Source organism: Salvelinus namaycush, chromosome 8 (genome assembly GCF_016432855.1).
Source record: "Salvelinus namaycush isolate Seneca chromosome 8, SaNama_1.0, whole genome shotgun sequence".
Classification (NCBI taxonomy): domain Eukaryota; kingdom Metazoa; phylum Chordata; class Actinopteri; order Salmoniformes; family Salmonidae; genus Salvelinus; species Salvelinus namaycush.
This window is the reverse complement of record NC_052314.1, coordinates 3,059,257-3,131,345: the sequence shown is the minus strand read 5'-3', so window position 1 is coordinate 3,131,345 and position 72,089 is coordinate 3,059,257. Positions and strand designations below refer to the sequence as shown.

Here is a 72,089-nt window from a genome sequence, read left to right as displayed (position 1 = left end):
GGATTTAGACGGGACAGTTACCATGTACTGTATATTGTTTTTTTGTGGTGTGGTTTTCATGTAAGCCCTTGGGCTTCCAACCTGCACACTGTTTTTATTTATTTGTATTGTTGTTTATCTTTGGTGAAAATAAGTTAAACAAAACTAAACTACCAAAGCGGTTACACAAGAAGATCTATACCCCAGTCTAAATATTTAGTGGACGTTTCAAACAGATAGTGAATTAATTAGACGCTGGGTGGGTTACTATGAAAAGCAACTTGATTCAGTGGGAGCCAGGTGAGTTATGGCAGACTAACTACTGCAATCCACATTGTCCTTTTCTGAATTCTCGGAGCGGGATGGGACTCCTGTCAGATTTTGGCATAAAACGCAGCCGACCTTTTGTCTCAGTATGTTTCTCTCTCTTTCTGTCTCTTTAAATTAAGGATTGGGCCTTTATACTGGTGCTTCTTTACGATCCAGTGTCGAGGCCAGGAAACCACGGCAACTGACTGTGGAGCAGAAGAGATAACACAGGGAGGAGGAGAGCGAACACTGGGTGGAGGAGGAGAGAGAGAGAGAGAGAACTCTGGGTGGAGCAGGAGAGAGAGAGAGAGAGAGAACACCAGGAGGAGAGAGAGAGAGAACACACCGGGTGGAGGAGAGAGAGAGAGAGAGAACACCGGGTGGAGGAGAGAAAGAGAGAGCGAGAACACCGGGTGGAAGAGAGAGAGAGAACACACCAGGTGGAGGAGAGAGAGAGAGAACACCGGGTGGAGGAGAGAAAGAGAGAACACTGGTTTTAGGAGAGAGAGAGAGAACACCGGGTGGAGGACAGAGAGAGAGAGCGAGAACACCAGGTGGAGGAGGGGATAGAGAGAGAACACCAGGTGGAGGAGGGGATAGAGAGAGAGAACACCGGGTGGAGCAGGGGAGAGAGAGAGAGAACACCGGGCGGAGGAGGGGATAGAGAGAGAACACCAGGTGGAGGAGTGGATAGAGAGAGAGAACACCGGGTGGAGGAGGGGATAGAGAGAGAACACTGGGTGGAGGAGGGGATAGAGAGAACACTGGGTGGAGGAGAGCGAGAGAGAGAGAGAACACTGGGTGGAGGAGTGGATAGAGAGAACACTGGGTGGAGGAGTGGATAGAGAGAACACTGGGTGGAGGAGTGGATAGAGAGAACACTGGGTGGAGGAGAGAGAGAGAGAACACCAGATGGAGGAGGGGATAGAGAGAGAACACTGGGTGGAGGAGGGGATAGAGAGAGAGAACACCAGGTGGAGGAGTGGATAGAGAGAACACTGGGTGGAGGAGAGAGAGAGAGAACACTGGGTGGAGGAGTGGATAGAGAGAACACTGGGTGGAGGAGAGAGAGAGAACACCAGGTGGAGGAGGGGATAGAGAGAGAACACTGGGTGGAGGAGGGGATAGAGAGAGAGAACACCAGGTGGAGGAGTGGATAGAGAGAACACTGGGTGGAGGAGAGAGAGAGAGAACACCGGGTGGAGGAGTGGATAGAGAGAACACTGGGTGGAGGAGTGGATAGAGAGAACACCGGGTGGAGGAGTGGATAGAGAGAACACCGGGTGGAGGAGTGGATAGAGAGAACACCGGGTGGAGGAGTGGATAGAGAGAACACCGGGTGGAGGAGTGGATAGAGAGAACACCAGGTGGAGGAGGGGATAGAGAGAGAACACTGGGTGGAGGAGAGAGAGAGAGAACACCGGGTGGAGGAGTGGATAGAGAGAACACTGGGTGGAGGAGAGAGAGAGAGAACACCAGGTGGAGGAGGGGATAGAGAGAGAACACTGGGTGGAGGAGGGGATAGAGAGAGAGAGAACACCAGGTGGAGGAGTGGATAGAGAGAACACTGGGTGGAGGAGAGAGAGAGAGAACACTGGGTGGAGGAGTGGATAGAGAGAACACCGGGTGGAGGAGTGGATAGAGAGAACACCGGGTGGAGGAGTGGATAGAGAGAACACCGGGTGGAGGAGTGGATAGAGAGAACACCGGGTGGAGGAGGGGATAGAGAGAGAACACTGGGTGGAGGAGAGAGAGAGAGAACACCGGGTGGAGGAGTGGATAGAGAGAACACCAGGTGGAGGAGAGAGAGAGAACACCAGGTGGAGGAGGGGATAGAGAGAGAACACTGGGTGGAGGAGGGGATAGAGAGAGAGAACACCAGGTGGAGGAGAGAGAGAGAACACCAGGTGGAGGAGGGGATAGAGAGAGAACACTGGGTGGAGGAGGGGATAGAGAGAGAGAACACCAGGTGGAGGAGTGGATAGAGAGAACACTGGGTGGAGGAGAGCGAGAGAGAGAGAGAACACTGGGTGGAGGAGGAAAGAGAGAACACCGGGGGGAGGCAGGTGTTGCCTGGCAGGAAAATGTCTTCTAACAGTCCTCGTGACGGAGACAGACAGTCCGGTGGTGTGATCCGACGTGGACACACATCTCTGAGAGCAAATAAATTGCTATCATTACATCGCTGGCCTGGTTTTTCCTTCCCCCGGCTCACTATCAACCCCTCCATCTGTCTGTCTGTCTGGGAACCCTCCACCACTATCCACCCCTCCACCACTATCGATCCCTCCACTACTATCAACCCCTCCACCACTTTCCACGTCTATCGACCCCTCCACCACTATCCACGTCTATCGACGCCTCCACCACTATTAACCCCTCCACACCTTCGACCCCTCCACCACTATCCACCCCCTCCACCACTATCCACCCCTCCACCACTCTCCAACCCTCCACCACTATTGACCCCTCCACCACTATCCTCCACTATCCACCACCATTAACCCCTCCACCACTATCCACCCCTCCACCACTATCCACCACTCCACCACAATCGACCCCTCCACCACTATCCACCACCATCAACCCCTTCACCACTATCGACCCCTCCACCACTATCGACCCCTCCACCACTATCAACCACTCCACCACTATCGACACCTCCACCACTATCGACACCTCCACCACTATCGACCCCTCCATCACTATCAACCACTATCAACCCCTCCACCACCATTGACCCCTCCACCACTATCGACCCCTCCACCACTATCGACCCCTCTACCACTATCCACCACTATCGACCCCTCCACCACTATCGACCCCTCCACCACTCTCCACCTCTCCACCACTATCCACCAATATAGACCCCTCCACCACTATCAACCCCTCCACCACTATCCACCACATTCGACCCCTCCCCCACTTTCGACCGCTCCACCACTATCGACCGCTCCACCACTATCGACCGCTCCACCACTATCAACCCCTCCACCACTATCAACCCCTCCACCACTATCAACCCCTCCACCACTATCAACCCCTCCACCACTATCGACCCTTCCACCACTATCGACCCTTCCACCACTATCGACCCCTCCACCACTATCGACCCCTCCACCACTATCGACCCCTCCACCACTATCGACCCCTCCACCAATATCGACCCCTCCACCACTATCGACCCCTCCACCACTATCAACCACTCTCGACACCTCCACCACTATCGACCCCTCCATCACTATCAACCACTATCGACCCCTCCACCACTATCGACCCCTCCACCACTATCGACCCCTCCACCACTATCAACCCCTCCACCACTATCAACCCCTCCACCACTATCGACCCCTCCATCACTATCAACCACTATCAACCCCTCCACCACTTTCGACCCCTCCACCACTATCAACCCCTCCACCACTATCAACCCCTCCACCACTATCGACCCCTCCATCACTATCAACCACTATCAACCCCTCCACCACTTTCGACCCCTCCACCACTATCAACCCCTCCACCACTATCAACCCCTCCACCACTATCAACCCCTCCACCACTATCGACCCCTCCACCACTATCGACCCCTCCATCACTATCAACCACTATCAACCCCTCCACCACTATCAACCCCTCCACCACTTTCGAGCCCTCCACCACTATCAACCCCTCTACCACTATCCACCACTATCGACCCCTCCCCCACTTTCAACCCCTCCACCACTATCGACCCCTCCACCAATATCGACCCATCCACGACTATCAACCACTATCGACCGCTCCACCACTATCAACCCCTCCACCACTATCAACCCCTCCACCACTATCAACCCCTCCACCACTATCAACCCTTCCACCACTATCAACCCCTCCACCACTATCGACCCCTCCACCAATATCGACCCATCCACGACTATCAACCACTATCGACCGCTCCACCACTATCAACCCCTCCACCACTATCGACCCCTCCACCACTATCGACCCCTCCGCCACTATCGACCCCTCCGCCACTATCGACCACTCCACCACTATCGACCACTCCGCCACTATTGACCCCTCCATCACTATTGACCCCTCCACCACTATCGACCCCTCCACCACTATCTACCCCTCCACCACTATCGACCCCTCCACCACTATCGACCCCTCCACCACTATCACTCCTCCACCACTATCAACCCCTCCACCACTATCCACCCCTCCACCACTATCAACTACTATCAACCCCTCCACCACTATCGACCCCTCCACCACCATCAACCACTATCAACCCCTCCACCACACTACACCCCTCCACCACTATCCACCACTATCAACCCCTCCACCACTATCAACCCCTCCACCACTATTGACCCCTCCACCACCATCAACCACTATCAACCCCTCCACCACTATTGACCCCTCCACCACCATCAACCACTATCAACCCCTCCACCACTATCAACCTCTTCACCACTATTGACCCCTCCACCACTATCGACCTTTCCACCACTATCCACCATTATCGTCCCCTCCACCACTATCAACCCCTCCACCACTATCCACCCCTCCACCACTATCCACCCCTTCACCACTATCAACCCCTCCAACACTATCAACCACTATCAACCCCTCCACCACTATCGACCCTCCACCACTATCGACCCCTCCACCACTATCAACCACTATCGACCGCTCCACCACTATCGACCTCTCCACCATTTGACCCCTCCACCACTATCAACCACTATCAACCCCTCCACCACGATCGACCCCTCCACCACTATCCACCACGATAGACCCCTCCACCACTATCAACCCCTCCACTACTCTCCACCCCTCCACCACTATCGACCCCTCCACCAGTCTGTCTGGGAACTCTCTTTTTATTCCATCACACAGCATTCTTACTGTATAAGAAAGAATCACCATAACAGTGACTCATAAATATGTGCATTATGGTATGGGGTGGTATAGTGCCTTCAGAAAGTATTCATACCCCTGGACCTATTCCCCTTTTTATTGTGTTTCAACATGAATTCAAACGGATTCAATATTTATTTTCTCACCCATCTACACACAATAGCCCATAATGACAAAGTCATAACGTGTTTTTAGACATCTTTGCACATTTATTGAAAATTAAATACAGAACTCTCTCATTCACATAAGTATCACACTTCTGAGTCAATACTTTGTAGAAGCAACTTTGGAAGCGATTGCAGCTGTGAGTCTTACTGGGTAAGCCTCTAAGAGTTTTCCCACAGCTGGATTGTGCAACATTTGCCCATTATTCTTATCAAAATTCTTCCAAACTCTGTCCAATTGGTTGTTGATCATTGCTAGAAAACTATTTTCAAGTCTTGCAATAGATTTTCAAGTAGATTTATGTCAAAACTGTAACTCAGCCACTCAGGATAATTCACTGTCTTCTTGGTAAGCAACTCCAGTGTAGATTTGTCCTTGTGTTTTAGGTTATTGTTAATTCATCTCCCAGTGTCTGGTGAAAAGCAGACTGAACCAGGTCTTGCTCTAGATTTTTGCCTGTGCTTCCATTTTTTTTATCCTAAAAAACTCCCAGTCATTAACGATTACAAGCATACCCATAACATGATGAAGCCACCACTATGCTTGAAAATATGAAGAGTAGTACTCAGTAATGTGTTGCGTTGGATTTGCCCCAAACATAACATTTTGTATTCAGGACAAAAAGTTAATTGCTTTGCCACATTTTTTGCAGTATTACTTTAGTTGCTTATGGCAAACAAGATGTATGTTTTGGAATATTTTCATTCTGTACAGGCTTCCTTCTTTTCACTCTTTCATTTATGTTAGTATTGTGGAGTAACTACAATGTTGTTGATCCGTCCTCAGTTCTCCTATCACAGCCATTAAACTAGCTGTTTTAAAGTCACCATTGGCTTCATGGTGAAATCCCTGAGCGGTTTCCTTCCTCTCCGGCAACTGAGTTTGGAAGGGTGCCTGTATCTTTGTAGTGACTGGGTGTATTGATACACCATCAAAGTGTTATTAATAACTTCACCATGCTCAAAGGGATATTCAATGTCTGCTTTTTTTTATTTTCACCCCTCTTCCAATAAGTGCCCTTCTTTGCGAGGCATTGGAAAACCTCCCTGGTCTTTGTGGTTGAATCTGTGCTTGAAATTAATTTTTCGACTGAGGGACCTTACAGATAATTGTATGTGTGGAGTACAGAGATAAGGTAGTCATTCAAAAATCACGTTAAACACTATTATTGCACACAAAGTTAGTCTATGCAACTTGTTATGTGACTTGTACATTTTCGATCCTGTACGTATTTAGGCTTGACATTACAAAGGGGTTGAATACCTTTTGACAAAAAAAAATTCAGCTTTTCATTTTTTATTAATTTGTAAAACATTCTTACAACAAAATTCCACTTTGACATTATGGGGTATTGTGTGTGACACAACATCTCAATTGAATCAATTTTAGATTCAGGCTGTAACAACAGAATGTGTAAAAAGTCAAGGAGTGTGAATACTTTCTGAAGGCACTATACTAGCTTACTGACACGCACGCACGCACGCACGCACACACGCACGCACGCACGCGCAGACACACGCACGCACGCACACACGCACGCACGCACGCGCAGACACACCATAAGTACACACACGCACAGCGTGACAGTTGTAAAATCATACTGCAATTCTCCACTCATAAGTCTCTCGCACAGATTTATTCCTTTAGTCTCAGAATGTTCTGTCTTTCCCCAAGGAACGCAATCTCCTGTTCTCTCTCTCTCTCTCTCTGTGTGTGTGTGTGTGTGTGTGTGTGTGTGTGACTCTAATCACTACACCATCTCCTCCTCCATGAACATCCACTCCCTCTCACTCTCCTAATAAATCCTTATCTGATAGAAATGTCCAGAACCACAGAGACAGACATTACATTCTTAGTCCAGAACCACAGAGACAGACATTACGTTCTTGTTCCAGAACCACAGAGACAGACATTATGTTCTTGTTCCAGAACCACAGAGACAGACATACATTTTTTAGTCCAGAACCACAGAGACAGACATTACATTCTTGTTCCAGAACCACAGAGACAGACATAACGTTCTTGTTCCAGAACCACAGAGACAGACATAACGTTCTTGTTCCAGAACCACAGAGACAGACATTACGTTCTTGTTCCAGAACCACAGAGACAGACATTACGTTCTTGTTCCAGAACCACAGAGACAGACATTATGTTCTTAGTCCCGAACCACAGAGACAGACATTATGTTCTTGTTCCAGAACCACAGAGACAGACATTACGTTCTTGTTCCAGAACCACAGAGACAGACATTATGTTCTTGTTCCAGAACCACAGAGACAGACATTATGTTCTTAGTCCCGAACCACAGAGACAGACATTATGTTCTTGTTCCAGAACCACAGAGACAGACATTACGTTCTTGTTCCAGAACCACAGAGACAGACATTATGTACTTGTTCCAGAACCACAGAGACAGACATAATGTTCTTTGTTGTCTGATAAGTCAACGTCTCCCACGAGGACGAAGCCTGTGATCACACACCATATAATGAGAGAGCAGCACACACACACACAAGGTTAGCACTAGCAGTCTGCTAACTGGGTTTTGTTTGTCCTGGCAAGGTTGATATTAGCGTAGGATTTTGAATACCGAAACATTTTCCATTGGCTTAGATCAGTGTTTCTCAACCTTAAAATGAACTCGGACACTTTTACATCGATGGGAAAGTTTGAAATGCTGAATAATGTCAGTCACCCTTGTTGGCTTATTGAGATATGTTGAATAATATCAGTCACCCTTGTCGGTTTAATGACATGATGAATAATGTCAGTCACCCTTGTCGGTTTAATGAGATATGTTGAATAATGTCAGTCACCCTTGTCGGTTAATGAGATATGTTGAATAATGTCAGTCACCCATGTCGGTTTAATGAGATATGTTGAATAATGTTAGCCACCCTTGTCGGTTTAATGAGATATGTTGAATAATGTCAGTCACCCTTGTCAGTTAATGAGATATGTTGAATAATGTCAGTCACCCTTGTCGGTTTAATGACATGATGAATAATGTCAGTCACCCTTGTCGGTTTAATGAGATATGTTGAATAATGTCAGTCACCCTTGTCGGTTAATGAGATATGTTGAATAATGTCAGTCACCCATGTCGGTTTAATGAGATATGTTGAATAATGTCAGTCACCCATGTCGGTTTAATGAGATATGTTGAATAATGTCAGTCACCCTTGTCGGTTTAATGAGATATGTTGAATAATGTCAGTCACCCGTGTCAGTTTAATGAGATATGTTGAATAATGTCAGTCACCCTTGTCGGTTTATTTAGATATGTTGAATAATGTCAGTCACCCTTGTCGGTTTAATGAGATATGTTGAATAATGTCAGTCACCCTTGACAGCTTAATGAGATATGTTGAATAATGTCAGTCACCCTTGTCGTTTTAATGACATGATGAATAATGTCAGTCACCCTTGTCGGTTTAATGACATGATGAATAATGTCAGTCACCCTTGTCGGTTTAATGAGATATGTTGAATAATGTCAGTCACCCTTGTCGGTTTAATGACATGATGAATAATGTCAGTCACCCTTGTCGGTTTAATGAGATATGTTGAATAATGTCAGTCACCCTTGTCGGTTAATGAGATATGTTGAATAATGTCAGTCACCCATGTCGGTTTAATGAGATATGTTGAATAATGTTAGCCACCCTTGTCGGTTTAATGAGATATGTTGAATAATGTCAGTCACCCTTGTCGGTTTAATGAGATATGTTGAATAATGTCAGTCACCCGTGTCAGTTTAATGAGATATGTTGAATAATGTCAGTCACCCTTGTCGGTTTATTTAGATATGTTGAATAATGTCAGTCACCCTTGTCGGTTAATGAGATATGTTGAATAATGTCAGTCACCCTTGTCAGTTAATGAGATATGTTGAATAATGTCAGTCACCCTTGTCGGTTAATGAGATATGTTGAATAATGTCAGTCACCCATGTCGGTTTAATGAGATATGTTGAATAATGTCAGTCACCCTTGTCGGTTTAATGAGATATGTTGAATAATGTCAGTCACCCGTGTCAGTTTAATGAGATATGTTGAATAATGTCAGTCACCCTTGTCGGTTTATTTAGATATGTTGAATAATGTCAGTCACCCTTGTCGGTTTAATGAGATGTTGAATAATGTCAGTCACCCTTGACAGCTTAATGAGATGTTGAATAATGTCAGTCACCCTTGTCGTTTTAATGACATGATGAATAATGTCAGTCACCCTTGTCGGTTTAATGACATGATGAATAATGTCAGTCACCCTTGTCGGTTTAATGACATGATGAATTATGTCAGTCACCCTTGTCGGTTTAATGAGATATGTTGAATAATGTCAGTCACCCTTGTCGGTTAATGAGATATGTTGAATAATGTCAGTCACCCATGTCGGTTTAATGAGATATGTTGAATAATGTTAGCCACCCATGACGGCTTAATGAGATATGTTGAATAATGTCAGTCACCCTTGTCAGTTGATGAGATATGTTGAATAATGTCAGTCACCCTTGTCGGTTTAATGACATGATGAATAATGTCAGTCACCCTTGTCGGTTTAATGAGATATGTTGAATAATGTCAGTCACCCTTGTCGGTTAATGAGATATGTTGAATAATGTCAGTCACCCATGTCGGTTTAATGAGATATGTTGAATAATGTTAGCCACCCGTGTCGGTTTAATGAGATATGTTGAATAATGTCAGTCACCCTTGTCGGTTTAATGACATGATGAATAATGTCAGTCACCCTTGTCGGTTTAATGAGATATGTTGAATAATGTCAGTCACCCTTGTCGGTTAATGAGATATGTTGAATAATGTCAGTCACCCATGTCGGTTTAATGAGATATGTTGAATAATGTCAGCCACCCTTGTCGGTTTAATGAGATATGTTGAATAATGTCAGTCACCCTTGTCGGTTTAATGAGATATGTTGAATAATGTTAGCCACCCGTGTCGGTTTAATGAGATATGTTGAATAATGTCAGTCACCCTTGTCAGTTAATGAGATATGTTGAATAATGTCAGTCACCCTTGTCGGTTTAATGACATGATGAATAATGTCAGTCACCCTTGTCGGTTTAATGAGATATGTTGAATAATGTCAGTCACCCTTGTCGGTTAATGAGATATGTTGAATAATGTCAGTCACCCATGTCGGTTTAATGAGATATGTTGAATAATGTTAGCCACCCTTGTCGGTTTATTTAGATATGTTGAATAATGTCAGTCACCCGTGTCGGTTTATTTAGATATGTTGAATAATGTCAGTCACCCGTGTCAGTTTAATTAGAAAATAAACAGAAAGACTGGCTTATCTTCATAAATGAGAACAAGGTTAACATCGCTTTATGTTCAATGACTTATCATGGCAGTGTGAGGCCACGACAACAGAAATGATGGGCCTACCTGCCTGTCATCCTGTGTGGCTCCTTCCATCATCAGCAAAGTGCCATGAGTCAGAGGGATCACAGTCTCTCCACGTATGTGTAGTCTCCCTCCTCCACAGAGAGAGAGAGAGAGAGAAAGAGAGAGAGAGAGAGAAAGAGAGAGACAGAGAGTGAGAAAGAGACAAAGAGAGAAACACACAGAGAAATAAATAGGGGGTACTTAGCCTTTCCATATGGGGTACTTAGTCTTTCCATAGGGGGTACTCAGCCTTTCCAATGGAAGAACTTTGCCTTTCCATAGGGGGTACTTAGCCTTTCCAATGGGGGTACTTAGCCTTTCCATAGGGGGTACTTAGCCTTTCCATAGGGGGTACTTAGCCTTTCCATAGGGGGTACTTGGCCTTTCCAAAGGGGGTACTTGGCCTTTCCAATGGAAGAACTTTGCCTTTCCATAGGGGGTACTTGGCCTTTCCAAAGGGGGTACTTGGCCTTTCCAATGGAAGAACTTTGCCTTTCCATAGGGGGTACTTAGCCTTTCCAATGGGGGTACTTAGCCTTTCCATAGGGGGTACTTAGCCTTTCCATAGGGGGTACTCCGCCTTTCCATAGGGGGTACTCAGCCTTTCCATAGGGGGTACTCAGCCTTTCCATAGGGGGTACTCAGCCTTTCCATAGGGGGTACTCAGCCTTTCCATAGGGGGTACTCAGCCTTTCCATAGGGGGTACTCAGCCTTTCCATAGGGGGTACTCAGCCTTTCCATAGGGGGTACTCAGCCTTTCCATAGGGGGTACTCAGCCTTTCCATAGGGGGTACTCCGCCTTTCCATAGGGGGTACTCGGCCTTTCCATAGGGGGTACTCGGCCTTTCCATAGGGGGTACTCGGCCTTTCCATAGGGGGTACTCGGCCTTTCCATAGGGGGTACTCGGCCTTTCCATAGGGGGTACTCGGCCTTTCCATAGGGGGTACTCGGCCTTTCCATAGGGGGTACTCGGCCTTTCCATAGGGGGTACTCGGCCTTTCCATAGGGGGTACTCGGCCTTTCCATCGGGGGGTACTCGGCCTTTCCATCGGGGGGTACTCGGCCTTTCCATCGGGGGGTACTCGGCCTTTCCATCGGGGGGTACTCGGCCTTTCCATCGGGGGGTACTCGGCCTTTCCATCGGGGGGTACTCGGCCTTTCCATCGGGGGGGTACTCGGCCTTTCCATAGGGGGTACTCGGCCTTTCCATAGGGGGTACTCGGCCTTTCCATAGGGGGTACTCGGCCTTTCCATAGGGGGTACTCGGCCTTTCCATAGGGGGTACTCGGCCTTTCCATAGGGGGTACTCGGCCTTTCCATAGGGGGTACTCGGCCTTTCCATAGGGGGTACTCGGCCTTTCCATAGGGGGTACTCGGCCTTTCCATAGGGGGTACTTGGCCTTTCCATCGGGGGTACTTGGCCTTTCCATAGGAGGTGCTTAGCTTTTCCATAGGGGGTACTTGGCCTTTCCATTTAGGGGTACTTGGCAAAACCCATTAGAACACAAGCCTACAGAGGGGGTATTTCTGGGGTACTCCGAACAGAGCAAAATGGGATTGGGGTACAGTTGAGAATCACTGTTTCAAACTTATCCTTACACTATTGCAACCAATGTCTCCTCCAGTGTTACAGGTGCTGCGTGTGGAGACTGAACACCCTCATATCTCCCAGTCGCTCCCATCCCTCTTCCTCCCCTCCCACCCCCTGGTTCCAGTCATACAGGTGGAGGCTGAACACCCTCATATCTCCCAGTCGCTCCCATCCCTCTTCCTCCCCTCCCACCTCCCTCCCCCTGGTTCCAGTCATACAGGTGGGGGCTGCTTGCGGATGCTGAACTCCCTCTTATCTCCCAGGCTGAAGGAGGCGATTGTGGGCTGGGTGACCAACGTGGCCTCGTCGTCACTGTGCCAGAATATATTGTCCTTGCAGTTCCTGTACAGGTTACCAGTGGTGCAAAAGTACTCAATTGTCCTACTTGAGCAAAAGTAAAGATACCTTAATAGAAAATGACTCAAGTAAAAGTGAAAGTCACCCAGTAAAATACTACTTGAGTAAAAGTCTAAAAGTACTTGGTTTTAAATATACTTAAGTATCAAAAGTAAAAGTATAAATTATTTGAAATTTCTTATATTAAGCAAACCAGACAGCACAAAATGTTTTTATTGACGGATAGCAGGGGCACACTCCAACACTCGGACATAATTTATAAACAAAGCATTTGTGTTTAGTGAGTTCACCAGATCAGAGGCAGTAGGGATGACCAGGGATGTTCTCTTGATAAGTGTTTGAATTGGACCATTTTCCTGTCACAATGTAACGAGTACTTTTGGGTGTCAGGGGAAATGTATGGAGTAAAAAGCATATTCTTTTCTTTAGGAATGTAAGTGAAGTAAAAGAAAGGCAAAAATATAAATAGTAAAGTACAGATACCCCCCCAAAAACGACTTAAGTAAAAATACTTTAAAGTACTTTACACCACTGCAGGTTACACAGCAGAGAATTGAAGCAGTGGTCGCTCGCCTTCTCTACGGCGGAATGCAGGGTGACCAGCAACAGGTGCCACTGATGGAGGGAAGGATGGAGGTAGAGACAGAAGAAGACAGGTGAGTAGAGGGAGGTTATGTACTGTGGTAGATGGTTCTGAACTCACGTTAGATGTTTATAGTACTTTTACCCCCCACTATGTTTACAGTATTATTGATAACTTAGCATTTGTCAGGGAGGTCGTAGGGTCAGGTTCAGTCTGTAGATCAGCTGTTGTGTTAGCAGTACTGGTGTACACATTGGCAGAGAAAGGGAGGGAAATGGGGGAACAAGAAATGGGTAGAATGAGGGAGAGCGAAAGAGAGTGGGAGAAGGGTGAGAGACAGATAAAGTGCTTTGTGGTTGAGACGCAATGCTCATTCAGTTCAATTCAATTCAACTATCCCCTCATGAATCAGAGGTTCGTATATCAGACCTGTGTGTTGGTGTCCATAGTAGAGCAGGCGTACGTGTAAGGCACTTCTCCATTCCAGCAGGTTAACCCCCTGTAACACTTCTCCATTCCAGCAGGTTAACCACCTGTAACACTTCTCCATTCCAGCAGGTTAACCACCTGTAACACTTCTCCATTCCAGCAGGTTAACCACCTGTAACACTTCTCCATACCAGCAGGTTAACCACCTGTAACACTTCTCCATACCAGCAGGTTAACCTGGGCTCCTCATAAGTCTCACCTGTAACACTTCTCTATACCAGCAGGTTAACCACCTGTAACACTTCTCCATACCAGCAGGTTAACCACCTGATACAGTTCTCCATACCAGCAGGTTAACCACCTGTAACACTTCTCCATACCAGCAGGTTAACCACCTGTAACACTTCTCCATACCAGCAGGTTAACCTGGGCTAATCATAAGTCTCACCTGTAACATTTCTCCATTCCAGCAGGTTAACCACCTGTAACACTTCTCCATACCAGCAGGTTAACCACCTGTAACACTTCTCCATTCCAGCAGGTTAACCACCTTTGACACTTCTCCATACCAGCAGGTTAACCACCTGTAACACTTCTCCATACCAGCAGGTTAACCACCTGTAACACTTCTCTATACCAGCAGGTTAACCACCTGTAACACTTCTCCATACCAGCAGGTTAACCACCTGTAACACTTCTCTATACCAGCAGGTTAACCACCTGTAACACTTCTCCATACCAGCAGGTTAACCTGGGCTCCTCATAAGCCTTACCTGTAACACTTCTCCATACCAGCAGGTTAACCAACTGTAACACTTCTCCATACCAGCAGGTTAACCTGGGCTCCTCATAAGCCTTACCTGTAACACTTCTCCATACCAGCAGGTTAACCACCTGTAACACTTCTCCATACCAGCAGGTTAACCAACTGTAACACTTCCCCATACCAGCAGGTTAACCACCTGTAACACTTCTCCATACCAGCAGGTTAACCACCTGTAACACTTCTCCATACCAGCAGGTTAACCAACTGTAACACTTCCCCATACCAGCAGGTTAACCAACTGTAACACTTCTCCATACCAGCAGGTTAACCACCTGTAACACTTCTCCATACCAGCAGGTTAACCAACTGTAACACTTCCCCATACCAGCAGGTTAACCTGGGCTCCTCATAAGCCTTACCTGTAACACTTCTCCATACCAGCAGGTTAACCACCTGTAACACTTCTCCATACCAGCAGGTTAACCAACTGTAACACTTCCCCATACCAGCAGGTTAACCTGGGCTCCTCATAAGCCTTACCTGTAACACTTCTCCATACCAGCAGGTTAACCACCTGTAACACTTCTCCATACCAGCAGGTTAACCAACTGTAACACTTCTCCATACCAGCAGGTTAACCTGGGCTCCTCATAAGCCTCACCTGTAACACAGAAACAGTGCAGTCCCACTACAATAACCTGTCCTTGGATAGCCTAGTGATATAAGCACATCTTGGGTAGATACACAGTCACACACACACACACACACACACACACACACACACACACACACACACACATTGCACACGCACAGACACTCCACACACACACACAGCTGCTTCAATAGAGCTAGGCAGCCAGGGTCAAGTAAACAGTATCTATATTGCTACTGTATTGTATTTGGGTCAGGGGTATTTGACAAAGACGAGAGATTACGACTAGTTGGAGCTCTGGCAAGAATCTGAATAATATAGTCTAGTTATATATAACGACCAAATGGTTTATTTTCAGGTCCCGATGACTTAACTGTTATGGTGATGTGTACTTGTAATATATTTAGTATTTAAAGATATATTTTCTAATGCTTTTACTGTTGAAAAGCGATATCCCAAGTATAAATACAGTAAAATACACACACTAACATGAAAAAATAAAATAAATTGGGAGCAAAATATATATATATTGATTTTTTTACACAACTGCAAACTTCAAGGAGTTGGTCTGACGGGAATCCGTGATGTCATCGTGCCCCCCCCCCCCCCACACTTGAGGACCAATAGAGAACAAAAAGAGGATAGGCCCCTCCCACTTGTGCCATGTCATGACTTACCTGGACCACCTGTTGAGATGTTCCTTTTGTTAAGTGGACCAGATGTTACATAAGAAGAAAAGGAGCCTGGAGTGGAATTACTAAAAAAAAATCATTATTGTCATCATCGTTATCGTCATTAGCATCCATATTTGGCAGTGTGTGGGCTGAGTAATGTGGTCAGTATGTGTGTGGGCTGAGTAATGTGGTCAGTATGTGTGTGGGCTGAGTAATGTGGTCAGTATGTGTGTGGGCTGAGTAATGTGGTCAGTATGTGTGTGGGCTGAGTAATGTGGTCAGTATGTGTGTGGGCTGAGTAATGTGGCCAGTATGTGTGTGGGCTGAGTAATGTGGCCAGTATGTGTGTGGGCTGAGTAATGTGGCCAGTATGTGTGTGGGCTGAGTAATGTGGTCAGTATGTGTGTGGGCTGAGTAATGTGGTCAGTATGTGTGTGGGCTGAGTAATGTGGTCAGTATGTGTGTGGGCTGAGTAATGTGGTCAGTATGTGTGTGGGCTGAGTAATGTGGTCAGTATGTGTGTGGGCTGAGTAATGTGGTCAGTATGTGTGTGGGCTGAGTAATGTGGTCAGTATGTGTGTGGGCTGAGTAATGTGGTCAGTATGTGTGTGGGCTGAGTAATGTGGTCAGTATGTGTGTGGGCTGAGTAATGTGGTCAGTATGTGTGTGGGCTGAGTAATGTGGTCAGTATGTGTGTGGGCTGAGTAATGTGGTCAGTATGTGTGTGGGCTGAGTAATGTGGTCAGTATGTGTGTGGGCTGAGTAATGTGGTCAGTATGTGTGTGGGCTTTGTTCCACTCCAAGGGCGACATTTTCCCGGTGCCCAAAAAATTGAACTGTTTTGTACCATCAAAATGTTTCACCAAACGTGGGAAACCTGCAGCTCCAAGGTAATCTTTATAAAAATCCTGCTTCATTTCTCTTCATTTAGTGCCCTGCTTCATTCCTCCTTTCTATGGAAGCAGGGCACTAATTACATTTCTCAAAGAGCTCCATTTGGGCATTTTATTAAAGAAAACAATCCCTGAAGCCAAAACGTCATTCCACTGACCCCTGAGTTTAGACTTCACAGAACACACATCAGACCCAAAGCAAATATTTACACACCATTTCATTTATTACAGCTCAAAACAAAACCTTCGACTGTACCCATAAAAAGATGATATCGGGACAAAGTGTCAACAAAACTCTACTTAGTCATAGGCTCTTATGGCATCCTATTCCCTTTACAGTGAGCGCACTACTTTGGACCAGGACCAAGGAGCTCTGGTCAAAAGTAGTGTACTTAATAGGGTGCTATTTGGAACGCTATTTATAGTCTCGCTTGAGTAGGAAAAATTGAGTCAACACACAGCAAGGCTATAAAGGTGTGTGTGTGTGTGTGTGTGTGCACATAGTGTGTGTGTGTGAGCACATAGTGTGTGTGTGTGTGTGTGTGTGTGTGTGTGTGAGCACATAGTGTGTGAGTGTGTTTGCGCTTGGATTGCGTCCTACCTGACAGGTCGCTCCTACCAGGTGGCGTGGCGAGAATCTGTCTCCGCACCACGTGCTCTCACCACTGGTGTCCCCCAGGGCTCTGTTCTAGGCCCTCTCCTATTCTCGCTATACACCAAGTCACTTGGCTCTGTCATATCCTCACATGGTCTCTCCTATCATTGCTATGCAGACGACACACAATTAATCTTCTCCTTTCCCCCCTCTGATAACCAGGTGGCGAATCGCATCTCTGCATGTCTGGCAGACATATCAGTGTGGATGACGGATCACCACCTCAAGCTGAACCTCGGCAAGACGGAGCTGCTCTTCCTCCCGGGGAAGGACTGCCCGTTCCATGATCTCGCCATCACGGTTGACAACTCCATTGTGTCCTCCTCCCAGAGTGCTAAGAACCTTGGCGTGATCCTGGACAACACCCTGTCGTTCTCAACCAACATCAAGGCGGTGACCCGTTCCTGTAGGTTCATGCTCTACAACATTCGCAGAGTACGACCCTGCCTCACACAGGAAGCGGCGCAGGTCCTAATCCAGGCACTTGTCATCTCCCGTCTGGATTACTGCAACTCGCTGTTGGCTGGGCTCCCTGCCTGTGCCATTAAACCCCTACAACTCATCCAGAACGCCGCAGCCCGTCTGGTGTTCAACCTTCCCAAGTTCTCTCACGTCACCCCGCTCCTCCGCTCTCTCCACTGGCTTCCAGTTGAAGCTCGCATCCGCTACAAGACCATGGTGCTTGCCTACGGAGCTGTGAGGGGAACGGCACCTCCGTACCTTCAGGCTCTGATCAGGCCCTACACCCAAACAAGGGCACTGCGTTCATCCACCTCTGGCCTGCTCGCCTCCCTACCTCTGAGGAAGTACAGTTCCCGCTCAGCCCAGTCAAAACTGTTCGCTGCTCTGGCACCCCAATGGTGGAACAAACTCCCTCACGACGCCAGGTCAGCGGAGTCAATCACCACCTTCCGGAGACACCTGAAACCCCACCTCTTCAAGGAATACCTAGGATAGGATAAAGTAATCCTTCTAACCCCCCCCCCCCCCCCTTAAAGAGTTAGATGCACTATTGTAAAGTGGTTGTTCCACTGGATATCATAAGGTGAATGCACCAATTTGTAAGTCGCTCTGGATAAGAGCGTCTGCTAAATGACTTAAATGTAAATGTAAATGTGTGTGAGTGCACATAATGTGTGTGTGTGTGTGTGTGTAGCAGTTGTGCCCCTTCACCCATTGCCTCAAGATGTCTCATTTGACTCCCGTGTTGACACCATATGAGGGGATGTGGCCCGGTGGCCATGTTTTTCCTACAGATGTTTGTTTGGCCTTAATGCTTTTTAGTCATGAGCTCCTTCCTGTTGTTGTCCATGCCCTCCTTTCGGCAAATCTGACCACAACCCCATTTTGTTGCCCTCAGCCTATAGACAGAAACTAAAACAGGAAACGCCCGTTCTCAGGTCTGTTCAATGCTGGTCCGACCAATCTGATTCCACGCTTCAAGATTGCTTCGATCACATGGACTGGGATATGTTCCGGATAGCCTCAGACAACAACATTGATATATACACTGATTCGATGAGCGAGTTTATTAGCAAGTGCATCGGTGATGTTGTACCCACGGTGACTATTAAAACCTTCCCCAACCAGAAACCATAGATTGATGGCAGCATTCGCACAAAACTGAAAGCGCGAACCACTGCTTTTATCATGGCAAGGCGACCGGAAACATGACCGAATACAAACAGCGTAGCTATTCCCTCCGCAAGGCAGTCAAACAAGCTAAGCGTCAGTATAGAGACAAAGTAGAGTCGCAATTCAACAGCTCAGACACGAGACGTATGTGGCAGGGTCTACAGTCAATCACGGATTACAAAAAGAAAACCAGCTCCATCGCGAACACCGACGTCTTGCTCCCAGACAAACTAAACACCTTCTTTGCTCGCTTTGAGGACAATACAGTGCCACTGACATGGCCCGCTACCAAAACCTGCGGGCTCTCCTTCACCGCAGCCAACGTAAGTAAAACATTTAAATGTGTTAACCCTCGCAAGGCTGCCGGCCCAGACGGCATCCCTAGCTGCATCCTCAGAGCATGCGCAGACCAGCTGACTGGTGTGTTTACAGACATATTCAATAAATCCCTATCCCAGTCTGCTGTTCCCACATGTTTCAACAGGGCCACCATTGTTCCTGTTCCCAAGAAAGCTAAGGTAACTGAGCTAAACGACTATCGCCCCGTAGCACTCACTTCCGTCATCATGAAGTGCTTTGAGAGACTAGTCAAGGATCATATCACCTCCACCCTACCTGACACTCTAGACCCACTCCAATTTGCTTACCACCCCAATAGGTCCACAGACGACGCAATCGCAATCACACTGCACACTGCCCTAACCCATCTGGACAAGAGGAATACCTATGTAAGAATGCTGTTCATCGATTACAGCTCAGCATTTAACACCATAGTACCCTCCAAACTCGTCATCAAGCTCGAGACCCTGGGTCTCGACCCCGCCCTGTGCAACTGGGTCCTGGACTTTCTGACGGGCCGCCCCCAGGTGGTGAGGGTAGCAAACAACATCTCCACCCCGCTGATCCACAACACTGGGCCCCTACAAGGGTGCGTTCTCGGCCCTCTCCTGTACTCCCTGTTCACCCATGACTGCGTGGCCATGCACGCCTCCAACTCAATCATCAAGTTTGCAGATGACACGACAGTGGTAGGCTTGATTATCAACAACGACGAGACGGCCTACAGGGAGGAGGAGTGTGGTGTCAGGAAAATAACCTCACACTCAATGTCAACAAAACAAAGGAGATGATTGTGGACTTCAGGAAACAGCAGAGGGAGCACCCCCCTATCCACATCGACGGGACAGCAGTGGAGAAGGTGGAAAGTTTTAAGTTCCTCGGCGTACACATCACGGACAAACTGAAATGGTCCACCCACACAGACAACAACCTCAGGAGGCTGAAGAAATGTGGCTTGTCACCGAAAACACTCACAAACTTTTACAGATGCACAATCGAGAGCATCCTGTCGGGCTGTATCACCGCCTGGTACGGCAACTGCTCTGCCCACAACCGTAAGGCTCTCCAGAGGGTAGTGAGGTTTGCACAACGCATCACTGGGGGCAAACTACCTGCCCTCCAGGACACCTACACCACCCGATGTCACAGGAAGACCAAAAAGATCATCAAGGACAATAACCACCCGAGCCACTGCCTGTTCACCCCGCTATCATCCAGAAGGTGAGGTCAGTACAGGTGCATCAAAGCTGGGACCGAGAGACTGAAAAACAGCTTCTATCTCAAGGCCATCAGACTGTTAAACAAACATCACTAACATTGAGTGGCTGCTGCCAACATACTGACTCAAATCTCTGGCCACTTTAATAATAAAAAATTGGATGTAATAAATGTATCACTAGTCACTTTAAACAATGCCACTTTATATAATGTTTACATGCCCTACATTACTCATCTCATATGTATATACTGTACTCTATACCGTCTACTGTATCATGTCTATGCCACACAGCCATCGCTCATCCATATATTTATATGTACATATTCTTATTCATTCCTTTCCTTGTATCTCCCGGGTGGCGCAGTGGTCTAGGGCACTGCATCGCAGTGCTAGCTGCGCCACCAGAGTCTCTGGGTTCACGCCCAGGCTCTGTCGCAGCCGGCCGCAACCGGGAGGTCTGTGGGGCGACGCACAATTGGCATAGCGTCGTCCGGGTTAGGGAGGGTTTGGCCGGTAGGGATATCCTTGTCTCAGTATGTAAATGTAATAAAATGTATGCACTCTACTGTAAGTCGCTCTGGATAAGAGCGTCTGCTAAATGACTAAAATGTAAAATGTAAAATGTTTACACTTGTGTGTATTAGGTAGTTGTTGTGAAATTGTTAGATTACTTGTTAGATATTACTGCACGGTCGGAACTAGAAGCACAAGCATTTCGCTACAATCGCATTGACCTCTGCTAACCATGTTTATGTGACCAATAACATTTGATTTGATACTGTGTACTTCTGAATGATGAAACGTGGATGGATCCAGATCCACTGAGAGAGACAGATGGGGAAATCTGATGCAACGTCATTTATGGCTGGGTTCCAACTAGACTTAAATGGTCTTTCCTTGTCTCTTTTCCTTCCGTGACCACTCGTTTGAGAACACTTGTCCAGATCCATAAAGGCTATCTATCTAGGTACAATGGCGGAAGTGGAAACCTATCCAGTCCTACCGTCTTGTGCTCACAAAGGGAAGGAAACAAAGAAAGGTGGCTAGCTTCGGGAATAAGAAGGGTTGTTCGAGATCGAATCCTGGGTCAGCCGTACAGGTATGGTCTCCATGACAATAACATTCCAATGCCAACATGGCACCCATTCCATAAACAGTTTGCTCACCTCTGTAGGCTATATGAATGGCTGCATGTTGTAACACTTAGAGACATGACTATCATGACTGTTGATCTACCCTGTCTGTAAGTTGGTCTTCTGAGACCAGGGCAGCTCTGCTAGCAGTTTACTGAAGGTCCAGTCAGCCTCCTCTGGTGGTAGCAACCCAGGGATCAGCCTCCTCTGGTGGTAGCAACCCAGGGATCAGCCTCCTCTGGTGGTAGCAACCCAGGGATCAGCCTCCTCTGGTGGTAGCAACCCAGGGATCAGCCTCAGTCTGGGGGGAGTAGAGGATTGCAGTTTAAACGGGTAGAAGGCAGATCGTTGAAGGGGGAAGCCGTTTAAACGGGTAGAAGGCAGATCGTTGAAGGGGGAAGCCGTTTAAATGGGTAGAAGGCAGATCGTTGAAGGGGGAAGCCGTTTAAACGGGTAGAAGGCAGATCGTTGAAGGGGGAAGCCGTTTAAACGGGTAGAAGGCAGATCGTTGAAGGGGGAAGCCGTTTAAACGGGTAGAAGGCAGATCGTTGAAGGGGGAAGCCGTTTAAACGGGTAGAAGGCAGATCGTTGAAGGGGGAAGCCGTTTAAACGGGTAGAAGGCAGATCGTTGAAGGGGGAAGCCGTTTAAACGGGTAGAAGGCAGATCGTTGAAGGGGGAAGCCGTTTAAACGGGTAGAAGGCAGATCGTTTGAAGGGGGAAGCCGTTTAAACGGGTAGAAGGCAGATCGTTGAAGGGGGAAGCCGTTTAAACGGGTAGAAGGCAGATCGTTGAAGGGGGAAGCCGTTTAAACGGGTAGAAGGCAGATTTGGATGTCATTTCTATTGGACCTCCTTATGCATTAGATTCGATTTTTCTTTTCAATTCCATTTAACAGATGCTTATCTCCAAAGCAAGGGCACACATTTTAGTATTGTGATCAGAGTTGGGCTCAATTTGGAATTTCTGAATCTAATTCAATTCAAACAATTAATTTGAATTAGCCACACCTCACAGGAAGTAGAATTTAATTTGAAGCAATTCAACTGAGTGGTGAAAAATGAAAGCCTCATTCATTTGACAAATCTTTTGATATAATGATATGCTACTTATTCATGCAAAGAATACACATACCATTTCAAATATTAATTTGATAATACCTCAAAAGACGTCACACAGTATTTTTCTTTGTCAAGAGATGGGCCAACAAACTGTTAAATAGCCATTACTAGCCGGCTACCACCCGGTTACTCAATCCTGCACCTTAGAGGCTGCTGCCCTATATACATAGAGATGGAATCACTGGTCACTTTAATAATGTTACACTAGTCACTTTAATAATGTTACACTAGTCACTTTAATAATGTTACACTAGTCACTTTAATAATGTTACACTAGTCACTTTAATAATGTTTACATACTGCTTTACTCATTTCATATGTACATATGAAGTCGGAATTTCACATACACTTAGGTTGGAGTCATTAAAATTCGTTTTTCAACAACTCCACAAATTTCCTGTTAACAAACTATAGTTTTGGCAAGTCGGTTAGGACATCTACTTTGTGCATGACACAAGTAATTTTTCCAACAATTGTTTACAGACAGATTATTTCACATATAATTCACTGTATCACAATTCCAGTGGGTCAGAAGTTTACATACACTAAGTTGACTGTGCCTTTAAACAGCTTGGAAAATTGCAGAAAATTATGTCATGGCTTTAGAAGCTTCTGATAGGCTGAATGACATCATTTGGAGTCAATTGGAGGTGTACCTGTGGATGTATTTCAAGGCCTACCTTCAAACTCTGTGACTCTTTGCTTGACATCATGGGAAAATCAAAAGAAATCAGCCAAGACCTCAGAAAAAAAATTGTAGACCTCCACAAGTCTGGGTCATCCTTGGGAGCAATTTCCAAATGCCTGAAAGTACCACGTTAATCTGTACAAACAATAGTACGCAAGTATAAACACCATGGGACCATGCAGCCGTCATACTGCTATGGAAGGAGACGCGTTCTGTCTCCTAGAGATGAACGTACTTTGGTGCAAAAAGTGCAAATCAATCCCAGAAAATGAAAGGACCTTGTGAAGATGCTGGAGGAAACCGGTACAAAAGGATCAATATTCACAGTAAAACGAGTACTATAGCGACATAACTGAAAGGCCGCTCAGCAAGAAAGAAGCCACTGCTCCATAAAAAAAGCCAAACTATGTTTTGCAACTGCACATGGAGACAAAGATTGTACTTTTTTGAGAAATGTCCTCTGGTCTGATAAAACAAAAATAGAACTGTTTGGCCATAATGACCATCGTTATGTTTGGAGAAAAAAGGGGGAGGCTTGCAAGCCGAAGAACACCATCCCAACCGTGAAGCACGGCGGTGGCAGCATCATGTTGTGGGGACGCTTTTCTGCAGGAGGGACTGGTGCACTTCACAAAATAGATGGCATTATGAGGCAGGAAAATTATGTGGATGTATTGAAGCAACATCTCAAGACATCAGTTAGGAAGTTAAAGCATGGTCGCAAATGGGTCTTCCAAATGGACGATGACCCCAAACATACTTCCAAAGTTGTAGCAAAATGGCTTAAGGACAACAAAGTCAAGGTATTGGAGTGGCCATCACACAGCCCTGACCTCAATCCTATAGAACATTTGTTGGCAGAAATGAAAAAGCGTGTGCGAGCAAGGAGGCCTACAAACCTGACTCAGTTACACCAGCTCTGTCAGGAGGAATGGGCCAAAATTCACCCAACTCATTGTGGAAAGCTTGTGGAAGGCTACCCAAAACGTTTGACCCAAGTCAAACAATTTAAAGGCAATGCTACCAAATACAAATTGAGTGTATGTAAACTTCTGACCCACTGGGAATGTGACGAAATAAATAAAAGCTGAAATAAATCATTCTCTCTACTATTATTCTGACATTTCACATTCTTAAAATGAAGTGGTGATCCTAACTGACCTAAGACAGGGAATTGTTACTAGGATTAAATATCAGGAATTGTGAAATACTGAGTTAAATGTATTTGGCTAAGGTGTATGTAAACTTCCGACTTCAACTGTATTCTATACTATCTATATTTTAGTCAATGCCACTCCGACGTTGCTCATCCTAATATTTATATATTTTGAAATTCCATTATTTTACTTTTAGATTAGTGTGTATTGTTGTGAATTGTTAGATATTACTGCACTGTTGGAGCTAGGAACACAAGCATTTCGCTACACCCGCAATAACATCTGCTAAATATGTGTAAGTGACCAATACAATTTGATTTGTATGTTAGATTCCCTTCCATACTGCAGTGTTTGATCTAATGCATTCTGGGAAATGTATTTTTCTGATATTTAAAAACATTAAGAGAATTATGAATTATTACAGACAACCCACAACATGATCTTAGAGTATTTCCAGACCACTATAATTATTTCAAATTTAGTTTTTTAAATTTTAGTTGTACACATAAAAATGTTTCAACCTTATGCTACATATTATTGGTAACCATACATGATGTCAAAATAAACATTACTATGGGGATGTGTAGAATAAATAATCCATTATAATTGTATTGAATTTAATTTAATTAAAATTCCTTTATTTAAAATGAAATTCAAATTCTGCTTCCACCCGGGTGAGGCCAATTGAAACACGAACCCTGATTGTGACCCTTGTAGGAATTAAACCCAGGGCCCATTTCCACAAAGCATCTCTGAGTAGGAGTGCTGATCTAGCATCTGTCCATATAATCTTATTCGTTATGATTTAAAAAGATAAACTGATTCTAGATCAGCACTCATCTGAGATGCTTTGTGGATATGGGCTCTGGACCCTACTCATACCAACTAAGCAACCCAAGACCACTCAGTTTAGAACTCACCTGGACACTCCTGATGGGCCATGGCTGATCTTCCTGTGTAAAGAGTAGTTTTTTAAAATTCCATTTGACATAGTAGTCAAAACGATCAGTGAGTGATTTTTCATTTGGATTGTTTTAATGATATGGGTGAGAAGAGAGAGTTGTTCGATCCAAGTAACTCACTCTATCCCCTTCTCTGTAGGGATATCTCTAAATGGCTGAGCAGCGGTGAAGGAAAGAGAAGATCGGAGAGGAGAGAGAGAACGACACCTTATACTCAAGAACTTCCTTCTTTTGGAAAACATCTATTACTCATCGGATTCAGTCAAATACTTATTCATTTTACCTTAGAAGGCTGTTGATTTTTATTTAATTTAATTTCACCTTTATTTAACCAGGTAGGCCAGTTGAGAACAAGTTCTCATTTACAACTGCGACCTGGCCAAAATAAAGCAAAGCAGTGCGACAAAAACAACAACACAGAGTTACACATGGGATAAACAAACGTACAGTCAATAACACAATAGAAAAAAATCTGTATACAGTGTGTGCAAATGAAGTAAGGAGGTAAGGAAATAAATACTGGCCAAGTAATTACAATTTAGCAATTTACACTGGAGTGATATATGTGCAGACGAGGATGTGCAAGTAGAAATACTGGTGTGCAAAAGAACAGAAAAACAAAAACGGGGATGAGGTAGGTAGTTGGTTGGATGGGCTATTTACAGATGGGCTGTGTACAGCAGCAGCGATCGGTAAGCTGCTCTGACAGCTGGTGCTTAAAGTTAGTGAGGGAAATATAAGTCTCCAGCTTCAGTGATTTTTGTAATTCGTTCAAGTCATTGGCAGCAGAGAACTGGAAGGAAAGGCGGTGTTGGCTTTGGGGATGACCAGTGAAATATACCTGCTGGAGCGCGTGCTACGGGTGGGTGTTGCTATGGTGACCAGTGAGCTGAGATAAGGCGGAGCTATACCTAGCAAAGACTTATAGATGACCTGGAGCCAGCGGGTTTGGCAACGAATATGTAGCGAGGACCAGCCAACGAGAGCATACAGGTCGCAGTGGTGGGTGGTATATGGGGCTTTGGTGACAAAACGGATGGCACTGTGATAGACAGCATCCAATTTGTTGAGTAGAGTGTTGGAGGCTATTTTGTAAATGACATCGCCGAAGTCAAGGATCAGTAGGATAGTCAGTTTTACGAGGGTATGTTTGGCAGCATGAGTGAAGGAGTCTTTGTTGCGAAATAGGAAGCCGATTCTAGATTTAACTTTGGATTGGAGATGCTTAATGTGAGACTGGAAGGAGAGTTTACAGTCTAGCCAGACACCTAGGTATTTATAGTTGTCCACATATTCTTAGTCAGAACCGTCAGAGTAGTGATGCTACTCAGGCGGGTGCAGGCAGCGATCGGTTGAAGAGCATGCATTTAGTTTTACTAGCATTTAAGAGCAGTTGGAGGCCACGGAAGGAGTGTTGTATGGCGTTGAAGCTCGTTTGGAGGTTTGTTAACACAGTGTCCAAAGAAGGGCCAGATGTATACAGAATGGTGTTGTCTGCGTAGAGGTGGATCAAAGAATCACCCGCAGCAAGAGTGACATCGTTGATATATACAGAGAAAAGAGTCTGCCCGAGAATTGAACCTTGTGGCACCCCCATAGAGACTGCCAGAGGTCCAGACAACAGTCCCTCCGATTTGACACACTGAACTCTATCTGAGAAGTCGTTACTGAACCAGGTGAGGCAGTCATTTGAGAAACCAAGGCTGTTCAGTCTGCCGATAAGAATGAGGTGATTGACAGAGTCGAAAGCCTTGGCCAGTTTGATGAAGACAGCTGCACAGTACTGTCTTTTATCGATGGCGGTTATGATATCGTTTTGGACCTTGAGCGTGGCTGAGGTGCCCCCGTGACCAGCTCGGAAACCAGATTGCATAGCGGAGAAGGTACGGTGGGATTCGAAATGGTCGGTGATCTGTTTGTTTACTTGGCTTTCGAAGACTTTAGAAAGGCAGGGCAGGATGGATATAGGTCTTTAATTAACAGTTTGGGTCTAGAGTGTCTCCCCCTTTGAAGAGGGGGATGACCACGGCCGCTTTCCAATCTTTAGGAATCTCAGACGATACGAAAGAGAGGTTGAACAGACTAGTAATAGGGGTTGCAACAATGACGGCGGATAATTTTAGGAAGAGAGGGTCCAGATTGTCTAGCCCAGCTGATTTGTAGGGATCCAGATTTTGCAGCTCTTTCAGAACATCAGCTGTCTGGATTTGGGTGAAGGAGAAGAGGGGGGGGGGGGCTTGGGCCAGTTGCTGCGGGGGGTGCAGAGCTGTTGGCCGGGGTTGGGGTAGCCAGGTGGAAAGCATGGCCAGCCGTAGAGAAATGCTTATTGAAATTCTCGATTATCGTGGATTTATCAGTGGTGACAGTGTTTCCTATCCTCAGTGCAGTGGGCAGCTGGGAGGAGGTACTCTTATTCTCCATGAACTTTACAGTGTCCCAGAACCTTTTGGGACATTAGTGCTACAGGATGCAAATTTCTGTTTGAAAAAGCTAGCCTTTGCTTTCCTAACTGACTGTGTATATTGGTTCCTGACTTCCCTGAAAAGTTGCATATCGCGGGGACCATTCGATGCTAGTGCAGTAGACCACAGGATGTTTTTGTGCTGGTCAAGGGCAGTCAAGTCCAGAGTGAACCAAGAGCTGTATCTGTTCTTAGTTCTACATTTTTTGAAAGGGGCATGCTTATTTAAGTTGGTGAGGAAAGCACTTTTAAAAAACAACCAGGCATCCTCTACTGACGGGATGAGGTCAATATCCTTCCAGGATACCCGGGCCAGGTTGAGTAGAAAGGCCTGCTCGCATAAGTGTTTTAGGGAGCGTTTGACAGTGATGAGGGGTGGTTGTTTGACCACGGACCTATAACGGACGCAGGCAATGAGGCAGTGATCGCTGAGATCCTGTTTGAAAACAGCAGAGGTGTATTTAGAGGGCAAATTGGTCAGGATGATATCTATGAGGGTGCCCATGTTTACGGATTTGGGGTTGTACCTGGTAGGTTCCTTGATAATTTGTGTGAGATTGTGGGCATATAGCTTAGATTGTAGGATGGCCGGGGTGTTAAGCATATCCCATTTTAGGTCACCTAGCAGTACGAACTCTGACGATAGATGGGGGGCAATCAATTCACATATGGTGTCCAGGGCCCAACTGGGAGCTGAGGGGGGTCTATAGCAAGCGGCAACAGTGAGAGACTTATTTCTGGACATGGATTTAAAAAAAAGCAGAAGCTCGAACTTTTTGGGCATAGACCTGGATAGTATGACAGAACTCTGCAGGCTATCTCTACAGTAGATTGCAATTCCGCCCCCTTTAGCAGTTCTGTCTTGACGGAAAATTATGTAATTGGGGATGGAAATTTCAGAATTTTTGGTGGCCTTCCTAAGCCAGGATTCAGACACAGCTAGGACACCAGGGTTGGCGGAGTGTGCTAAAGCAGTGAATAAAGCAAACTTACGGAGGCTTCTAATGTTAACATGCATGAACCCAAGGCTTTTACGGTTGCAGAAGTCAACAAATGAGAGCGCCTGGGGACACGCAGGGCCTGGGTTAACCTCTACATCACCAGAGGAGGAGTAGGATAAGGGTACGGATAAAGGCTATAAGAACTGCTCGTCTAGCGCGTCGGGAACAGAAAATAAAAGGAGCAGATTTCTGGGTGTGGTAGGATAGATTCAAGGCATAGTGTATGGTATGGTAGGGTGCGAGTACAGTGAGGGTAAACCTAGGCGTTGAGTGACGATGAGAGAGGTTGATACTCAAACATCTGCTGTTCCACTCCCCTCGCTGCAGGTGGTGGATTGGCACTTGGTTTCACAACACTGCTGTTGGGAACTGCTCCTACGAAAGAAAATGTATAATTATGCCTCCATATGACTATTTCAAAACAATCATATTACCATGGATAGAACTTTCATTAACATTTGGGCTTGTATTCACAAAGCGTCTCAGAACAGGAGTACTGATTTAGGATCTGCCCCCCCCTGTCAAAATAATCATATTAATTATTATCTGAAAGGTAAAACTGATCCTAGATCAGAATATTTTTGAAACGCTTTGTGAATATGGGCCCTGGTTTAATTTAGTCAGTGTAGCAGGGACCTGTTGAAAGTGGTTGTTTGGGCAGTGGTTTGGCCCACGAACCCTGGAATGCTGACGTTTATCACCTCTGGTTGAGGACCACGATTAGAGGTCCCAAGAGGGTTGAAACCAATCTGAAACAAGCAGTCAGTCACTTTTTTAGCTTGCATATACCCCCACCCAGAGGTCAACTTTGTGTAACAACATCAAACTGCAAGTTCTCTGAAGCTAGCAAGCTGGTTGTTTAAATGTATTTGGACAGAGATCATTCTGTTCCAAGAACACAGTTTAGAATAAAAATGCATTGAATAAATTGCATTATTTTATCAGCTACCTACAAGTTAACTAGCTAGGACTTAGTAGGAAAACACAAATATTTTTATAACTAAAATAGACCACAGACAGTCGTTTCCAATGGGAACAAGCAAAGAGGTGGGCAGAGCCAAGCACAAGCTAGCGAGATCCTATTGGCGCGTTCTAATAAATATTAGAAAGTGAAGTGCGTGTGCAATAACTCAATTCGCCTTTGCACTCCATCTAAACAACGCATTTAAAAAAAAACTTTGACAAAGTCTAAAAAAAACTTTTTACAATCTGTTCTGCACAGATTCTAGTTTTGGGAACAGAACACTGTTTTGAGATCAAATGTTTCATTGATGAGAATATGTGCAGACTGTCGGCCAAAATCCATCTCGTTCCATCTTCTCCCACTGTCCGCCAATGGGCTTCGTCATGTAAACGCCAAGCGGATGCTTCACATTTACACGTCCAGTGAAATATCTGTCTCATTGTGACACAAATAGCATGGTGGCTTGTTAGCATGTTTAGCTAGCTACTTAGCTACTAACTTGCAGCTTGAGTAAAATGTATCACTAGATTCGAACATGGTCTATGAAGGTCTCCAAACATATTTTGGTTAAATTAAATATAACTTTCTTGCTTGTTTGTTACGTACCAAATGTATTAGAGAAAAGTAAAAGCTGGCTAGCTAAATAGCAGCTCTGTCATGTGTTACTTGAAATAAGTCCCCCTGGAACATCAACTAAATTCATGGTTCCCATTTACTTATTTTGCAGTCCTCAAACAGTCCAACAATTTTACAGTGTAGTCCCAAAATAATGTTATCTATTTAAAGCCATAAATGTCATATCATAAATAACAAATAGTCAGAATGTGACATTGTGAGGCTGTCTCGGTTTGGTTCATATGTCCATCAAATATGTCTCTATTCTATCCACAGAGCTCAGGTATCACTGAGCTCTTTGACTTTGATGGGAGGTGACCAAGAACCGGATGGTCACTCTGACAGAGCTCTAGAGTTTCTCAGTGGAGATTGTAGAACCTTCCAGAAGGACAACCATCTCTGCAGCACTTCACCAATCAGGCCTTTGTCGTAGAGTGGCCAGATCGAAGCCACTCCTCAGTAAAAGGCATATAACAGCCCACTTGGAGTTTGCCAAAAGGCACCTAAAGACTCTCAGACCATGAGAAATAAGATTCTCTGTTCTGATGAAACCAAGATTGAACTCTTTGGCCTGAATGCCAAGCGTCACATCTGGAGGAAACCTGGCACCATCCCTATGGTGAAGCATAGTGGTGGCAGCATGGTGTGGGGATGTTTTTCAGCTGCAGGGACTGGGAGACTATTCAGGATCTAGGCAAAGATGAACGGAGTAAAGTACAGAGAGATCCTTGATGAAAACCTGCTCCAGAGCGTTCAGGACCTCAAACCGTGGTGAAAATTAATCTTCCAATAGGACAACGACCCTAAGCACACAATCAAGACAACGCACGATTGGCTTCGGGAACACTCTGAATGTCCTTGAGTGACTCAGCCAGAGCCCGGACTTGAACCCGATCAAACATATCTGGAGAGACCTGAAAATAGCTGTGCTGCCACACTCCCCATCCAACCTGACAGAGCTTGAGAGGATCTGCAGAGAAGAATGGGAGAAACTCCCCCGATACAGGAGTGCCAAGCTTGTAGCTAACATTTCTAAAAACGTGTTTTTGCTTAGTCATTATGGGGTATTGTGTGTAGATTGATGAGGGGTAAAAAACGATTTAATCAATTTTAGAATAAGGCTGTAATGTAACAAAAATGTGGGAAAAGTCAAAGGGTCTGTACATGGGTAGGCTACAAAGACCTACTAAACAATAGCTTGGCAGCTAAAATAAAAGCTTTATATGAATATTCAGAAAAATATTGAGCCCCAAAAAAATTCTGTTTGTGGAAGCTTACATGGAAAGGCTTTCTTCAAATTTTCATAAAATGTATTTCATATTATTTATTAGGGGTTCACAGCAACGCTATTGTTCTTAGAATATTTATTTTTCCTTGCCATGGTCCAAAAACTCAAGCATAGATTGGTAACGTTTTTCTAAAGTTGGCACAAGGAAACTTGAGGCCAAGAGTAACTTGGTCAAAAATAATGGCGCCGATTGGCCTGTAGGTGGCGCTGTTCATAAGAAGTCACACTAAAACCCTCATATCCGCTGTGCATCGTCTGAGTTCGAACTTTGTATGTAGCTGTTCTTCCTCGCTGAACAAATTAGCTTCAAGGACCCCTGAGGTTTTTGTCAAGATCGATTTTCCTTCATCTTGGAAATGTTGGAAAACCTTTTGAAATACATAATCTCTCCAAAAAAATGTAGGCCAATCTCTTAACTTAGTTTGAGGAAAGCTAAGGGGATTGGTTATGAGATGGCTGAGTTATTTATAAATCAGGAAATCCGATTTTACGTGCCCATTTAAATCTTTTGTAAATCCACTTCACAGTGGCGTATGAAACTTGGGAAGGTCTTAACATGATGAACCATGTTAAGTTTGGCATTGGCATCTTAAAGAATAAGGAAACTAACAATTCATTTTTTTTGACCATGTATTGCTAATACTAAAAATAATAATTAAAAAATCTTCTGATTTTAGAACAAAAAGGCTTCTCAACAGTTTCTACCCCAGCTAATAAGACTCCTGAACAGGTAATCAAATGGCTACCCAGACTATTTGCATTGTGTGCCCCCCCCTAACCTCTCTTTTACGCTGCTCCTACTCTCTGTTTATCATATATGCATAGTCACTTTAACTATACATTCATGTACATACTACCTCAATTGGCCCGACCAACCAGTGCTCCAGCACATTGGCTAACCGGGCTATCTGCATTGTGTCCCGCCACCCACCACCCGCCAACCCCTCTTTTACGCTACTGCTACTCTCTGTTCATCATTACCTCAATCAGCCTGACTAACCGGTGTCTGTATGTAGCCTCGCTACTTTTATAGCCTCGCTACTGTTATTTTTCACTCTTTTTACTGTTGTTTTTATTTCGTTACTTATCTGTTGTTCACCTAATACCATTTTTGCACTATTGGTAAGTAAGCATTTCACTGTAAGGTCTACTACACCTGTTGTATTCAGTGCACGTGACAAATACATTTTGATTTGATTTGATGGACTACAAGTCAGATTCACTCCAAATGTTGTCTTTGGACACATCACATACAGAGTTTGAGAAAATAATGTTGACTTCAAAAATCTTCTCATGAACCATATGACCGAATTTCACCAACTTTGTAATGTAGGCGGCCCATGGTACATTTCTTAACTTAGCTAAGGGATCGGTAAAAAAGATGGCCGTAAATCCACAGTTGCCTAGGAACTTGAAACTTGTAGTCTAAAATAAACCCCACTAAATCTGGGATTTTTACGCTGCTTCTACTCTCTGTTATTATCTATGCATAGTCACTTTAACAACTCTACCTACATGTGCATATTACCTCAATTACCTCAACTAACCGGTGCCCCCACACATTGACTCTGTACCGGTGCCCCCTGTATATAGCCTCCACATTGACTCTGTACTGGTACCCCCTGTATATAGTCTCCACATTGACTCTGTACTGGTACCCCTGTATATAGTCTCCACATTGACTCTGTATCAGTACCCCCTGTATATAGTCTCCACATTGACTCTGTACTGGTACCCCCTGTATATAGTCTCCACATTGACTCTGTACTGGTACCCCTGTATATAGTCTCCACATTGACTCTGTACTGGTACCCCCTGTATATAGTCTCCACATTGACTCTGTACTGGTACCCCCTGTATATAGTCTCCACATTGACTCTGTACTGGTACCCCTGTATATAGTCTCCACATTGACTCTGTACTGGTACCCCCTGTATATAGTCTCCACATTGACTCTGTACTGGTACCCCCTGTATATAGTCTCCACATTGACTCTGTACTGGTACCCCTGTATATAGTCTCCACATTGACTCTGTATCATTACCCCCTGTATATAGCCTCCACATTGACTCTGTACTGGTACCCCCTGTATATAGTCTCCACATTGACTCTGTACTGGTACCCCTGTATATAGCCTCCACATTGACTCTGTACTGGTACCCCTGTATATAGTCTCCACATTGACTCTGTATCAGTACCCCCTGTATATAGCCTCACCATTGTTGTTTTACTGCTGCTCTTTAATTATTTGTTACTTTTATTTATATATTTTTTTGTTGGTATTTTTCTTAAACTGTATTGTTGGTTAAGGGCTTGTAAGTAAGCATTTCACTGTAAGATCTACACCTGCTGTATTAGGACCATGTGACGAATACAATTTGATATCTCTAAAAACAAGGAAACTATTAACAACTAATTTGTTGCATATGTAACGCTAAAGCTCAAATATCATCCGTAATCATCTTCTCCTCATGAACCATAGGTCAGATTCACTCAAGATTTTGTATTTAGGAACATTACATCAGTCTTAATCATTTACACAAACAGATTTCGACAAAAGGAAGTCCCGGGATTCAAAGTTGACCACAATATACCAATACACTAACGCTGAAAATATTTAAACCATTAGTCCAATTGACCCCAGAATTGGTATATAAACTCAATAGGTTAAGAAATGACTTTAAGCATGATTACCTGCTGCATTCAAAGATGACAGCACTAGACTAAACTTCACTTGCGTCATCCTTGTGGTATTGAGAGATTATTAACATGGTAATGCTTTCACTGATTGCGCATAAATGAATTGACTGCTTGCTTTGTTATCCAACCGATCTTGTGTTAATTTCGTTCATCCTGTGAACACCGTTCGTTGCCGCTCGCAGCTACGTATATATATATATTTTTTACATGTACATCACTAAGTCTAATGGAAACTGATTTACCAAATGACAAGGACAACAAAAACATATGGACTCTAATATTTCTACTAACTGTGTTATTTAATTTGTACTCTTTATGTTTTATTGTGTTGACTCATTCATTGTAAATTGTCTAAGCAATAAAAAGGGGGACCACCACACAAACATCAGGCATGGCAAGGTTATTGAAATATTATTGAAATGTTATTAAAATGCTCAGAACGTCAACTGACTTTTTAATAGTTGATATCCCTACCCCCTTTATGAAATACTTTTGGGTAAGGAAAGTTAATCTGGCCACAAATCCTACTGGTCTCTGGCTTATTATTTATATTTTACTGGAGGTGTCCATTAAATGAAAATAGTTCTGGGAACATCTTCCCTCTCAGAGTCAGGAAGTACCACCTGACCCCAAAACTCATTGCCCTCCATGTTTTTCCTTTGTTCCTCTTTCTTCTGCTCCTTGTATTTCTGCCTCTCTTATTTTTCTGATTATTCTCTATCCTCTTCTCCTCCTCCATCTTCCTATCTCGTCCTCATCTTATCCAACATCATTATCACATCTCTTTCTCGCTTATACTTTCTCTCCCCTACCTTCAATCTTTTCATCAACTTATTTATTTTTCAACTTTACCTCCTCTCCTCTCCTGCCCTGCCCTCCTCTCATCTCCTCTCCCATCCCCTCCAACCTTTGATCTCTTTCATCAACTTATTTATTTTTCAACTGTCACTCCTCTCTCCCCCTCTCTCTTGTTTTCTCCTTCATTCTCTTCCACTCATTTCTCTTGTTCTTCCTTCCTAATTTCCTCTTTCAGCTTCTCTTCCTTCAGCTCATTTTCCTTTATCAATAGTAATGACTCTCTCCTCACTCATTACATTACAAATGTCATATTATGTATATATACAGTGTTGTAACGATGTACAAATAGTTAAAGTACAAAAGGGAAAATAAATAAGCATAAATATGGGTTGTATTTACTACCAGTTCTTCACTGGTTGACCTTTTTTTGTTGCAACAGGTCACAAATCTTGCTGCGGTGATGGCACCTGGTAGATATGGGAGTTTATCAAAATTGGGTTTGTTTTCGAAATCTTTGTGGATCTGTGTAATCTGAGGGAAATATGTGTCTCTAATATGGTCATACATTGGGCAGGAGGTTAGGAAGTGCAGCTCAGTTTCCACCTCATTTTGTGGGCAGTGTGCACATAGTCTGTCTTCTCTTGAGAGCCATGTCTGCCTACAGCGACCTTTCTCAATAGCAAGGCTATGCTCACTGAGTCTGTACATAGTCAAAGCTTTCTTTAAGTTTGGGTCAGTCACAGTGGTCAGGTATTCTGCCACTGTGTACTCTCTGTTTAGGGCCAAATAACATTCTAGTTTGCTCTGTTTTTTTTGTTAATTCTTTCCAATCTGTCAAGTAATCATATTTTTGTTTTCTCGTGATTTGGTTGGGTCTAATTGTGTTGCTGTCCTGGGGCTCTGTGGGGTGTGTTTGTGAACAGAGCCCCAGGACCAGCTTGCTCCAGGTTCATCTCTCTGTAGGTGATGGCTTTGTTATGGAAGGTTTGGGAATCACTTCCTTTTAGGTGGTTGTAGAATTTAACGGCTCTTTTCTGGATTTTGATAATTAGCGGCTATTGGCCTAATTCTGCTCTGCATGCATTATTTGGTGTTCTACATTGTACACGGAGAATATTTTTGCAGAAATCTGCAAAATTCTCTCTCTCGCTCTCTCTCTCCCCCCCTCTCTTCTCTCTGTCCCCCCTCTTTCTCCTCTCTTTCCCCCTCTCTCTCTCTCTCCTCTCTTTCCCCCCTCTTTCTCTTCCCCCTCTCTCCTCTATCCCCCCTCTCTCTCGCTCCTCTCTTTCCCACCCCTCCTCTCTCCTCTCTTTCCCCCCCTCTCCCCCCCTCCCTCCTCTCTTTCCCCCCCTCTCCCTTCTCTCTTGCACCCCCCTCCTCTCTCTTGCTCTGATGTCCTCGTACCAGGTTATGCGCTCTGTCTATCTTCCTCTCTTTTTTGTCAAGCTGTTCTCTGACTTTTATTCTGACATTGATTAGGCTTTCTCTCCTCTGCTCCCTCTCCATCTCAGCCTTCCCTCGTTTCCCTCAATTTTTCACTTTCCTCAGATCATCTGGCCCTCTACTTCTCTCTAATTCTCCTTCTCTAATTCATCCTCCTGTTCTCACTTCCCCTCTCTGAGCCTCCAGACTCCTCTCTTTCTTTGACCTGAAGTCCAAAACTGACTTCCTCTCACCTGATGGGTTGAATGATTGAATTGATTAAACGCCATATCTGTCCATGGCCTAAACCAGTAACATAATAGCAGTATACTGTAGGCTGTCTACAATTATTAGCTATCAATGTTTTCCTTTGTCTGTATACTGCAATTTTTTTGCTGCAAATGTGTACAAGATGAAATGAAACAAAGTAAATAAGTCTGCCTATAGGCCTACAAAAAAATTTAAAATAATATTAAGGGTCCAGTCACCTCTTCTGTTGCTCCCGCAACACAGCAGCCATTTTGAAGCCTGACTGAGTCCAGTAGCTTATAGATCTCTTCTCTCTGAGGTTGCTCCCTGATAAGGAACTCCTTCCGCAGCTCACTGAAGCGGGCCGCAATGCAGGCCTGAATCAGTTTGTCCTACATCCTATGGAGCTGCCTAAGTATGAAAGCCATAGAGATCCAATTAAATTACTAGAGGAGCTATGTCATAAACCCTCAAAGTGCCATAATGGGGTGAAAATAGCAGCCATCTTGGTCAAGGAGAGATCCAGAAACAGTGTAATTGGAATGAATGACAGTAGAGATTTCACTGATGCAGGAAAATAAAAGTAAAGTGTCATGTGATGTATCAGAAAGTGTGTAATGTAATTATAGTCAACCTAAAATATTGTCATATAATTATACAGTTTAAACAGCTTTTGCACCAATTTTCTGTATAAATAGCCTCTAAAATATATGTAAACAGACCATAAACGTCTCAGAATTGTTTTATTTTTGGGGGGGAAATCTGTGAGTGCTATTATATGATACATTATCAGTACCTGTGCATTCACAACTTGTCGTATCATCAACTGATTTGAGCCACTGTATAACTGTAGATTCACTGCATATTTTCAATCAAATGTATTTATAAAGCCCTTCTTACATCAGCTGATGTCACAAAGTGCTGTACAGAAACCCAGCCTAAAACACCAAACAGCAAGCAATGCATGTTTAGAAGCATGGTGGCTAGGAAAAACTCCCTAGAAAGGCCAGAACCTAGGAAGAAACCTAGAGAGGAACCAGGCTCTGAGGGGTGGCCAGTCCTCTTCTGGCTGTACCGTTCCATCTTTTCAAAGGATTGTTGGCATATTGACAGTTAATTTGAAAAATGAATGGAATCATTCCTCTAAAACTGGCTGGCAAGCTAGCTAACACACACAGTGCAGATACTGTTTTAAAACAATGAGCGTATCTTATCACAGCACTGGCAAGCCATGGTTGACCAACTCCCTGACTAACATGGCTGACCTTTGGACCTTCATAAGAAAGCTTGTGATCATTCTAGTATTCAAATTCCTCACTCATCCTGGATGGAGTCAACACAGGAGAACATACAGCAAACATTTATTCTCCACTAGAGAAATGAACAGTAGAATCATACATACAGGATCTGCTTGGTAATCCACACCCTAGCTTAGTTAGATTCCAAGCTTCATTGATAAAAATCGCAGTTATAGGAGCTTAAATGGGACAACTGAACATGTTATTTACCTGGGGTCGTGTTCAGCAGCATGTTATTTACCTGGGGTCGTGTTCAGCAGCATGTTATTTACCTGGGGTCGTGTTCAGCAGCATGTTATTTACCTGGGGTCGTGTTCAGCAGCATGTTATTTACCTGGGGTCGTGTTCAGCAGCATGTTATTTACCTGGGGTCGTGTTCAGCAGCATGTTATTTACCTGGGGTCGTGTTCAGCAGCATGTTATTTACCTGGGGTCGTGTTCAGCAGCATGTTATTTACCTGGGGTCGTGTTCAGCAGGATGTTATTTACCTGGGGTCGTGTTCAGCAGCATGTTTTTACCTGGGGTCGTGTTCAGCAGCATGTTTTTACCTGGGGTCGTGTTCAGCAGCATGTTATTACCTGGGTCGTGTTCAGCAGCATGTTATTTACCTGGGCCGTGTTCAGCAGCATGTTATTTACCTGGGGTCGTGTTCAGCAGCATGTTATTTACCTGGGGTCGTGTTCAGCAGCATGTTATTTACCTGGGGTCGTGTTCAGCAGCATGTTATTTACCTGGGTCGTGTTCAGCAGCATGTTATTTACCTGGGGTCGTGTTCAGCAGCATGTTATTTACCTGGGGTCGTGTTCAGCAGCATGTTATTTACCTGGGGTCGTGTTCAGCAGCATGTTATTTACCTGGGGTCGTGTTCAGCAGGATTTTTTAAAACAAAAATTAGTCTCTCTTGGACAAGTTCAGGTTGCACCTGTTTTTCTTTTTTTACAACTGAACATGACCCTGAATGGAAAAGGCTCAGACTTTCTAGTGGACCATTAGATGTACATGTACATTTAGGTGAGGTCATGGCTACTAGGGTTGAGTTGGGGCTTAACCTATAACTACATTGTTTTGAATAAATATATAATTTATTTTCTCTAGAGCTTTGAAATAAGTAACGAAAAGCACTATAAATCTATTAATGGTTATTATTGTTCCCTCAGGAAACAGCCTTTATGACATGCTATATGTTCTATTTAGAGAACTCAAATTACCATGGTAGTCTGTCTCCATGTCCATGTCCCCTCTGTGACATCACCCACTGTTAGCAGTAGGCCTATGTTAACGGATATTTTTATCTCCTATTTAACCAATGGCATTATCATGCCAACATACTATAAAACACAGTGTAGTACAAATGTAGGCTACAATACATAGGCTATATAATATTGATCCTCACCCTGCCACCCAATCCTGCTTCTTCAAACTAAATGAGCTTTTACCAATTTTAGTAGCGTGCCTAACATACTTGGAAAACCTACTTTTGAAATGTTTTCTACCCCAGCGGCTGCTTTGAACTTGAAAAAAAATCCAAATGCAACATTTAAAGTGTTGGTCCCATGTTTCATGAGCTGAAATAAAAGATCCCAGAAATTTTTCCATATGAACAAAAAGCATCTCTCAGATTTTGTGCACAAATTTGTTAACGTCCCTGTTCGTGAGCATTTCTCCTTTGCCAAGATAATCCATCCACCTGACAGGTGTGGCATATCCAGAAGCTTAAACAGCATGATCATTACACAGGTACACCTTCTGCTGGGGACAAAAAAAAGGCCACTCTAAAATGTTCAGTTTTGTCACACAACACAATGACACAGATGTCTTAAGTTGAGGGAGCGCGCAATTGGCATGCTGATTGAAAGAATGTCTACCAGAGCGGTTGCCAGAGAATTTAATATCCATTTCTCTACCATAAGCCGCCTTCAATGTCGTTTTAGAGAATTTGGCAGTACGTCCAACCGGCCTCACAACCGCAGACCACGTGTATGGCATCGTGTGGGTGAGCAGTTTGCTTATGTCAACGTTGTGAACAGAGTGCTCCATGGTGGCGGTGGGGTTATGGTATGGGCAGGCGTAAGCTACCGACAACGAACACAATTACATTTCAATGGCAGTTTCAATGAACAAAAATACCGTGACCAGATCCTGAGGCCCCATTATTTTGGGGGGGGGGGGGGGGGGGGGGTGTATCTGTGACCAACAGATGCATATCTGTATTCCCAGTCATGTGAAATCCATAGATTAGGGCCTAATGAATTTCTGAAATTGACGGATTTCCACATAAGAAACCTTTGAAATTGTTGCATTAATATTTTTGTTCCGTAGAATAGGTGGACAGCCATGTGGATGGTTTGAAATGTCTTCTGATTAGACCTTCCAAGCTAAATCATTCAAGCCAGTAAGATCTAGGTATTCCTCACACAACTAGACACAACGAAACATTAGCTCATATGTTAGTGGCAGGTGTTTCATTCAATGTGTCCCATCTTTAACATTAAAAAGTTATTTATAGCAAAAAATTCAAACTCATATCAGTTTTATCCAATTATTTTCATTTCCGTGTAAAGGTCTCAAATGAAAACACAGTAAGAAGCAATAAAGTAAACTATTTAAATATTCAGAGAAGTAGCCACTTATCATTTGTCTTGACAGTCTCTGGTCATTCCGCATGCAGACAGCTGTTGCTTGCTGTTCTCGGAACTCTATGACAATGGTGGATTCCCGGTTGTGATATCATAAAGTGACATAAAAGAGATAGTCTTGGCCCCAAAATCTTAGTAAAGATGGAGGCTGGGAACACATTGGTTGTGCCCCCAAACGGTACACTGTTTCCTATAGTACACTACTTTTGAGTAGTGCACTAGGGGAACAGGGTGCCATTTGGGATGAATCTTACCACAAAGGAACACCGGAGAAAACATACCCCAAATACCAGTACAATGTTTTATATATTTTTTTTACACGAGCAATAACATTTGAATCCCTTTTAAACAGCATAGTACATGTTCATTAATAATATCCAGAAATCATACAAAAGGTCGGAGTGAAACTACAGAGCACATTGCACAGTATTTTTTTAAGTTGTAAAATCATAAAAAAGTTGAGATTGTTCATTGCAATTCACTGCTCAACATCCCTGATAATAAAAAAATAAAAGAACTTGGAGTTTCACACTGAAAACTCTTCTGAAAGGCACCACGGTTAAAGTCTGAACATTGGTCAGGACAAGGCATACAGAGATCCAAGGCCCTCACAGACCAACACAGTCAGAAATAGTTGTGCTTGTTGTACGACGAGGCAATCTTGCACAATATAATACATACTTGTATTACTTTGGTATCTGCAAATGAGCTGTAAACCAACAGCGTGTACTGTCAGCTTTTCAACTATTATTGTCACTCGTTCAGAGCTCCATACAAGGACTTCAATGTGCCAGAGTTCCTCTTGTTGGACCAAAACCAACATGAACTGGATGAGAAAGAGAGAAAAGAATGTACTTTTTTCTCTCTCCATCAAATCCATAAAAACAACCTTACAAGACTGCGATTGGACAACTGAAACCAGGAAACAAAACAAATCCACAGAAACTGAAATAAACACAAAGGCCAACAACTCAGCTAAAGACAAAACAAGACAAGCTGAGGCTAGAGAGCTCCTTACATGGGCCAGGTCTGAAAAGTGTACAAGGCATCAACTATGACTATTCGGGTCCTTGATTCCTCCCTCTCGAAGCTCATTGGAAGCGGTCCGAGGGGTGGGACCTTCGAGCCTGTCCTCCAATGTGCTTAGAGAGGTCGGTAAGGAAATTAGGAATCAAGGACACGAGGAATTAAGATTTGATCACTTGTACACTTTTCAGCCACAGCGTGTAAACTACACTTCGTAAAGTGCCTGAAGATATAGCTTGCTTTTACGTACATAAAATATATTTTAGATTCTTATCACCAATTATTTTTGTTACATAGAAAAATAACTATTCCCTGTGCTGAGAACAAAGACCTTTTCCTTTCATTTATTTTGTTCCAGCCACTTTAGCCAGTTACCACTTCATTCAGAGAGACCTGCTACAGTTACATCAATATGGACTCAGTGACACACACAAAAATATTAAAAACACAGTCAAGTGAAAATTCAACACCATTATCTAATGTAGTGTTGCCCAACCCTCTCATCAGGCTTCCCCAGACATTTCACCTTGTTTTAACCCTAAACTGGCACACCTGACACCATTAGTCATCATTTGGCTAATGGAATCAGGTGTGTCAGTTTATGGCTAAAACTAAAAAATGTGAAACGTCTGGGGGGGGGGGGGGGGGCGAGGAGACGGTTGGGGAACCCTGATCAAAACGGACATAGTCCAGGGTAGTCAGAGTAGTTGAATGGTAGTTCTATGGTCAGCTTCTATTCTCCATTCGTTGCTATAGAGTTCCGTTTACTCGCTCTTCAGCCTGTCACTCTTCCCATTGCTCTGGTTGGCCAGTTCCCTTAGCTTCCTCCTCTTCAGGTATCCGGTGCGCTGGGCTCGGTTCATCCTGGCCCCGAAGTAGATGACCAAGTTAATAGGCACCAGGACAGTGGTCAGCCAGCCCTGAAGTCAACAGAGGACCAGGTTAATAGCCACCAGGACAGTGATCAGCCAGCCCTGAAGACCAGGTTAAATGGGCACCAGGACAGTGGTGAGACAGCCCTGAAGACAACAGAGGACCAGGTTAATAGCCACCAGGGTAGTGGTCAGCCAGCCCAGTGGCAAGAGGTTAGTTAGCACTCAGTGTGGACATACTATACAAAACATTAAGAACGCCTGCTCTTTCCATGACAGACTGACCAGGTGAATGTTATGATCCCTTATTGATGTCACCTCTTAAATCTTCAAAAATCAGTGTAGATGAAGGGGAGGAGGCAGGTTAAAGAAGGATTGTTAAGCCTTGAGACATGGATTGTGTATATGTGCCATTCAGAGGGTGAATAGGCAAGACAAAATATTTAAGTGTCGGGGTATGGTAGTAGGTGACAGGCGCACCGGTTTGAGTCCAGAACTGCAACGCTGCTGGGTTTTTCACGCTCAACAGTTTCCCCGTGTGTATCAAGAATGGTCCACCACCCAAAGAACATTCAGCCAACTTGACAACTGTGGGAAGCAGTGGAGTCAACATGGACCAGCATCCCTGTGAAACGCTTTCAACACCTTGTAGAGTCCATGCCCCAATTAATTGAGGCTGTTCTGAGGGCAAAAGGTGGAGGGGGTGCAACTCAATATTAGAAGGTGTTTCTTAATGTTTAGTACACTCAGTGTATACAGTGCAGTCGGAAAGTATTCAGACCCCTTGACTTTCTCCAGTTACGTTACAGCCTTATTCTAAAATGGCTTAAATAGTTTCCCCCCGCCATGTCAAAGCTAAAAACAGGTTCGACAATAATGCAAAAGTATTTAAAAAAAAAAAATGAAATATCACATTTATATAAGTATTCAGACTCTTTACTCAGTACTATGAAGCACCTTTGGCAGCAATTACAGCCTTGAGTATTCTTGGGTATGACGCTACAAGCTTGGCACACCTGTATTTGGGGGGATTCTCCCATTCCTCTCAAGATCTGTCCGGTTGGATGGAGAGAGTCACTGCACAGCTATTTTCAGGCCTCTCCAGAGATGTTTGATCGGGTTCAAGTCCGGCCCACTCAAGGACGTTCAGAGACTTGTCCCGAAGCCACTCCTGCGTTGTCTTGGCTGTGTGCCATTGTCTTGTTGGATGGTGACCCTTCATCCCAGTCCGAGGTCCTGAGCGCTCTGGAGCAGCAAGGATCTCTGTACTTTTCTCCAATTCATCTTTGCCTCAATCCTGACTAGTCTCCCAGTCCCTGCCGCTGAAAAACATCCCCACAGCCAGATGCAAGATTGAACTCTGGCCTGAATGCCAAGCGTCACGTCTGGAGGAAACCTGGCACCATCCCGACGGTGAAGCATGGTGCCAGGTTTCCTCTAGACGTGACGCTTGGCATTCAGGCCAGAGAGTTCAATCTTGGTTTCATCAGATAATCTTGTTTATCATGGTCTGAGAGTCCTTTAGGCACACTCCAAGCGGGCGGTCATGTGCCTTTTACTGAAGTGTGGCTTTTGTCTGGCCACTACGACAAAGGCCTGATTGGTGAAGTGCTGCAGAGATGGTTGTCCTTCTGAAAGTTTCTCCCATCTCCACAGAGGAACTCTGGAGCTCTGTCAGAGTGACCATTGGGTTCTTGGTCACCTCCCTGACCAAGGCCCTTCTCCCCTGATTGCTCAGTTTGGCCAGGTGGCCAGCTCTAGGAAGAGTCTTGGTGGTTCCAAACTTCTTCCATTTAAGAATGATGGAGGCCACTGTGTTCTTGGGGACCTTCAATGCTGCAGAAAGGTTTTGGTACCCTTCCCCAGATCTGTGCCTCGAAACAATCCTGTCTCGGAGCTCTACAGACAATTTGTTCGACCTCATGGCTTGGTTTTTGCTCTGACATGCACTGTCAACTGTGGGACCTTAAATAGACAGGTGTGGGCCTTTCCAAATCATGTCCAATATATTGCATTTACCACAGGTGGACTCTAATCAAGTTGTAGAAACATCTCAAGGATGATCAATGAAAACAGGATGCACCTGAGCTCAATTTAAAGTCTCATAGCAAAGGGTCTGAAAACTTATGTAAATAAGGTATGGGTTTATTTTTTATAAATTTACAAAACAAATTAACACGTGTTTTCCCTTTGTCGTTATGGGGTATTGTGTGTAGATGGATGAGAATAAAACATTTAAATACATTTTAGAATAAGGCGACAACTTAAAACTTTTGGGAAAGGGGGGCAGTATTGAGTAGCTTGGATGAATAAGGTGCCCAGAGTAAACTGCTTGTTACCCAGGCCCAGAAGCTATAATATGCATATAAGTAGTAGATTTGGATAGAAAACTCTAAAAAGTTTCCAAAACTGTTAAAATAATGTTTGAGTATAACAGAACTCATATGGCAGGCGAAAACCTGAGACAAATCAAACCAGGAAGTGGGAAATCTGAGGTTTGTAGTTTCATTTAAGTGATTGCCTATCCAATATGCTGTGTCTATGGGGCCAGATTGCACTTCCCAAGACTTCCAGCAGATGTCAACAGTCTTTAGAAAGTTGTTTGAGGCTTATATTGTGGAAGGGGGTCGAATAAGAGCTGTTTCAACAAGTGGACTAGGCCGAGGCCAATGAGTTGTTTACTGCGCAGTCACGCCGTTCCTTCTTTTTCCTCTAATGAATACGCTATTGTCCGGTTGGAATATTATTGAAGATTTATTATAAAAAGACCCTAAGGATTGATTGTAAACATCGTTTGACATGTTTCTACAAACTGTAATGGAACTCTTGACTTTGTCTGGATTTTGCACTCGCGCATTGTGCCTTTGGAATAGTGAACAAAACGGAGGTATTTGGACATAAATATGGACGTAATCGAACAAACAAACATTTCTTGTGGAAGTAGGAGTCCTGGGAGTGCATTCCGATGAAGATCAGCAAAGTGAAAATTTATAATGCTATTTCTGACTTTTGTTGACTCCACAATTTGGCGGGTAACTGTATGGCTTGCTTTTGTGGCTGAACGCTATACTCAGATGATTGAATATTGTGCTTTTGCCGTAAAGCTTTTTTGAAATCTGACACAGCGGTTGCATTAAGAACAAGTGTATCTTTAATTCTATGTAAAACATGTATCTTTCATCAAAGTTTATGAGTATTTCTGTTATTTGATGTGGCTCTCTGCAATTTCTCTGGATGTTTTGGAGGCATTTCTGAACATGGCGCCAATGTAAACTGAGGTTTTTGGATATAAATATGAACTTCATCAAACAAAACATACATGTATTATGTAACATGAAATCCTATGAGTGTCATCTGATGAAGATCATCAAAGGTTAGTGATTAATTTTATCTATATTTCTGCTTTTTGTGACTCCACTCTTTGGCTGGAAAAATGGCTGTGTTTTTCTGTGAAACATAATCGTTTGTGGTGCTTTCACTGTAAAGCCTTTTTGAAATCGGACACTGTGGTGGGATTAACAACAAGATTACCTTTAAAATGTTATAAGATACTTGTATGTTTGAGGAATATTAATTATGGGATTTCTGTTGTTTTGAATTTGGCGCTCTGCAATTTCACTGGCTGTTGGCGAGGTAGGACGCTAGCGTCCCGAACGATCGCAGAGAGGTTAACAAAATGTGGAAAAAGTCAAGGGGTCTGAATACTTTACGAATGCACTGTACACAGAGGGTGCATTCACTATTCAGTGACGTGAAACAGAATGCTTCTACATGACAAACAGATCATACCAGCTCAGAACGTTCTGCACCAAACAGAAGAAAACGGGGAAGGACTACCTCGACTTGTCCAACAAGAAACATACTTTTTTTGTTGTTTTAAAAAACTTTTTAAAGAAAAGAAAAACTAAGGGAGATGAGGGGGCCGGTCCGTACCATGACAGCGTGGGGGAAGTAGCCGTTGGTCTGGCCCTGCAGTCCGATGGTGGTCAGCTCAGCGGCCACATAGCGCTCGGGGGTGGGCTTGTCCAGGGTGGGCTTCTTGATACGGGTCATCTTGGTGGCCACAAAGGGCAGTACACTCTAGAAAACAAAAGATGCAAGAGAGAGAAAGTTTAGCTGAAAATTAAACAACCTACATACAGCAACAGTATCCACGTTAAAGACACGACTTGAGACCTGTTGAGTTAGTGTTTCCCAATCTGGGACCTGGGAACCCAAAGGGGTACACTTAGAATAGTTGAATCAAGTGTATGACCAGGATTAGGAAACATTGAGGTTTGTGGAACTACAGGGCTGTACGGTGTAGCCATAGCTAGCTTTGTAGAACTGTACGGTGTAGCCATAGCTTTGTAGAACTGTACGGTGTAACCACAGCTAGCTTTGTGGAACTGTACGGTGTAACCATAGCTAGCTTTGTGGAACTGTACGGTGTAACCATAGCTAGCTTTGTGGAACTGTACGGTGTAGCCATAGCTTTGTATAACTGTACGGTGTAACCATAGCTAGCTTTGTGGAACTGTACGGTGTAGCCACAGCTAGCTTTGTGGAACTGTACGGTGTAACCATAGCTAGCTTTGTGGAACTGTACGGTGTAGCCATAGCTTGTGGAACTGTACGGTGTAACCACAGCTAGCTTTGTGGAACTGTACGGTGTAGCCACAGCTAGCTTTGTGGAACTGTACGGTGTAACCACAGCTAGCTTTGTGGAACTGTACGGTGTAGCCACAGCTAGCTTTCTAGAACTGTACGGTGTAGCCATAGCTTTGTAAAACTGTACGGTGTAACCATAGCTAGCTATGTGGAACTGTACGGTGTAGCCATAGCTAGCTTTGTAGAACTGTATGGTGCAGCCATAGCTAGCTTTGTAGAACTGTACGGTGTAACCATAGCTAGCTTTGTGGAACTGTACGGTGTAGCCATAGCTTTGTATAACTGTACGGTGTAACCATAGCTAGCTTTGTGGAACTGTACGGTGTAGCCACAGCTAGCTTTGTGGAACTGTACGGTGTAACCATAGCTAGCTTTGTGGAACTGTACGGTGTAGCCATAGCTTGTGGAACTGTACGGTGTAACCACAGCTAGCTTTGTGGAACTGTACGGTGTAACCATAGCTAGCTTTGTGGAACTGTACAGTGTAACCATAGCTAGCTTTGTGGAACTGTACGGTGTAACCATAGCTAGCTTTGTGGAACTGTACGGTGTAGCCATAGCTTTGTAGAACTGTACGGTGTAGCCACAGCTAGCTTTGTAGAACTGTACGGTGTAGCCACAGCTAGCTTTGTGGAACTGTACGGTGTAGCCACAGCTAGCTTTGTGGAACTGTACGGTGTAACTACAGCTAGCTTTGTGGAACTGTACGGTGTAGCCATAGCTTTGTAGAACTGTACGGTGCAGCCACAGCTAGCTTTGTAGAACTGTACGGTGTAGCCATAGCTTTGTAAAACTGTACAGTGTAACCATAGCTAGCTATGTGGAACTGTACGGTGTAGCCATAGCTAGCTTTGTAGAACTGTACGGTGCAGCCATAGCTAGCTTTGTAGAACTGTACGGTGTAGCCATAGTTAGCTTTGTAGAACTGCACGGTGCAGCCATAGCTAGCTTTGTGGAACTGTACGGTGCAGCCATAGCTAGCTTTGTGGAACTGTACGGTGCAGCCATAGCTAGCTTTGTGGAACTGTACGGTGCAGCCATAGCTAGCTTTGTGGAACTGTACGGTGCAGCCATAGCTAGCTTTGTGGAACTGTACGGTGCAGCCATAGCTAGCTTTGTGGAACTGTACGGTGCAGCCATAGCTAGCTTTGTGGAACTGTACGGTGCAGCCATAGCTAGCTTTGAGGAACTGTACGGTGTAGCCACAGCTAGCTTTGTGGAACTGTACGGTGTAACCACAGCTAGCTTTGTGGAACTGTACGGTGTAACCACAGCTAGCTTTGTGGAACTGTACGGTGTAGCCACAGCTAGCTTTCTAGAACTGTACGGTGTAGCCATAGCTTTGTAAAACTGTACGGTGTAACCATAGCTAGCTATGTGGAACTGTACGGTGTAGCCATAGCTAGCTTTGTAGAACTGTACGGTGCAGCCATAGCTAGCTTTGTAGAACTGTACGGTGTAACCATAGCTAGCTTTGTGGAACTGTACGGTGTAGCCATAGCTTTGTATAACTGTACGGTGTAACCATAGCTAGCTTTGTGGAACTGTACGGTGTAGCCACAGCTAGCTTTGTGGAACTGTACGGTGTAACCATAGCTAGCTTTGTGGAACTGTACGGTGTAGCCATAGCTTGTGGAACTGTACGGTGTAACCACAGCTAGCTTTGTGGAACTGTACGGTGTAACCATAGCTAGCTTTGTGGAACTGTACAGTGTAACCATAGCTAGCTTTGTGGAACTGTACGGTGTAACCATAGCTAGCTTTGTGGAACTGTACGGTGTAGCCACAGCTAGCTTTGTAGAACTGTACGGTGTAGCCACAGCTAGCTTTGTAGAACTGTACGGTGTAGCCACAGCTAGCTTTGTGGAACTGTACGGTGTAGCCACAGCTAGCTTTGTGGAACTGTACGGTGTAACTACAGCTAGCTTTGTGGAACTGTACGGTGTAGCCATAGCTTTGTAGAACTGTACGGTGCAGCCACAGCTAGCTTTGTAGAACTGTACGGTGTAGCCATAGCTTTGTAAAACTGTACAGTGTAACCATAGCTAGCTATGTGGAACTGTACGGTGTAGCCATAGCTAGCTTTGTAGAACTGTACGGTGCAGCCATAGCTAGCTTTGTAGAACTGTACGGTGTAGCCATAGCTAGCTTTGTAGAACTGCACGGTGCAGCCATAGCTAGCTTTGTGGAACTGTACGGTGCAGCCATAGCTAGCTTTGTGGAACTGTACGGTGCAGCCATAGCTAGCTTTGTGGAACTGTACGGTGCAGCCATAGCTAGCTTTGTGGAACTGTACGGTGCAGCCATAGCTAGCTTTGTGGAACTGTACGGTGCAGCCATAGCTAGCTTTGTGGAACTGTACGGTGCAGCCATAGCTAGCTTTGTGGAACTGTACGGTGCAGCCATAGCTAGCTTTGTGGAACTGTACGGTGCAGCCATAGCTAGCTTTGTGGAACTGTACGGTGCAGCCATAGCTAGCTTTGTGGAACTGTACGGTGCAGCCATAGCTAGCTTTGAGGAACTGTACGGTGTAGCCATAGCTAGCTTTGTAGAACTGTACGGTGCAGCCATAGCTAGCTTTGTAGAACTGTACGGTGCAGCCATAGCTAGCTTTGTAGAACCGTACGGTGCAACCATAGCTAGCTTTGTGGAACTGTACGGTGTAACCATAGCTAGCTTTGTGGAACTGTACGGTGTAACCATAGCTAGCTTTGTGGAACTGTACGGTGTAGCCATAGCTTTGTAGAACTGTACGGTGTAGCCACAGCTAGCTTTGTAGAACTGTACGGTGTAGCCACAGCTAGCTTTGTGGAACTGTACGGTGTAGCCATAGCTTTGTAGAACTGTACGGTGTAGCCACAGCTAGCTTTGTAGAACTGTACGGTGTAGCCATAGCTTTGTAAAACTGTACGGTGTAACCATAGCTAGCTATGTGGAACTGTACGGTGTAGCCATAGCTAGCTTTGTAGAACTGTACGGTGCAGCCATAGCTAGCTTTGTAGAACTGTACGGTGCAGCCATAGCTAGCTTTGTGGAACTGTACGGTGCAACCATAGCTAGCTTTGTGGAACTGTACGGTGCAGCCATAGCTAGCTTTGTGGAACTGTACGGTGTAACCATAGCTAGCTTTGTGGAACTGTACGGTGTAACCATAGCTAGCTTTGTGGAACTGTACGGTGTAACCATAGCTAGCTTTGTGGAACTGTACGGTGTAGCCATAGCTTTGTAGAACTGTACGGTGTAGCCACAGCTAGCTTTGTAGAACTGTACGGTGTAGCCACAGCTAGCTTTGTGGAACTGTACGGTGTAGCCATAGCTAGCTTTGTGGAACTGTACGGTGCAGCCATAGCTAGCTTTGTGGAACTGTACGGTGTAACCATAGCTAGCTTTGTGGAACTGTACGGTGTAACCATAGCTAGCTTTGTGGAACTGTACGGTGTAACCATAGCTAGCTTTGTGGAACTGTACGGTGTAGCCATAGCTTTGTAGAACTGTACGGTGTAGCCACAGCTAGCTTTGTAGAACTGTACGGTGTAGCCACAGCTAGCTTTGTGGAACTGTACGGTGTAGCCACAGCTAGCTTTGTGGAACTGTACGGTGTAGCCATAGCTTTGTAGAACTGTACGGTGTAGCCACAGCTAGCTTTGTAGAACTGTACGGTGTAGCCATAGCTTTGTAAAACTGTACGGTGTAACCATAGCTAGCTATGTGGAACTGTACGGTGTAGCCATAGCTAGCTTTGTAGAACTGTACGGTGCAGCCATAGCTAGCTTTGTAGAACTGTACGGTGTAGCCATAGCTAGCTTTGTAGAACTGCACGGTGCAACCATAGCTAGCTTTGTGGAACTGTACGGTGCAGCCATAGCTAGCTTTGTGGAACTGTACGGTGCAGCCATAGCTAGCTTTGTGGAACTGTACGGTGCAGCCATAGCTAGCTTTGTGGAACTGTACGGTGCAGCCATAGCTAGCTTTGTGGAACTGTACGGTGCAGCCATAGCTAGCTTTGTGGAACTGTACGGTGCAGCCATAGCTAGCTTTGTGGAACTGTACGGTGCAGCCATAGCTAGCTTTGTGGAACTGTACGGTGCAGCCATAGCTAGCTTTGTGGAACTGTACGGTGCAGCCATAGCTAGCTTTGTGGAACTGTACGGTGCAGCCATAGCTAGCTTTGTGGAACTGTACGGTGCAGCCATAGCTAGCTTTGTGGAACTGTACGGTGCAGCCATAGCTAGCTTTGAAGAACTGTACGGTGCAGCCATAGCTAGCTTTGTAGAACTGTACGGTGCAGCCATAGCTAGCTTTGTAGAACTATACGGTGCAACCATAGCTAGCTTTGTGGAACTGTACGGTGTAACCATAGCTAGCTTTGTGGAACTGTACGGTGTAATCATAGCTAGCTTTGTGGAACTGTACAGTGTAACCATAGCAAGTTTTGAAGAACTGTACGGTGTAGCCATAGCTAGCTTTGTAGAACTGTACGGTGCAGCCATAGCTAGATTTGTAGAACTGTACGGTGTAGCCATAGCTAGCTTTGTAGAACTGTACGGTGTAGCCATAGCTAGCTTTGTGGAACTGTACGGTGTAGCCATAGCTTTGTAGAACTGTACAGTGTAACCATAGCTAGCTTTGTAGAACTGTACGGTGTAGCCATAGCTAGCTTTGTGGAACTGTACGGTGTAGCCATAGCTTTGTAGAACTGTACCGTGTAGCCATAGCTAGCTTTGTAGAACTGTACGGTGTAACCATAGCTAGCTTTGTAGAACTGTACGGTGTAACCATAGCTAGCTTTGTAGAACTGTACGGAGAATAAGTCAGACGAAAATAAGTAGCGAACGGGGTCATGTTTTGTATGCAAACGTTGTAGAACGTTGTGCAAACGTTGCAGATAGAAATGCCATGAAGAGAGCTGAGGTGATCCCTTATCCTACCTGCTAGAGAGGCATGTTTGTTCTACATAACACAATTGTACCTGAACGTTGGCCAACGTGGTGTCCTGCTGAAAGTGGCCCAGGTAAACAGGAAGAGAGTTCCTACCTGGACAATGATTCCCTTGGCCTTGTACTCCTCCTGAAGTCCACGATAGAAGAAGTCCACAAAAGCCTAAAAGGTACCAAGAGATATTATCATTATCATCATGTACAGACCTTCTATGCCATCAAACGGAACATGAAACGCAACATCCCAATTAGGATGTGACAAAAAACATTTAACTTAAAATAATACTTCAAATCAGTTAATGAACAGGTCCACTCACCAACCAAGAATTCACAAAATGGGACAAACACCCAATTGATACTCTGCAAGCAGAATTCTGCAAAAATATACTTTGTGTACAACGCAAACCAAACAATGCATGCAGAGCAGAATTTAGGACGATACCCGCTAGTTATCTACATCCCCCAAAAGAGCTGTTCAATTCTACAACCACCTAAAAGGAAGTGATAGTGTCTCCTGACCCCTCCTGTCTCAGCCTCCAGTATTTATGCTGCAGTAGTTTGTGTCGGGGGGCTAGGGTCAGTTGGTTATATCTGGAGTACTTCTCCTGTCTTATCCGGTGTCCTGTGTGAATTTAAGTATGCTCTCTCTAATTCTCTCCTTCTCTCTTTCTCTCTCTCGGAGGACCTGAGCCCTAGGACCATACGTCAGGACTACCGGGCATGATGACTCCTTGCTGTCCCCAGTCCACCTGGCCTTGCTGCTGTTCCAGTTTCAACTGTTCTGTCTGCGGTTATGGAACCCCTACCTGTCCCAGACCTGCTGTTTTCAACTCTTAATGATCGGCTATGAAAAGCCAACTGACATTTATTCCTGATTATTATTTGACCATGCTTGTCATTTATGAACATTTTGAACATCTTGGCCATGTTCTGTTATAATCTCCACCCGGCACAGCCAGAAGAGGACTGGCCACCCCTCATAGCCTGGTTCCTCTCTAGGTTTCTTCCTAGGTTTTGGCCTTTCTAGGGAGTTTTTCCTAGCCACCGTGCTTCTACACCTGCATTGCTTGCTGTTTGGGGTTTTAGGCTGGGTTTCTGTACAGCACTTCGAGATATTAGCTGATGTACGAAGGGCTATATAAAATTAAAATAAACTTGATTTGATACACACACACATTCCACCACAAAATCCTCACCTACAGAGAGATGAACCTAGAGAAGAGTCCCCTCAGCCAGCTGGTTCTGGGGCTCTGTTCCCAAACACACACCACAGAGTCCCAGGACAGAAACACATTTAGACCAAACCAACTTTTGAAAAAAAACTAAAAACACTTGACACTGGAAAGTATCAACCAAAAAAGCAGAGCAAATTGGAATGCTATCTGTCCCTAAACAGAGAGTACAGTGGCAGAATACCTGACCCCAAATAAAGAAAATCCTTGACTGTCTACAGACTGAACTTAGCCTCGCTGTCTTCGAGAGCCAGGTCTGCCTATGTGTCCACTGCCAAAACAAAATGAGGTACAAACTGAGCTACACCTCCTAACCTGCCAAATGTATGACCACAATAGAGACACATATTTCCCCACAGAGAACACAAGCCCATAAAGAATTGGAAAACAATTCAAAACATTGATAAACTCCCATATCTGTTAGGCAAAACACCACAGTGTGACATCACAGTAGTAAGATTTGTGGCCCGTTGCCATGACAAAAGGCTAACCAGAGGAGCACAAACATTGTAAATACAACCTATATCTATATTTATTTTCCCTTTCATACTTTAACACTGTACATAGCCAATAATATAGCATTTGAAATGTCTATATTCTTTTAAAACTGAGTAATGTTTACTGATCGTTTATCATTTGCTTTGTAAACATAAGTTTCCCCATGCCAATAAATCCCTTTGAATATGAGAGAGAGCGCCCCCTACTGAACTACAGCTGGAGAACCAAAAGGCTTCGCTATATGTAACAAATCCTACTATGGAACATTTTATAAACACGTGTGCACGTGTGTTGTATCTGTCGGTCTGCGGGTGGTGCGTGTCTGTATATAGAGGTCTATGAGTGGCCCTTGCCTTGGAAGAGGAGTATACAGTGAGGAGTGGGACAGGGTACATGCCACTGGCAGAGGAGATGTTGAGGACCACACCTTTGGACCTGAAACACACAAAACAAAAAAAGGGGGATGAGAGGACTTTTCTCTTGTTCTGCTATGGCGCGCTGGAAGGTGGCGTGGTCTGTTTGTCAGAGTACAAGCAGACTAGTTCCACTGTAAACTGCCACACACAGTAATCAAAGTCACTGTGTGGGTTGCCATGGCAGCCGCTTGCTGACGTAGTTTGCGCCCCTGTTGCTGCAGTGATGTAGTGAACATGGGGTTGGTTGGCCCCTCACCTTTCCATTGGCTCAGAGATCCCATGTGATTCGTCCGAGCCAATCTGAGGGCGCACTGTGTGAATTGAAAAGCAGCTGGTCAGAATGGGGAACAAAGAAAGAGAGGGCTAGAAAGAAGGAGGGGAGGCGCAGCTGGGAGGCGGGGGAGCTGGGAGAAGGGGGAGGCGGCGGCGCAGCTGGGAGGAGGAGGAGCTGTGTATTAGTGTATCCTCTGGATAACACTCTGTTGGTCCCCTGTTCTAAACACATCAAGCCCGTCTTCATATCATGGTCCTTCTAATAGAGCACATTTAGGCTTTTCTGGTGTAGGTTCCAGCATCGGAATAGCCTGAGTGCCACAGCTCGTTTCTGCCCTCTTGCCAACTCTTTATGGAATTAAGAGTGACAAGTAGTGGAATGATCGCTCAACGCACTGGGACCCACACTGGCATTAGAAGGGGGTGGGCGAAGAAAAAAAAAAAAAATCTACCACTCAGGTTGACAAAGGATTTTATTTAGAATTTGTAGTTTTACGGTGAAGCACGGCATTGTCATGTGGCTGAGCATGACAAGAATTTGACTGAGACGTAAAACCCCTTATAAAAGAACTGCCTCAGACTACTTGGTTTGGAACTAACGCAAATGAAAACTGAATGAACGTTCCTTTATGAAATGTGGCAACAGCACTTATAAAAAGGAAACCAACTCACCTCTGAACCATTCTGGGCAGGACGAGACGGGTCATCTGAAAAGGGAAAGAACGGTCAACTCCTGAGCAACAGGTCAACGATCTGACAGAACAGGCCAGCAATCAGTGGCTGCAGCATATAGAGTATTAAATAAATATAACACGTGGGACACTACTACAGATCACACTTGATGCAAATATTCAATTTCCAGACAAAATTCTAATTTCGATTGGACAAGACAGTTGTCTCTAAAAACACTGTCATTTAAAGTTATACAGGACCAGTGATGAACTTTAGATCCCACTACAGATTTACCCCAGTGGCATTATGGGAGATGTATGGCACACTGGTACATTTCAGCCACGTGAGAGGCAGGGCGAGAGGGAAAGAGAGAGGAAGGGTAAGAAAGGGTAGTCTATGGGTGAACACTGACAGTTTGGTGTAGTTCACCGATGCTCTGGGAACCTGCAGGTAGCACAGCAGCAACAGTGAAGGAGGAGAGGAAAGAGGGGGGGGGGGGGGGGTGACGAGGAAGAGAGAAAGATGGACGCCCATCTACATGCCGTCTGTGCCAGTGATACCAGTGTGTCGTCAATACGTTGTCTTACCACTGAAAACCCTGAACTTGGCCTCAGAGACAAAGTGCACAGCGTCACTGATAAAAAATATACTAGATGATAAATCTATGGTATACATATACACTCATAGAACTGCTCCAGAAACGAGAGAACTCTTACCTGGCAAACAAGAGGTCATGTTGACATTGATCACGTTGGTGATGAACTATAATGTAGAAGAAAAAACATTTAGTTTAAGTGTTAAAACTCTCCTCTCAAACAGTTTTGAAAGTGGTTCTGAAGAGCCAAAACAGGTCCCAGCTGTGTACTACGTCATCCAATTCTGTACTACGTCATTTATTATGTGTGTCACGAATTTTGCAAATAGTGTGATATGTTACGAATTTGTTGTGCTTAAGATCCCAGATTGCATCTTTAAATCATTCCAAATGCGAACAGTCTTAGTAAATTTTTCTACAGCTAAAGTAACGCTAGGAACCTCCTGGAACTCAACTGGTTTCAAAAGGTGTCAGTCTCCCTGAAGGTGACTGGTGTCAGTCTAACTGATGGTGAGCCCATGCTTCACTCACATTTTTTAAATATATTTTTTAAATACTCACGTTGTCCAGGTCAGGAATATGCAGGAAGTACTCAGGGTAGGGATAGGAGATTCCAACATTGTTCACTGTTGAATAATTATTTTATTTAAAAGCAGACGAGACCACAGTTATTGGCAATAAGGAAATTAAAAACGGTGCTGCTGTTACTCTTGAAAGCCACCAGGGGGCAGCAGGACCTTATGAGAGCAAGGCGTTCATAAAAAGGGCACACAACCACACCTTAAACTGGAAGAGCAAGCCAAGCAGCGCATGTACTTATGGGCTCTCACACAAAGAACAATGGTCTTGTCTGAAAGTGACACTGTCACACAGCAAGAATGTGGACTGACGGAGAGTAACATCTGAAAACGAATAAACTCTGTAGGTACTTCCTAAGGCATACTAGTAGGCGGTTAATTCTGAATGACCACACTGAGAATAGTAACACTTCTACTGTTTTAGGGTCACAACTCCAGGGTTAGAACTCAGGACTGACTGCATCTTATTTTCTAAAGTGTCAAAGTACAGTCCATGGACCAGCGGCACGACCCGACAGTCCATGGACCAGCGGCACGACCCGACAGTCCATGGACCAGCGGCACGACCCGACAGTCCATAGACCAGCGGCACGACCCGACAGTCCATGGACCAGCGGCACGACCCGACAGTCCATGGACCAGCGGCACGACCCGACAGTCCATGGACCAGCGGCACGACCCGACAGTCCATGGACCAGCGGCACGACCCGACAGTCCATGGACCAGCGGCACGACCCGACAGTCCATAGACCAGCGGCACGACCCGACAGTCCATGGACCAGCGGCACGACCCGACAGTCCATGGACCAGCGGCACGACCCGACAGTCCATAGACCAGCGGCACGACCCGACAGTCCATAGACCAGCGGCACGACCCGACAGTCCATAGACCAGCGGCACGACCCGACAGTCCATGGACCAGCGGCACGACCCGACAGTCCATGGACCAGCGACCCGACAGTCCATAGACCAGAGGCACGACCCGACAGTCCATGGACCAGCGGCACGACCCGACAGTCCATGGACCAGCGGCACGACCCGACAGTCCATGGACCAGCGGCACGACCCGACAGTCCATGGACCAGCGGCACGACCCGACAGTCCATAGACCGGCGGCACGACCCGACAGTCCATAGACCGGCGGCACGACCCGACAGTCCATAGACCAGCGGCACGACCCGACAGTCCATAGACCAGCGGCACGACCCGACAGTCCATAGACCAGCGGCACGACCCGACAGTCCATAGACCAGCGGCACGACCCGACAGTCCATAGACCAGCGGCACGACAGTCCATAGACCAGCGGCACGACCCGACAGTCCATAGACCAGCGGCACGACCCGACAGTCCATGGACCAGCGACCCGACAGTCCATAGACCAGAGGCACGACCCGACAGTCCATGGACCAGCGGCACGACCCGACAGTCCATAGACCAGCGGCACGACCCGACAGTCCATGGACCAGCGGCACGACCCGACAGTCCATGGACCAGCGGCACGACCCGACAGTCCATGGACCAGCGGCACGACCCGACAGTCCATAGACCAGCGGCACGACCCGACAGTCCATAGACCAGCGGCACGACCCGACAGTCCATAGACCAGCTGCACGACCCGACAGTCCATGGACCAGCGGCACAACCCGACAGTCCATGGACCAGCGGCACAACCCGACAGTCCATAGACCAGCGGCACGACCCGACAGTCCATTGACCAGCGGCACGACCCGACAGTCCATAGACCAGCGGCACGACCCGACAGTCCATGGACCAGCGGCACAACCCGACAGTCCATGGACCAGCGGCACAACCCGACAGTCCATAGACCAGCGGCACGACCCGACAGTCCATTGACCAGCGGCACGACCCGACAGTCCATGGACCAGCGACCCGACAGTCCATAGACCAGCGGCATGTGTTGTTAAACAAAAGTGTTAACATGCATGCCACCATAGTGTCCGTCTGTGTTGCTGGGAAATGTAAAAAAATTAATAAAATAAAAACACGTTTAACTCGGTACAACAAACAAAACGTGCAAATGTCAAAAGTGTGTGTGTGCGCGAGAGTCGTTTATCTGTGTAGATTATGAGACCAATGTCAGTATGTGGTTTGTGAGGATATTTTGTGAAACAGATGAGAATGTGGTGGTATACAGAGCGAGGACGACCAGACAAAAGGAACATCTACCCAACACTCCGATCTCCAGGCCTGCCTGTCCAGCCTCGATCTTGGGGTAGATATCCGACAGACCAAAGTCCACAGCGATGGTCCTGGTCTCCACCTTGTATTGCTCCTCTGTAAAAAGGAGGAAAACACAGTTGGGTTAACGGTGGGACATTAATACAACATTCCATTAATGATGAGCGTGAAGAGAGCAGTACATATTCGAGGAGAGATTTATATGGTTGTCTGGCTGTGTTTCAATGCTTTCCTAATCAGTTATAGTTTAGGTGCAGACAGGAGGCAGCAAAGTTAACTTTGCGTTCTAATGTAGAGACAACCTGAAAAGAAAACACGCCCATCAAGTAGTCTCCACTTCCTATGGCTTACATACTCACACCTCACATTCATACATTATCATCAGTGAGCCCATTCACTGACTGCACTAAGCCCCTTCCATGTCCCATCCAACAGGTGATCGATCCCTCTTTCAACAACAAAAATTAAATTGAAAAAAAAAAAAAAAAAAAAATCAGCAGTATGAAAATACACAACTTTCCCTACTCAAACAGGAATGGGCGATGTATACAAACAGACAACGGAAAAAAACTCCTTTCCCTCTTCTCCTTTAACACGCTTGCTGCAATTAGAATGTAGAATACTCGTTTGTCTGATGTGCGCCCCGGTAAGATACGAGAGAAAAATTCAGGGGGATGTGCCAGTCACAGAGAGGGATATTTGTGAACACAGCCAGGAGTCACCACTGCTGGATAAGGGGTGACATTTTAGTAAAAGCCTTGGAGAGATACCCTACATGGCCAAACGCATGTGGACACCTGCTCGGCAAACATCTCATTCCAAAATCACGGGCACTGATATGGAGTTGGGTCCCTCCTTTGCTGCTGAAACAGCCTCCATTCTTCTGGGAAGACTTTCCACTACATGTTGGAACATTGCTGCGGGGACTTGCTTCCATTTCAGTCACAAGAGCATTAGTGAGGTCGGGCACTGATGTTTGGTGATTAGGTCTGGCTCGCAGGCGGCGTTTCAATTCATCCCAAAGGTGTTCGATGGGGTTGAGGTCAGGGCTCTGTGCAGGCCAGTCAAGTTCTTCCACACCGATCGACAAACCATTTCTGTATGGACCTCGCTTTGTGCAGAGGCATTGTCATGATTGTAACAGGAAAGGGCTGTCTAGAATGTCATTGTATGCTGTAGCGTTAAGATTTCCCTTCACTGGAACTAAGGGGCCTAGCTCGAACCATGGAAAAACAGCCGCAGACCATTGTTCCTCCTCCACCAAACTTTACAGTTGGCACTATGCAGTCGGGAAGGTAGTGTTCTCCTGGCATCCGCTAAACCCAGATTAGTCCGTCGGAATGCAAGATGGTGAAGCGTGATTCATCACTCCAGAGAACACGTTTCCACTGCTCACAAGTCCAACGGCGGCGAGCTTTACACCAATTCAGCTGACGCTTGGCATTGCACATGGTGATCTTAGGCTTTTGTGTGGCTGCTCAGCCATGGAAACCCATTTCATGAATCACCCGACGAACAATTATTGTGCCGATGTTGCTTCCAGAGGCAGTTTGGAACTCGGTAGTGAGTGTGGCAACCGAAGAGACAATTTTTTACGCACTACAGCACTCGCCGGTGCCGTTCGGTGAGCTTGTTTGGTCTACCACTTTGCGGCTGAGCTGTTGTTGCTCCTAGACATTCCCACTTCAATAACAGCACTTAGTTGACCGGGGAAGCTCTAGCAGGGCATCCTATGATGGTGCCATGTTGAAAGTCACTGAGCTCTTCAGTACGGGCCATTCCACTGCCGATGTTTGTGTATGGCGATTACATGGCTGTGTGCTCGATTCTATACACCTGTCAGCGATGAGTGTGGCTGAAACAGCTGTCTCTCTAATTTGAAGGGGTGTCCACATACTTTTGGACATGTAGTGTACAACGCAGGCCTGCATACGCAGACATCTTCATCTTCCCACACACTGTGCCCTCAACCCGACAGCTTTCCATGACGACAGCCATCTGAAGGGCTTCCACAGAGGGCTTCCACAGACAGGAGTGTGTATCCCCATGTCATATACAGTTCCTGTAATGATGTACAGGCTAGCCTTTAGTAAAGGCTGGGGAAGCTTTTTAAAGTGGCCTCCATCTTACACGTCAGCAGACCTGGTGCACGCACACACACTATACTCCAAATCAAATGTTCTTGGTTACATACACATGGTTGGCAGATAGTTATTGCGAGTGTAGTGAAGTGCTTGTGCTTCTAGTTCAGACAGTGCAGTAATATCTAACAATTCACCAACTACTAATACACACACACCTAAAGGGATGGAATAAGAATATGTACATATAAATATATGGATGTGCAATGACCGAGCGGCATAGGCAAGATGCAGGAGATGGTATAAAATAGAGTATATACACATGAGATGAGTAATGCAAGATATGTAAACATTATTAAAGTGACGTTATTAAAGTGACTAGTGATCCATCCATTAGCATTGGGATGACTGCCAGACAATCAGTCAGAAAGAGGTGCACACACAAACACACACTTACCAAGCTGCCTGGCGACGTCATCCAGCTTGTCCTGGGAGCGACTGATGAGCATCATTGCAAACCCTTTTCCAGCGAGCTGAGAAGGAGGGGCGAGAAGACGCAGTATACTGAACACCATCACCCCAGTATACTGAACACCATCACCCCAGTATACTGAACACCATCACCCCAGTATACTGAACACCATCACCCCAGTATACTGAACACAATCACCCCAGTATACTGAACACCATCACCCCAGTATACTGAACACCATCACCCCAGTATACTGAACACCATCACCCCAGTATACTGAACACCATCACCCCAGTTACTGAACACCATCACCCCAGTTACTGAACCAGGGAACTCGACTGGTCTTGAATGGGAGACTCAATAGGAATCAAGCTACACTGTCGCATGGGCCAACTACCACGTCTTGACTGGAGAGAGCTGTCGCATGGGCCAACTACTACGTCTTGACTGGAGAGAGCTGTCGCATGGGCCAACTACCACGTCTTGCCTGGGAGAGAGAGACCTGTCGCATGGGCCGGCCAACTACCACGTCTTGCCTGGGAGAGAGAGACCTGTCGCATGGGCCGGCCGACTACCACGTCTTGCCTGGGAGAGAGAGACCTGTCGCATGGGCCGGCCGACTACCACGTCTTGCCTGGGAGAGAGAGACCTGCCGCATGGGCCGGCCGACTACCACGTCTTGCCTGGGAGAGAGAGACCTGTCGCATGGGCCGGCCAACTACCACGTCTGGGTTTTTACTACTACTCTAAAACACATGGCCTAATGACAAGGGTTCTCCAACTCAACATGGAACTCTGTGCGTGTGTGTGGAACTGAGTAGTAGCCTGGGAACCACTGCTCTCCTGCGTTTTTCTATAGAGGAAATGAAATAATGGGCCCATGCATGAAACTCACCTTCTCTGCATAGACTTTCCCGATTCAGTCTGTGGCTCCCGTCACAACTGGAGATAAGGAAAGAGAGAGAGAAAAAAAAGGGGAGAGATCAGTACAGAGGGGCCAGTACAGGTTCTCATAACATTTCAGCCGGGTGCCAAATCCCTATACACCACACTTCAAACTGTATGGACTGCTAACATATAGTGGGGAATATATGACATAGCCAATATATTGGGGTCTAACATACTGAACAAAAATAACTGCCACATACAACTATTGCTACGATTTTACTGAGTTAAAGTTCATATAAGGATATCGGTTAAATGAAATTAATTAGTTAGGTCCTAATCTATGGATTTCACAAGACTTGGCAGGGGTGCAGCCATGGGTTAGCCTGGGAGGGCACAGGCTCACCCAGTCAGAGGTTTTCCCCACAAAAGGGCTTTATTACAGACAGAAATACTCCTCAGTTTCATCAGCCGTCCAGGTGGCTGGTCCCAGATGATCCCGTAGGTGAAGAAGCTGGATGTGGAGGTCTTGGGCTGACATGGTTACATGTGGTCTGTGGTTGTGAGGCTGGTTGGACATACTACCAAATTCTCAAAAATGATGTTGAGGCGGCTTATGGCAGCGTAATTAACATTAAATTCTCTGGCAACCGCTCTGGTGGACATTCCTGCAGTCAGCATGCCAATTGCACACTCCCTCAAAACCTGAGACATCTGTGGCATTGTGTTGTGTAACGAAACTGCACATTTTAGTGGCCTTATTGTCTCCAGCACAAGGTGCACCTGGGTAATAATCATGCTGTTTAATCAGCTTCTTGATATGCCACACCTGTTAGGTGGATGGATTATCTTGGCGAAGGAGAAATACTCACTAACAGGGATGTAAGCAAATTTGTGCACAACATTTTAGAGAAATAAGCATATGGAAAATGTCTGAGATCTTTTATTTCAGCTCATGAAACATGTGACCAACACTTTATATTTTTGTTCAGTATGCATTAACATGAAGTGTCCTCTTGCAATTCCTGTCAAGGCTTTCAAAAGAAACTCATTACAGAGAAAATTCCTTTGTTTTAGCTAAAATGTGACGCCATAATTTCTGGTCAGACTGCTTTTCGGATGATCAAAACAGCAACACAGAGTTTCCACAGTACTGGAGCCTTCACAGGTACTGGATGGCAATCGGTTCAAATAGAACATCTGTGCCAACAGCAAATCAGTCAAGGAGACACACCCAACAACGTTATTAATCCACATGACAACGGACAAACGCGGTACTGAAAGAAGAAAATAAGTAGTATAAATTCTACAACATTATCAATAAGCTACGCTGACTCATTTTAAAACGAGGCTTCTTGACAATGGTCTTTACAGTTGGCTGAAGAGATATTCTTTGTTATAACCACTTGTTTTATAGAACTAAAGACAGTGGAGCCCAAGCAGGATAGATGGATGTACAAGGAGTCCGGATTGATGTTCTAGTGACATTCTCTGCTCTCCTTGTCAGGAGGGAGCATGGCTATTTTTAGCCAGCTTCTGCCCTTCACCCCTAGTCCCTGGCTGACTGATCAACACACACACACACACACACACACACACCTCTCTCTACCCAAAGCCATCAGATTCAGGATGTTCAGGGTGGGAAGTGGGTACCAATGCTTACTATTACCCTACCCCAAACCATCATGCACCATGACAGGCACTGTAGCAGAGGAACTAACCCACAGATGAAAGATTCATACAGGCAGTAGCCATTATTATCTAGCACTGAGCTGGAGAGAGGGGGGGGGGGGGGGGGTGATGACGAACAAGAAGCACAAGAGAGGGAGGGAGAGCAGGGATCCTAGGGGTGGCTAAAAATAGAAAGAGCAGAATAATGAGAAGAGGGAGAGAGAAAGTGAACAAAGGAGGGAGAGCGCAGCACAAAGTGAAAAGAGAAGCAGATTCCCTGGCCATCTTAAGAATTAAAACACTCCTTGGCAGAAAAGCATCAATGGGCAACTGACTGCATCACATCAGGTTGACAAAAAAAAAAAAGACAAAAAAAAAGGGGAGTCTGGGGGATGAGAGGAGGAGGGTATTCACAAGATGGAGAGGAGGAGGGTATTCACAAGATGGAGAGAGAGAAAGAAACACCATGTTAACAGATCAGTCCATCCCTCTACAGGAAAAACAGACAGAGTGAGAGAGAGTGAGAATTCATGGCTCCCTGAAATGATGCAACGTATATTGATCTCATGTCTCAACGTATAGGTTGCACATCAGTGAGTGGCATGATAGTACATCTGAAATGTAACTTTATCACCTAAAATGGTGGGCCGCTTTTGACCAGGGTTCCAATAGGGTAGCAACTGCTAGCGACTGGAACGAGTTCCAACACTCAAACTGGACAGTTTAATCTCAATCTCTTCATTCAAAGATTCAAATCATGGACACTCTTACTGACAGTTGTGGCTGCTTTGTGTGATGTATTGTTGTCTCTACCTTCTTGCCCTTTGTGCTGTTGTCTGTGCCCAATAATATTTGTACCCTGTGTTGCTACCATGCTGTGTTGTCATCTTAGGTCTCTTTTATGTTGTGTTGTCTCTTGTCGTGATGTGTGTTTAGTCCTATATTTTTCTTTAATTTAATTTTGTATTTTTAATCCCAGCTCCCATCCCCGCATGAGGCCTTTTGGTAGGCCGTCATTTTAAATAAGAATTTGTTCTTAACTAGTTAAATAAAAGGTTAAATAAACGTAAAAAATACCTAGGTAGCACACCCTAGGGAATAGGAGCCATTTCAGATCTATTCATAGACTGCAATAGGGATTAGGGGCCATTTCATATTCATTCATGGACTGCTATAGGGAATAGGGGCCATTTCAGACCTATTCATAGACTGCCCCATTGTGTTGTACTCTTGTAAAATGGAATAAAACAATAGATCAAAAAGATGCTGGAAAATCATTCATTCAACATTTCCACTCATAGACCCAGAAAGGAACATTGTGTCCAAACTTCTCATTGTTAAAATTCAGTCACACACACACCAGGGCTACAAGAAGAATGGTTAATTCCCCTCACGTGAGGCGAGAGTTACGTCGGTGACAATCCTCACACAAAAGGGGCTACGCAAGCAGCCATGAGTGACATCACAGCAGCTGACGCTTCTCTACTGGGAGGACAGGAACACAATGACAACCAATGTGGGGGGAGGGGTTACTGTGTGTGTGTGTGTGTGTGTGTGTGTGTGTGTGTGTGTGTGTGTGTGTATCCATAGAGCCCTTTTTAGTGTTGAATTGAAATGTAGAACGGCGCAAATGTTTCACTCCCATCTCATCTACCTTCAAGACCCCAAAAATTATCCTAAATGCAATTTTGGCTCAATGATGCCCCGAGCGGGGAGGGCATCAGTTGCACTCAGCGCAGAGTGCTGCACATTACGTAGCCGAGGTAGCTGCTGTATATCGACGTTCCCTCCCTCGGCCACACAGCGGAGCTGCCCCTGCCTGCCTACCGCAACAAGCTGAGCTCTTCCCTCTACAGACCCCCTATGGCTGCCCAGTCGCATCGAGCAACATGGAAAACACATAGGGTCTCATGAAACTGAAAACATATACTGTATAGCCTAGAGCCTCATGCAACAGAGATTCTTTAGACCTTGTCAAGGAATTGACACTGAAAAAGGGAGGGGGATAGAAAACCACCTACTATGGCTGATATCGTGTCTGCACTCAGCAATGCATTCTCCCCAACGGAAGACCCATAGGAGCAGTGCGTGAAACCTTATTTTAGCCTCCTATTGCAGCACAGTTCATGGCTGTATACAATACAGCGCTGTAGCAAATAAAAAAATGGGTACCAAACTACAACTGGATCCCTGTCTCTGTGGAGAAGCGAGCCTCTCGCCTCTCGTTACGTAATCTGTCCCACCCCTCTCCCTCCTATCAACGAGCCGCCCCCTCCCGAGAGAGGAGTGTGTGGTGGGGGAGGGCGAGGGCTGCAGTAGAAGAGCCAACGTGCCCTCCACCACCACCACCCTCTCAGACACACGCTGCTTTAAATAGCAGGAGAAGAAGAAAGTCACATGGGCAAACAAACATAGAATAGAAGAAAAATACTGCAGAGCAAATCAGCTGAGAGAGAAAATACATGTTTTACTAAAGTCTACTTCAGAGCCACCCAGGACCAAAAATAGCATCTATATTTAGGTCCATGACGTCTCTTACTGGTCACATGCTTGTTACAAAAATCAATAGTTTATTTTTCTTCACATCTCAACTTCTCTCTCGGGGGTATGTTTGGAGAGAGGAAACTTTAGGGCAACTTGTTGCTTTCTAATCCCCCCCGTTGATGCCTAGTTAGTGCATTGAAAGATAATTTATTAAAGATCGACATCAATAAATAGAAGGGTTTCATTTAAAATGCTAACATACTGTAACTGCAGCAGATATATCAAAACAACCAGAACAGGCATACCTTTAAGAATGGTGATACTGCAGCAGATATCTAAACGACCAGAACAGGCATTCCTTTAAGAATGGTGATACTGCAGCAGATATATCAATACAACCAGAACAGGCATTCCTTTAAGAATGGTGATACTGCAGCAGATATCTAAACGACCAGAACAGGCATTCCTTTAAGAATGGTGATACTGCAGCAGATATATCAACAACCAGAACAGGCATTCCTTTAAGAATGGTGATACTGCAGCAGATATATCAACAACCAGAACAGGCATTCCTTTAAGAATGGTGATACTGCAGCAGATATCTAAACAACCAGAACAGGCATTCCTTTAAGAATGGTGATACTGCAGCAGATATCTAAACGACCAGAACAGGCATTCCTTTAAGAATGGTGATACTGCAGCAGATATATCAAAACAACCAGAACAGGCATACCTTTAAGAATGGTGATACTGCAGCAGACATCTAAACGACCAGAACAGGCATTCCTTTAAGAATGGTGATACTGCAGCAGATATATCAACAACCAGAACAGGCATTCCTTTAAGAATGGTGATACTGCAGCAGATATCTAAACGACCAGAACAGGCATTCCTTTAAGAATGGTGATACTGCAGCAGATATATCAACAACCAGAACAGGCATTCCTTTAAGAATGGTGATACTGCAGCAGATATCTAAACAACCAGAACAGGCATTCCTTTAAGAATGGTGATACTGCAGCAGATATCTAAACGACCAGAACAGGCATTCCTTTAAGAATGGTGATACTGCAGCAGATATCTAAACAACCAGAACAGGCATTCCTTTAAGAATGGTGATACTGCAGCAGATATCAATACAACCAGAACAGGCATTCCTTTAAGAATGGTGATACTGCAGCAGATATCAATACAACCAGAACAGGCATTCCTTTAAGAATGGGGATACTGCAGCAGATACAGTGGGGCAAAAAAGTATTTAGTCAGCCACCAATTGTGCAAGTTCTCCCACTTAAAAATATGAGAGAGGCCTGTAATTTTCATCATAGGTACACTTCAACTATGACAGACAAAATTAGAAAAAAAATCCAGAAAATCACATTGTAGGATTTTTAATTAATTTATTTGCAAATTATGGTGGAAACTAAGTATTTGGTCACCTACAAACAAGCAAGATTTCTGGCTCTCACAGACCTGTAACTTCTTCTTTAAGAGGCTCCTCTGTCCTCCACTCGTTACCTGTATTAATGGCACCTGTTTGAACTTGTTATCAGTATAAAAGACACCTGTCCACAACCTCAAACAGTCACACTCCAAACTCCACTAGTTCTTCTTATTAGAGCTGTCACAGCACTGTTTATGAGTCCTGGTTTTCTATCTTATTAGCTGGTCACAGCACTGTGTTATGAGCCTGGTGTTCTATCTTATTAGAGCTGGTCACAGCATTGTGTTATGGAGCCTGGTGTTCTATCTTATTAGAGCTGGTCACAGCACTGTGTTATGAGCCTGGTGTTCTATCTTATTAGAGCTGGTCACAGCACTGTGTTTATGAGCCTGGTGTTCTATCTTATTAGAGCTGGTCCACAGCACTGTGTTATGAGCCTGGTGTTTCTATCTTATGGAGCTGGTCACAGCACTGTTGTTATAGCCTGGTGTTCTATCTTATTAGAGCTGGTCACAGCACTGTGTTATGAGCCGGGTGTTCTATCTTATTAGAGCTGGTCACGGCAACTGTGTTATAGCCTGGTGTTTCTATCTTTATTAGAGCTGGTCACAGCACTGTGTTATAGCCTGGTGTTCTATCTTATTAGAGCTGGTCACAGCACTGTGTTATGAGCCTGTGTTTCTATCTTATTAGAGCTGGTCACAGCACTGTTTTATGAGCCTGGTGTTCTATCTTATTGGAGCTGGTCACAGCACTGTGTTATGAGCCTGGTGTTCTATCTATTAGAGCTGGTCACACCACTGTGTTATCAGCCTGGTGTTCTATCTTATTAGAGCTGGTCACAGCACTGTGTTAGAAGCCTGGTGTTTCTATCTTATTAGAGCTGGTCACAGCACTGTGTTATCAGCCTGGTGTTCTATCTTATTAGAGCTAGTCACAGCACTGTGTTATCAGCTGGTGTTCTATCTTATTAGAGCTGGTCACAGCACTGTGTTATGAGCCTGGTGTTCTATCTTATTAGAGCTGGTCACAACACTGTGTTTTATGACCTGGTGTTCTATCTTATTAGAGCTGGTCACACACTGTGTTATGAGCCTGGTGTTTCTATCTTATTAGAGCTGGTCACAGCACTGTGTTATGAGCCTGGTGTTCTATCTTATTAGAGCGGTCACAGCACGGTGTTTATGAGCTGGTGTTCTATCTTATTAGAGCTGGTCACAGCACTGTGTTATGAGCCTGGTGTTCTATCTTATTAGAGCTGGTCACAGCACTGTGTTATGAGCCTGGTGTTCTATCTTATTAGAGCTGTCACAGCACTGTGTTATGAGCCTGGGTGTTCTATCTTATTAGAGCTGGTCATAGCACTGTGTTTATAGCCTGGTGTTCTATCTTATTAAGCTGGTCACAGCACTGTGTTATCAGCCTGGTGTTCTACTTATTAGAGCTGTCACAGCACTGTGTTATGAGCTGTGTGTCTATCTTATTAGAGCTGGTCACAGCACGTGTTATGAGCCTGTGTTCTATCTTATTGGAGCTGGTCACAGCACTGTGTTATAAGCCTGGTGTTCTATCTTATTAGAGCTGGTCACAACACTGTGTTATGAGCCTGGTGTTCTATCTTATTAAGCTGGTCACAACACGTGTTTATGAGCCTGGTGTTCTATCTTTAGAGCTGGTCACAGCACTGTGTTATGAGCCTGGTGTTCTATCTTATTAGAGCTGGTCACAGCATGTGTTATGAGCCTGGTGTTCTATCTTATTAGAGCTGGTCAGCCACTGTGTTATGAGCCTGGTGTTCTATCTTATTAGAGCTGGTCAGCCACGTGTTATGAGCCTGGTGTTCTATCTTATAGAGCTGGTCACAGCACTGTGTTATGACCTGGGGTTCTATCTTATTAGAGCTGGTCACAGCACTGTGTTTTGACTGGTGTTCTATCTTATGTAGCTGGTCACAGCACTGTGTTATCAGCCTTGTTTTCTATCTTATTAGAGCTGTCACAGCACTGTGTTATGAGCCTGTTGTTCTATCTTATTAGAGCTGGTCATAGCACTGTGTTATGAGCCTGGTGTCTATCTTATTAGAGCTGGTCACAGCACTGTGTATCAGCCTGGTGTTCTATCTTATTAGAGCTGGTCACAGCACTGTGGTTATGAGCCTTTGTTCTATCTTTGAGAGCTGTCACAGCACTGTGTTATGAGCCTGGTGTTCTATCTTATTGGAGCTGGTCACAGCACTGTGTTATGAAGCCTGGTGTTCTATCTTATTAGAGCTGGTCACAGCACTGTGTTATCAGCCTGGTGTTCTATCTATTAGAGCTGGTCACAGCACTGTGTTATCAGCCTGGTGTTCTATCTTATTAGAGCTGGTCCAGCACTGTGTTATCAGCCTGGTAGTTCTATCTTATTAGAGCTGGTCACAGCACGGTGTTATAGCCTGGTGTTCTATCTTATTAGAGCAGGTCACAGCACTGTGTTGATGAGCCTGGTGTTTCTATCTTATTAGAGCTGGTCACAGCACTGTGTTGTGAGCCTGGTTTCTATCTTATTAGAGCTGGTCACAGCACTGTGTTGGAGCCTGGTGTCTATCTATTAGAGCTGGTCACAGCATGTGTTATGAGCCTGGTGTTCTATCTATTGGAGCTGGTCACAGCACTGTGTTATGAGCCTGGTGTTTCTATCTTATTAGAGCTGGTCACAGCACTGTGTTATAAGCCTGGTGTTCTATCTTATTAGAGCTGGTCACAGCACTGTGTTATGAGCCTGGTGTTTCTATCTTATTGGAGCTGGTCACAGCACTGTGTTTACAGCCTGGTGTTCTATCTTATTAGAGCTGGTCACAGCACTGTGTTGATGACCTGTGTGTTCTATCTTATTGAGCTGTCACAGCACTGTGTTTGAGCCGTGGTGTTCTATCTTATTAGAGCTGGTCACAGCACTGTGTTTGGAGCCTGGTGTTCTATCTTATTAGAGCTGGTCACAGCACTGTGTTATGAGCCTGTGTGTTCTATCTTATTGGAGCTGGTCACAGCACTGTGTTATGAGCCTGGTGTCTATCTTATTAGAGCTGGTCACAGCACTGTGTTATCAGCCTGGTTTCTATCTTATTAGAGCTGGTCACAGCACTGTGTTATAAGCCTGGTGTTCTATCTTATTAGAGCTGGTCACAGCACTGTGTTATGAGCTGGTGTTCTATCTTAAGTGGAGCTGGTCACAGCACTGTGTTTATCAGCCTGGTGTTCTATCTTATTAGAGCTGGTCACAGCACTGTGTTATAGCTGGTGTTCTATCTTATTAGAGCTGGTCACAGAACTGTGTTATGAGCCTGGTGTTCTATCTTATTAGAGCTGGTCACAGCACTGTGTTATAAGCCTGGTGTTCTATCTTATTAGAGCTGGTCACGCACTGTGTTATACCGTGTTCTATCTATTAGAGCTGGTTCACAGCACTGTGTTATGAGCCTGTGTTCTATCTTATTAGAGCTGGTCACAGCACTGGTTTATAGAGCCTGGTGTTCTATCTTATTGGAGCTGGTCACAGCACTGTGTTATAGAGCCTGGTGTTCTATCTTATTAGAGCTGGTCACAGCACTGTGTTATGAGCCTGGTGTTCTATCTTATTAGAGCTGGTCACAGCCCTGTGTTATAAGCCTGGTGTTCTATCTTATTAGAGCTGGTCACTGCACTTGTTATGAGCCTGGGTTTCTATCTATTAGAGCTGGTACATGCACTGTGTTATAGCCTGGTGTCTATCTTATTAGAGCTGGTCACGCACTGTGTTATGGCCTGGTGTTCTATCTTATTGGACTGTTCACAGCACTGTGTTATGAGCCTGGTGTTCTATCTTTTAGAGCTGTCACAGCACTGTGTTATGAGCCTGGTGTCTATCTTATTAGAGCTGGTCACAGCACTGTTTTATGAGCCTGGTGTTCATCTTATTAGAGCTGGTCACAGCACTGTGTTATGAGCCTGGTGTTCTATCTTATTAGAGCTGGTCACAGCACTGTGTTATGAGCCTGGTGTTCTATCTTATGGAGCTGGTCAC

General features: G+C 45.0%; 2 protein-coding genes across 4 annotated transcripts; one reads left to right on the top strand and one right to left on the bottom strand.

Annotated features, from left to right (window-relative positions):
• Positions 1 to 248: 248 nt before the first annotated feature.
• On the top strand, positions 249 to 4,753 carry LOC120051644 (early nodulin-75-like). Its single transcript, XM_038998537.1, has 2 exons — positions 249 to 279; positions 3,156 to 4,753. The coding sequence occupies exons 1-2, from the start codon at positions 249 to 251 to the stop codon at positions 4,751 to 4,753; spliced, it is 1,629 nt and encodes a 542-aa protein (XP_038854465.1).
• A 38,140-nt stretch (positions 4,754 to 42,893) lies between these two features.
• On the bottom strand, positions 42,894 to 62,628 carry LOC120052306 (very-long-chain 3-oxoacyl-CoA reductase-like). Of its 3 annotated transcripts, none has more exons than XM_038999140.1 (10): positions 62,460 to 62,628; positions 61,550 to 61,625; positions 59,000 to 59,107; positions 56,795 to 56,859; positions 56,355 to 56,400; positions 55,639 to 55,673; positions 54,631 to 54,712; positions 52,645 to 52,710; positions 46,894 to 47,040; positions 42,894 to 43,107 (listed from the first exon to the last, which is right to left on the bottom strand). In XM_038999140.1, exons 2-9 carry the CDS (start codon positions 61,602 to 61,604, stop codon positions 46,952 to 46,954), a joined length of 546 nt encoding a protein of 181 aa, XP_038855068.1. In that variant the 5' UTR covers positions 61,605 to 61,625; positions 62,460 to 62,628; the 3' UTR covers positions 42,894 to 43,107; positions 46,894 to 46,951. The 3 variants fall into 3 exon arrangements, with proteins under 3 accessions (XP_038855068.1, XP_038855066.1, XP_038855065.1); XM_038999138.1 differs by having other exon boundaries at positions 42,902 to 43,008; positions 62,460 to 62,627; XM_038999137.1 differs by lacking the exons at positions 42,894 to 43,107; positions 46,894 to 47,040; positions 52,645 to 52,710; ... (2 more) ...; positions 61,550 to 61,625; positions 62,460 to 62,628 and having other exon boundaries at positions 56,367 to 56,400; positions 56,795 to 59,102.
• Between the last annotated feature and the right edge of the window lie 9,461 nt (positions 62,629 to 72,089).

Bases quoted from the DNA above. Each gene is read 5' to 3' on its own strand.
- LOC120052306 (XM_038999137.1), bottom strand. From the start codon at position 58,765: ATGGTGGCATGCATGTTAACACTTTTGTTTAACAACACATGCCGCTGG.
- LOC120051644 (XM_038998537.1), top strand. From the start codon at position 249: ATGAAAAGCAACTTGATTCAGTGGGAGCCAG. The intron at 280-3,155 runs GTGAGTTATGGC...CCACCAATATAG, and splicing joins CTTGATTCAGTGGGAGCCAG to ACCCCTCCACCACTATCAAC.